Genomic DNA, 58404 nt, shown 5'->3' on the forward strand with positions numbered 1-58404 from the left:
TAATGTCTTTCAATGAAAGTTGCGAATTGAAGTGAACAATGCCAGAATTTTCATATAATATTTGTAAGTAAAGCTTGCGCTGACAATCCACCCACAGAACACAAGTAACACCTAGTTGGCTTTAAAAGTTAGGTGTTACATAGCATTTGAATTATATTCGAATGATCATCACCATTAATCATAACTTCAATTTTTAATAGTAGATAAAAAATTCTAACCCTTTTCGAAAATCTTTACGTAGCATTTCTAAAACTTTGTTTTCCATATATTAACCTAAAACTTCCGTTTATAAAGACACAGTAATAAAAACATTTAACTCAATTTTCATTCAAAAGGTATTTATTAAGAATTTAAAAAAAGATTACACATACTTGAGACGAACATGATATGTTTTGAACATGACATTCACTAATTATTCATAAATAACAGGGAAATAAATACACATTTAAAACATACAGAATATTGGCAAAAACTTATCGAGCTACGTAATAAATAACACATATATTCTTTCTTTCAAATAACATTACACACAGCAAAATGCGTAAGTGCTACTTAAGTAATACAATGCTTAAGTAATGTAAATTAAATAATGCTGTAACTAAATAGTATACACTTTAAGATAAAAGCCATTAAGAGAGACGAAAATTACAAATACTCAAGAAGAATTCTACTACGTGCAGGCACAACAAGTGTTTAAGCTCGTTTGATTTAAAAAATGCATTATAAAAAAATGAAATCTAAAATTAAATAAATTTTCTTACATTTTATAGAACATCAAGGCACTGTATTCAATTGCATTATGGTTCTCTAGATTATATTTTACTGCATTCATGTTAACAAAAATTTCGATTGCAGCATTTAAAAGTATGAAATATATCAAATACTGTAATACTTGTCACAATAAACTGCTCTTTAAGGTTATGCTTCCAGTTAATTTATGTTCAGAATCAGATAAGTTACTGCTTAAAAATTACACCATGAATTACTTTACATTATGAATTGTTAGGATAAACTTATCATTGATATTTTAGAATTTCAAAATAATTCCTGCAGAACTTTGTTAACTAAACAGAATAAAAGTATTTCCACTCTGTCCATATTTTCATGCTTTCATAGTACCATTTTCACAGGAATACTACATCCTTAATAGTAAGATGCATAAATAATATAATAGTCTTACAGGTTAATTTAAAGCAAATCTCAAACATAAAATAAATAAAATTAATTTATAAAAGATTCACTTACAGCATGGAGCATACTATTAAAAATATCATTATTAACTAATTATGCAATTTTGTTCCTTAATATGAAATGTTTTGCTAACTCAGAGGTTAATGATTGTTAATTTGTTGTCGCAAAATAAATTAAAATGAGTTTCTTTATTAGAAAAAGCTGAAAGAAATATTTACATTGTAAACAATACTTATAAAACAGGATTATCTCTGTAACGATAAACTGTAAATGATATTCAATTGATTGATATGTACTGAAGTATATTCTCAAAATATCACAAAATAACTCCACTGAGTAATATTTTAATTCTACTCCATAGTCAATTTCAAATTAAAAAAAAGCATAGCTTAGCAACAACTAAGTTAATATTTATTAAAATTTCAGTCACATACTGCAGAAACTACATAACATTATACCCATTTAAAGTTTAATACCAATATTATACTTAACAAAGCTCATTAATAAAAGCTTTTTGCATTTCTTTGTTTCTTATAGTAGCATTTTTAAAGAATATTAGCTTATAAGTATATTTTATATTAATAACATGCTGTTAGTTATGTTAAACATTCTTAAAATTCCAGGTCCTGTTATCCTCGAATGGCCTTTTAAAAATATTTAAAATTGATAATATTTTTAAAAATCTTAGCAAAACACAAATAAATGAAACAGTTTACATCCAATGGAAACCAATCATCAGTATGTAATAGAACATGAAATAAATACAAATGACACAACTTTTCTTCTTAAATTATTTCGCTGTATGCAGAGCTACAGTTTCATCAGAAATTTCTGATATTATCGTATGAAAGCATTAACTAGTGCTTGGACGATATCCAGCAAATTCAACATGCACCCATCATACTGCACACCACAATTTGCATTGCTCTGTCGGCCATATCTTGCAGCTAGCTGGTACTTAGAAACCACGTTGTTGGGATCCTCCGTTTTCGTATATGGTCTGAAAAAAGAAATGAAGATAAAAATTATTATTTGAAACTGGAATTTAATACGTAGGGCATAATTTCTTTAATTGATATAAACAGAGACACGTGGAGCTATTTGAACTTCCAATAAATTTCTAGAGCTTTCCTGTGGCCATTAAGTCCGCTTTGTCACCTGATATCGATGGTTTAAGAATTGTGAAACATTAATCTTAATTGCATGATTCATGCAGCAAAAAGCAATAAATTCACTGGAAGAAAAGGATTGAATGACACGAAAAAAAATTTTAATAAAAAAATGTAAAAAACTGAAAGCTTTCAGATTTTACATTACGCCCAAAGAGGCGTTTTGTTAAGGTTTTTTGTGTTACCTTTATTTATTAAATATCATGTCCTTCGCACTTAAATCATAAAATTCAGTTTAACACCAATGTTGTAAAATAATATTAAAATGAGCATATCTCTAGAATTTCCCATACACAGTCTTGCGCGCTGGAGATAAAAACGTTTTTTTTTCGTACAGTGTTGCCATTGCTTGCTTTGAAATAGTTGAATTTTTTAATAAAAAATTCGATAACGTTTTACAAAATGTGAAATAGATAAAAAAAAACAAATTCCAAATTTGGGCTTCCAGATGCCCATATTCTTGATGGAGCTTACGGTATGAACTGAATTCATAACAGTTCTGGGCACCCCTCGTGTCTTGGCGAACAACAGCTGATTTGCAAAAATGTGCCAATATCTTTATGCCAGTCTGTGACTATTCACTTTGCTCTTCACCTAAGCATCCTCAGTATCTTTATGAAGGTTGTATTATTTGTTCATAGCAGAAACTGAATTTCATTAGAATGCCGGGTTGTCCTTATGCGAACTTGCAAGAAGGTGCCAGCACCTTTATGCAATTTAGACTAAAAGAATAAGTAATGCATTTCAAAATATTCTTGCAACTAAATATCTCTTAAATACTAAAGAAGGCAAAAATTTGCAAAGACAACAGGCATGATATGCGTCATCTTTTAAACTTATTTCCTTTGGTATATCTGTTATTTTTAAGCATTTATTGTGAACTTGTAATTTTGATTCTTGTAAACTTGTAACTTGTAAAATTTTCACACAAAAAGAATGAATGAAGAAGAAACTTTGCATATATTTTTACAGAAAGAGAAAGGTGTTAAGATGCCAAAATGCTTGCAAGCAGAAAAACCTGCCTTGTCTATTCTGTTTAAGAAACTGCTACCGACTAACCTTGTAAACGATGTTTAACCATGGAATGTAGCAAGCACAATGTAGCAAGTTCCTCAAAGTGAGGAGCCCACCAATGGCCGAGTGGCTCTGAATTCTGAAGAATACTGAAAACTAGATTCGGGCTCGAACCCAGTTAAATGGACTAGTTGCATTGCTGGTTTTCCCTGTGTCTCCTCTAAAATGTCTTCCAGGAAGTCTTTCCTCCTTTCGAGTACATAACTCTTGTATACTTCGCCATATTCCAATAACCACAAAGCACAAACACATTTCATGTGGGTTACAAAACATTTTGAAATTTTGCTTGTTTATATCTTTATTTATAATTATCAGTCTATATTATATATAATCTTAAATAATTGTGTAGGATTTTTTATCACATTATTTTATTTTCGAACATTTCTTTTTCTCTTCCCCCCCTCTCAGAACAATTAGATATTAATCTCAGTAAATTGGTACTATACACGGATGTGCAAAAAACGTGAGAAACACTGATGTGTAGTATACAGTATGCATTAAACAAGTAGATGAAATAAGAAGTGAAATACTCATAAATATGAGAAATATAGGATACAGATTCTGAAAGCATAAATGTGCTTCCATATGTTCCCTTAACAGCATAGATAATTGAAAATATAGTTATTCTTAGTCCACACTCTGGTAATACCATCCAGAAATTTCTTCTAGATGTCCAGAAAATTCTTTGGAAAACTTGACGATTTTTTTCTTGAAGATGAAAAGCATTCTGAATTTTTTACGATTCAAGAAGAAATACAACGAGATAAGAGATACACCGTTTGTTTATTAGTTAACTGATTTTGGCAAAGTATGTGAAAACTATATAACTTAGACGATATATCATCGTAAAGGATTTATTTTGAGAAACCGGTTTATTGTCACGATACACAACAAAAGTATCACGAAAATTCTTTTAAGCCTGCCGGTTTCCAGAAATCGCATCTAAGAAATATGAATATTATCCGATTCAGCCACTAGTAAATCCATCCTAAGCAAGAAATAGGCATATTTTTATCCTGTAAAACGAAAGGGTAACACTTTCTTCACAGTCACAGAAAGGAATATTAGAGCTACCATCCTGCTGAAGGCGACGGGATTGGATTCTTTTACACCTTTAGTGTAAAAGCTTTTTACACTTATGTAAATAAACTCTAGTATATCTGCACTCAATGTAGATATGAAAGTACATGAAGAGGTGCAATCGACTTACCTCCGCAAAGCAAAATTTCAGTTACTAGAAACGCTTAAAGAAATGCGTAAATTGAACATGATAAGACTATATTAAATAAAATAATACGCTGAAAAATTCATGTTGGAGATATAGAAGCAATAAGCAACATACGCTGATTCTTGTTGCTTCAGAATCTCTTAACATCAAACTGAATTTACCCAGTTTTACGCAATTTCTTCATGAAACTCTTATTTTGGCATCACGCTAGACTACAAATGAGTTTATTTCCTTTGTTTTATTTAGAGGTTAATTTGTTATAGATCATTCTACCATTTTTGGAGCTTTTCATTATGGTTTTTGAATCCTAATATAAGGAACCTCTAATAGACAAACTCTCCTGCATATTTTATTATATATTACTCTCTTTCATATTTTATTTATCCTTGCCTGTATATTTTATTTTTGCATCTTTTCTAAACTGAAGTAAAATATAGTGGCATGTTAACTGAAGTAAAAGGTATGGCATGCTGTTTGTCGTTGTTTGTCGCATATCAAAAACGCAGCAAATAATCGATCGTAAGGAGGTTAAAAAAAATGGACTGGAAATTTTACGCTATGCTCCAAAAGAAAAAAATATAGGATACTTGCTTCACGCAAAGTGGAAAAAAGGAAAAAAAAAACCAAATGTGATATAAGATATTCTAAAATAATGCTCAACACAAATTTAAAAAAAAAGTAGTAAACTTGTCGTTTTGTGTTTACTGGTGTTCTCATATTAGTTTTGCCTCTATTAGAAAAACACTCTCCACCTTTGATTGAGTGCAAAACTCAGCATTATTTCTCAAATACTCTGCATTATTTATGATTGAGTTTTACTTCGCAATTGATAAGTTTGATTGCGATACCATCTTTCTTACACTCTTTCTTGGTGACTGCAACATTTTATTTCTGACTCCGCCCATTATGTTCGAACTCAGAAGAGAAGGGTAGCAAATTAATGTTTTGGGACGAACATTTCTAATTTCCCTAATATTGTTTTGTTAGCTTCGAGAACATTAGAAGAGATCTCTTTAAACACCAACAAGTTATCCATAAGACTGCTTTCCAAATTCATATTTAAGAATAAAATTTCTTTCTGCTTCGGGGAAAAAAATCTTCATCTTGCTCAAAATAATCGGTTTTGAAAACTAACATAAACTGCTGTAACACCTGCCTGAGGCTTAAAATAATTTTAACTAACTCAAAAGCGATTTACTTAGATGTTATTTAAGTTCTTTATCGAATTTTTACCTCTAACGTAGCTTAGCAAACAGATACAGATATTACTTTAACTTCTCGCTCCTTGTGTGTTCTATCTCGCTCCTTGTGAGGGTAAGTAAAGTATTGCGACACAAAGTTACGAGTCACCTGGACCTGATACTGAACACAAGATGTTCCTTTAAACTATTTGGAATTGCAGTATCTAATTAACTTGTAATACAGGTTACAAGTTCTCTGACAACTATTAACAACTACGTAAAATCTGAACTTACCAAGCAAGTTTGCTTTGAGATTTTACATTTGCAGCGGTTAATCATCAAGTCACATACTTTCACATACCGTTACAAGCTATTCCTATAATTTGATAATAAACATTCAAATTCTTTCCATTCAGGTCCGCATAAATTTCTGTAATGAGCGAACCTAGGACAAAATCCAGGTTCCGCTAGTCGCTGCGATTAACATGCTAAATGCATGTTGTTTTCCGGCTATCTTGATGTATTTGCCTCAGCGGTCGCTTGAAGTAGGGTTGTTACTTCAGAACAAAATGAGGCAACAGGGACGATATAAACTAAAAAGCAATTTGGTTACTGAAAATGCCACACCGCAACTGAAATATTCAAGTAGATATTACTTGTTACAGTACAGGAGTGTCATTCATTGAAACATTTTGCTATTGATATCATTGTTTAGTTGCATAATTTTTGGAAGTTTTGACGTGTATAAATTTTGATCACTGTTTTCTTCTAATACATTTTGATACATAAACTAAACAGCGGAGACTATTCTTAATTTAACATCCCCAAAACAAACATTTATTTATTTGAAATTTTATTAATATTTTGAAATATTAGTTTTATTATTATAATAATATATTGAAAGTATAGCATATTACAAGAATATATTTTTTCAAGTTATTATGCATTTTTTTGCATAAATTAATCAAAATGTATTAACTGTGTTAATTTAGAGAAATTTTTATTCGAAACCATGCAATGAGCAAAATTGTGAAATGGCTAATAAGCGTACTTGATGATGTCTGTAAAAATTTCAGACTAGAAATAAATTTAATCTTTACCTGTGATCAGTTCAATAATTTAAATCTTTTAAAAAAAATGGTAACAGTTAGCAATTATTTAAAAATTGCTTTATTATTTCATAACTCAAATGATAAAGAACTCAGTTGCTTTTACTTACAAAGCAACTATAATAAAACTAACTTATCTCTCTACGTCATGCGTTTTTTTCCATTAAAAATCTGCATGACAAAGTTAAATTTTGAAAATCAATTAAAAATGCAACACTGTGCATACAAAAATCTGTTGATGACTATTCTTGTATAATAAATCTTACAAAAGGTAATTACAGTCGATTATCTCTCGTCACTCGAATATAATGTTCAGAATCATAAAGCAAAAATTCTGTAAGTGAGAGCAAAAACCAGAAACGTAAGGTAAAAGATTTTTCAAGTCAAAACAATTATCAAATATGACTTTATGTACAGTATTATTCTCCCATACTTTTCATTCGTGAGAAAATAACTGATGTATACGGAATTTTGTAAGACAGTAGGATTAGCTTCTAGAAAGGTAACATTTGTATTCCCTAGGATTACACATCCTACGCAACTGCATTGTTGTAAAAAGAATAACGGATTATATTGACTTTTTTTTTTTTTTTTTTTTTTTTTTTTTTCTGATTTGGGACAATATCAGCTTTCGTGGTTCATTGCCATTCCAGGAAGTAATAAATTTTGCAATTGCGTCTTCTTCAAATATAATAACGTTCTTTATTTTCTCATTACGAGATTTAAAAAAATGGAGAGTAAAATAGCAAGTTCCCCCCCCCGGAATCGCTCAAAATGATTTAAAAAATCAAAACATCAAGCAGTTAATGCATCTCGGAATGACTCAAGAGACACGAATGCAATCCTTGAGGATCCATTACGTGTTGCTTCTATTTCCCCTTTAATTTAGAAGTATTCAGTTCTGTGTTTTTCAACAAAAATGATGTTGGAAAGCATTGCTCCTCAAGTTAGATTACAAAGGCTTAAGTTCTAAGAAATCAGTTTGAGCTAGCTATGAAAACCATTAGGTTTTTACGATGTTTTTACTTTACGTAATGACAGCCATAAGAAGAAAGATAGAGCTGCACTTCTTCAGTAATGAATCGCAAGTTTTAAGGAAGCATATAATGATTTGTAACGTATGCGTTTTGGAAAACATTCGATAGTTTCGTTTTTCCTCAACATTTAAGTGTCTGTCGTTCTAAACGTAGTAATGGTTAAAAATATTGTATTTTAATTCAATCACCGCAAAATTTCATTTCTTCTCCCCCTAAAAAATTTTCAAGCAATTTTCAGAACGGATTCAAATTTGATATTTCAACATTTGCCACTTCTTATGAAGTTTCAAACAGGTTAAGCTCATTTTTTGTGTCATTTTTTGTATTTTTGAGCTACCTTAGTTTTTGCATTAATTCTAATAGTTTTCAAGCAACCTATTACGAGAGGAATATTTTTTATACATGTGTAGAGTCATTAGCTTATTTTGAAGCAGCAGTACATAAAAAATAAGCAATGCCCTCACTAGAACTCGAATCTGGACCTCTCGATTAATGCTACCGTTACACCACGAAGGCATGCTGGAAGGAGGGAGAAATACTTTACATATTCCTCCTTTTAAAGGGCGACTGAAGATGAGGGTACCCAATCACCAAATCCAACGAATTATCATCCACCATCTTTTAGTTCGGCCACCACTGTAGAGTCTATTAGGTTATTTTGAAGCAGGAGACATGAAAAATGAGCAATACCCTCGAACCACGACCTTTCGATTACATGTAGAGTGCGCTACCGTTACCCATTGGCTTATATGAGTAACGGCAAAGCCTCGAGGGATATTTGCATACAGGGAGGGATGCCTTCGTGGAGGACTTCTAAAGGAAGCTGGCTCGAATACGAGAGAGAGAGAGATCTTCGTTCCCTTATACAAGAGATTACATAAGATAATGAAACAAATATTACGGGGAAAATAAAGCAGTTTTAAAATGGATCGAATAATAACCGAAAATTTTATGAAATTTAATACAAAGAGAAATTTTATAAAACTTTGATTAGGTTTTTGCTACATCTATGTAGCACTACTATTTCTAATGCATATAATGTATTAGAAATAGCGCTATAATGTATCCAAATTATAAAATTAATGAACTCTAAGCACAAAATCAAAATACAAGCTGCAGATTAAAAGCATATAGAATCTATTAAAATTTTTCATAAAATTGTATCACGTGCAAAATGAGGACATCAGACGCAAAATGACAATTTTTATAAATAATGTTTTAAATGGAAGTTATATGCCAAACGGAGGAAAGTCTGGAAACTTTTGAAATATACACCTTCCTAAAAGTGAATAAGCTATAGAGACAAACCTGTAGTAACATTGAGAAAGCTTCTTCTGTCAAAATATAAAAAATATTAATTCTTTATAATGAAAGCGGTAAGACTATAATTATAGCAATGGAATAATCAATGTATCGATATCTAAAGAAGTTTGAACTACCAACGAAAACAGTGCAGTACAATAAGTATTTTTATGGTTTGACAGCTTCAAACTTACGGGAATAAAAGCTGAAGAACGAGGCCAATAAGTCCATATTTTTTTGGTTGATTGTGAGCCTCGCAGACGCTCCTTTTCATGCATTCCTGAGCCTCCAGCCTAGGCAGGCTAGGCAAGTCTTCCAGAGAGTTTTCCACCAAGGACATCAGGTATTCGGAAACACTGTTAAGGCCATTGCTGAAGAAACTTTGCCTCGAGCTGATGGCCCGGGACCTAGAAGGGATTCATATTATTAGTGATCTAGAGGATAACAAATGACCCAGTTTGAGTGTCAGGGTCGACGCGAAAGATAAAGTTGAGATTTACTGACTTGTGAAAACCGGTATATGTAATTTATTTCGCTTATGAGTTGCAATAATATGTTGTAACATTCTGTGGATTAAAAGCAATACTGCTTGAACATTCCAAAAGCGAGTATTCCTCAACAACAGAAATAAAGTAAATAAAAAGAAATGTCATTGCATAATTAAACACTCTTTTAGGCAAACAAAATACTTTAAAAATAAATTTAGAAATTCTTTCGATTAAAAAAGCGAAAATACTTCTTTTCCTTACTAAGAAAATTATAGGGATACGGATGTAAATCTTTATAAATTTCGTTACTTGTAAAACGGAAAAAATTCATGGTGTTTTGCCATATTTAACATTCTTTGTTTTTTTATATTTATTGTTAATATTATGAAATACGTATATCCCTACGAATTTTTCTGTGTTTCCACAGAAATATTAACAGACACCTTATGGTACAGATATACTATTAATTTTTACAGTTATATAAAAAAAATGAAAATTTCAGATTAATATTCACGGATGTGAATATAAGTCAATTTTTCTTAGAAAGTCTTCCCTGAAGACATGTCCGCTAGGGCACATAGACCCGCGTTGGTCTAAAGCAGGGCTTCTTAAACTTTTTTTAGTCACGACCCCTTTCTAGCACTAAGTTTTTTTTCGCGACTCGCAACCCATAATATTTACGAAAATTTTGTAGGGTCCCCATAAACATAGCAAAAATCCGACACACGCGTGAATGAAACTGGCAATTTTTTCCCTTGTACTGTAATATAGTATTGCAGTTTTAAGTCATTAACTTTAATTTCTAATTTTAAGACATAGAACAATGTGGAAATTTTAAATAAGTAGCAGACGGGAATGACAGCGTCACGTGCAAAGCAAGTAAAATGAATTTTTATATTATAAAAAGAATGCGTTCAAAGGTTTTCGCTTTTTCTTTGTCTATATTGTCTTATCTTTATCTATTTTCAAATACACTGTGTAAAAATATTTGGTAATTGTAAAATTATTACAATGCGTTAAAGAAATATAAAAAACTGCTAAAATTTTTGGCGAACCCCCCCCCCCTGCTAAGATCGCGACCCACAGTTCAAGAAACTGTGGGTCGCGATCTTAGCAAGAGGTAGGAGACAAAAAGCTATTTGTAGAAATTAATTTCAACTGTGATTTGTACACACATTTCTCTCAAAGAGAAATTTTCAAGTGTATATTTTGGTTTTAAAACCTAGATCACGAAATATGATTCGCTAGGATATTCGCTGCATTTTGCAAATAATATATTTAAAGTAATGTACTTAAATTAATTATATACGAAAGTTCTAGAAATGAAAGCTATTAATCAAGGATTGGCGCAGGAAAGATTTAAAGTGTTGTAATGAAGAAAGGAGAAATTTATAAATAAAATGAGCTAAGATGGCTTTCAAAATACAGTCAACGTTTGTTTGTATTTATAATGTGTGTAAGTAAGATTTTGAGTCATCAAATGGTCATTAAATTTTTGCTATGAATATCACGTTGTTTTTATATGAATTCGGATCTAATTAAGAAACTTTAAAAATTTTGTAAATGACATATTTCAGCTACGGAAAAGGTATTTGTAATTTAATAAGATGAGCAAAATTTTCAGTAAACTGAATAAGCAGTTCCTTTTTTTTGGGGGGGGGAGGGGTATAAAGCTGTTAACTACAAAAAAAATTGTTCTGAACAGTATGAAACTTCTTTGAAAAAATACTTTGGTCGTAAACCAGGCAATGGCTAATCGCTTGGTTTCATATTTATTTTAATTTAACCACCCATTTTGTAGTTTCATAATCTTTAAACATCTAGGTTACTAGAAAAGAAATTCCATAATACAAAAAAAATTATGGGGGGAAAATCCTTTTTAGAAACTTCTTGTTTGAGAAGAACCTTCACAAACTTTTAAGGTCATTGTACTTATGCTGAATTTTCAATTTATTCGTGCAACTTTCATTTTATTTCTGCCTTTTCTTTACTCTCACTTATATAAATGGTTTCTCGGAGCATGACAAGCTAGTTACGCTTTGCTGCAGTTCCTGAACTGACAGGAATGAAAAGTTCTTTATGTGTGAAAGCAATGACTAAAGTTTTGACTACCAAAAAAGGCTCTCTGTATGAAGGGGTGAACATGTATGCATAAGAGATTACCTTCCTATAGAGTTCTAAAATATTTTAAAATAAATTAACGAAAAATTCTTTAAAACCAAAAATGCTTTTGCATCAATTAGTTAAATTCTTTTTTAAAAAGGTAAACTAAATAAATTCTACATACAACGGTATAGAATATAGCTTTTGTTGTTGAGAAAAAATCAAGTCTTGATAAAAACAAAGTTATTCCAATGTGTAAAAAAATAACTTAATTGTTCTAAAATTGCTTCTTCCAAAACGACAGTTAAAATAAAGTTTCAGACAACGACTGAATAATATATTTTTGTCTTTTACAACAGAAATGTTAAATAATGATCACTCTAATATGTTTATGTATTTCTTCATGGTCTTTTAACGTAAGGAAAACGTTTTTACCGAGATAATGCCTATTTTCATGTTACGATATGACATTTTCATTTCGAATATTTTTCAAACTAAGACGTCATAACTTAATATTGCTACAAAACATGTGATCTTTTAATAGTTAAGTTTAGAAAATTAAAGTTGTGACAACTGTTTTAACTTCTACTAGCAGCTAATCTTAATTTAAATTCATTATTCCTATCTTCTTCTCTTTGCTTCATGTCTCTTACATTATCTCACACCAGCAAATTATGACCACGTGAAAGAGAGTTTAAAAGCTAGTTAGCTTAACTGCAGCTCATGCTTGTGGAGAAAAAGGCCGCTCTGCTGAGAGTAAAAATTAGCGCCAGTCTATTTCATGATAGGGAATATATGTCGGAAATCGCAGCGGTTTTTATTTGTTGCTCGAGGTTGGTAAATATATTTATAGGGATTAGAGGAGAGAAGCAATTAGGAGGCACGTTTGAGAGAAACTGAATTTGATAGTTCTAACACATTTCATGGCAAGTTCGCCTGTCAGTACATATTAGATATTTTATTTGTATCTTCTGGCTTTAAACCCACTAGGCGTGAACAAATAAAGTTTTGCTGAAATTTAATTTTTTTGGAGGGGTTGGCACAGGTAATTTTAGTCAGAGCGATAACTTGTCGACAATAAAGAAATAACTCTACGTAAAGTACCGGTAGATAAACATACACTGAGAGTAGTTTAAGTAGGAAAACTATACTGTGGATACATTTAGTTTAGTTTAAAAAACTAAAAATGATTTTTAAAGTATAATTATTGCATAAGCGATACACCAGTATTTTGTATATTAAATGGCATACTTAAAACTGAATATTAAGTGCCCTAAGCTGAAAAATAATTCCGAAAAAGTTTCAAGAGTCTCCTAGCAACGACTTTCGGGATGTATGTATAGTCTAACAACAATCGTTGAAATGAGCAGCAGTTTTTATTCTTTTATGATTTAAAAATATCAGTTCAATTTATTAGTATTAAAAATTTAACAAATATTTTCAAATGATAATATTTATTATTACATTTCAACAGAAATAGTTCAGTTTACATCGAAAGACAAATCAACGTTTTTCTTGTTTCACCGAAACATTATTCTGGAAATACTTTTAAATTTGCGATTGCAGACGAGAGATTCTTCGTTTGTATTTTGAGATTATTGAGTATTTTCCACAGAAAACAATGCCAGACAAAAATTCAATTTCACTTATTCTTGATACCTTCAGTTAAAAACCACGAAGAAATTCTCCTTTTTTAGAAGATATGTGGCAATAAAGAGGGATAAAAATTTAAATTTTAGCATCTAAAATTTTGTTTTTCGACATTTTCTATGGCGTTAGGGAATAAGTTAAATATGAAATAAAATTTTTTCAAGTGAGAATCATGTAGCTATTTGCACCTACTACCCGTAAGAAAGCTAAAACGTGTGCCAGTGCCAATAACACAAATGCACTGCATTTGTGTTATTGGCACTTATTACTACATGAGATACTGAAATTAATATTATTTGTATTTTTATTTCTAATTTCTTTCCTACGAAATCAATATAATAGTCAATTAAGGTAATTTTCGAATGTAGCTAAATGCCTATGACACGCTATTAAGATTTTTATTTCTACGCAATAATTTTGCTGCTTATTCTCTTATTCTACCTCTAATTCTTAACCCTTATTTCTTAACACTTTATCCTCATTTCCTTACAGAAAGCTCTCAGTTCTGGGCAATGTCTCTTTTTATCTTATTTTCCTGTTTTATTTATCCTTTGCATCCCATACTGTGATTGCATGCATACTTCCTTCTCTTTTGTCCCTCATTTTTATCCTTCCTTGATTATCTTGGGATGTCCTAAGTGGTTTACTATCTCCCTTAACTTTTTGTTTCATAGCTTTATTATTTTTCTTTTTTCTCCTGCTGTTTTATCTTTCCCACCATTATTTTCTAAATTGTCCATCTCTGCTCTTAAAATAATTACGATTAGACAATCCATTGCAACATCGAAATTCGATTCCTTTTATATAAAAAAAGAGATCATAAGTTTATTATTCGTATTCTATAATTAGGCACATTGTTGTCATAAAAGATGATACAGCTATTTTGAAAAATATCAACACACGAAAAGAGCACATTTTGGCAGTAAAAGTTTTGTACTTTTAACAGAATGGTTGGATTGAATCTCTTATTATTCTTATATAAATACCGTCCCTTATGTGAGTACCAGAGAAATGCTCTTTCATAAATCTAGACAAAACATTCGCCACTCATTTCACAACCCATCCTTTATGATCTCATGCAAACTGTTTAAACCAATAATTCTTAACCAGAAGCCATTGTGCTTTAGAAGACAATGCGAAATTACATAAAAACAGGATTGTATACAGTCCTGAACAGGACCTGGAACAAAACTGTATATTAAGGAGCCACAGACATATTTTAGACTCACAGCAATTTCATCTGAGACATTATGATAAGCAGCATCACATTCGCATAGCATTATTCAGATTATGTTAAGCGAATGGTAATGCTTTAGTTCATACATCTATGTATAGTTTTTGAAAATTAGGCATTTTACCTTATTGAACTTGGTTTTACTCATGTATTTTGTTTACTGTTGCAAGTCCGTAACCAGTTTAAGAGCTTAACTTAAAATTTCAAAAAAGTGACGATCTTTGTCTGTCGCTGATATTTTTTTTAATATTCTCACAAAGATAGCATTGAATGAATTAGTGATTGTAAAATTTCTTTGTTAAATCTTATTGATAAAATGCGTATCATGAAAATATTTCCCTAGTCTCATAAATATTATAGGATATGATATTAGTTTATATTCATTTTTAGAACTTTGTTTTAATGAAAAACGTTTATTTGCATTTAACTTGTAGAGTCAATAGGTGTTTTGAAGCAGAAGACGTGATAAATGTGCAGTGCCCCCGCCGGGAATCAAACCCTGGGCTCACAGCCGTATTTAGATTTGAGAAGGCTCTAAGCTATTTGAGATATGGGGCCCTTTGTAAGTCTGCTATACTATATTTTAATACTATATATTATATTTTAATTTTGGGAGGAGGGCCAAGAAAGTGGGGGCCCTAAGCTATAGCTTGTGTAGCTTATACGTAAATCCTGCACTGCCTGGACTTCTCGATTATGCATATCGAGCATACTTGCAATTACAGCACGAAGACATGCAGAAAGGAGAGAGAAAATAGCCTTTATACTTCCCTAAGGTCGGTTGGAGATGAGGGAACCCAATCGCCAAATCCTGGTGGTGGCGAATTATCGTCCATCACCTTTTAGTTACGCACCACTTGTAGAGTCATTAGGTTATTTTGAAGCAGACGAGAAAAATGTGCAGTACCCTAGCGGGAACTCGAATCCTGGACCTCTCGGATACGCTTCGAGTAAGCTACCAATTACATCACGAAGGTATAGGAAAAGGAGGGAAAAAATACATTATAAACTAGGTCAAACCTAGACTTATAACAAGACTTATAACAAAAATCAAATATTTTTGTTTTATAAATTTTATGTTGTAAATTGTTATTGAAATCATTGAGTCAAATTATGAACGTCTTGCTAAAAAGGTTACGAAACATTTTTTAACAAGTGGAAATGGTTTGGACGAATGTTTTTTATCAGGCATCTGTGCTAATTTATCATTTCTTAAATAAATTTCGTTCAGTCTGCATTGGAAAAATATACCGCAAAGTAAAAAAACAGTAACTGACCTACCCGCTGTTTCTTGCATCTAATAAAGTAGCTCTTTTAAGCTCAAATGAATGAACTAATATGGCGGTAGATAGCTGATTTAGGATGATAGTTTTCTAAGGTTTTCATCTTTATTGTCAATCATCCTAAGTTTCTGTTAAATAAGATTAATATATCAATTAAAAACCATGTGGTGACCGACCTATTTACTGGAAGTGTGGCATAAGCACATTTTTCAATATGAGCGTATTATTTTTATACGTGTAAGCATTTTGTCTACAGGCAACATACTTCAAAGAAACGAGACAAAAAAATGCTTTTGGAGCAGAACTCTCTACGTGCCTTTCAACTTCGAATGCATGTGATGTGCATATATAATGTCTGGGAAAGTCAGCCATTGCAGACTACTGAAATGGAGTCTGTTAAATAGATATGCTTTTTTGTTGTTGTTGCTAGTTTTTACAAGTTTGATAAGTGCATTCCTAAAAAATTAAAAACGCATGATATCAACACATGAAAGATGCATTCCGTTTTCCCAATACTGCATAGCATTCATTTTTGCAATGGATAATATCCAATGTACTGGTTTCACCAGTCTGACGAACAAATTCAAATCATAATGTCAGTAATATACTTTACCTTATAATTGTGTTATATAATTTGAAGTTCTTGGTTTGTTGGCATAACTGATATCAGTTGTTGATTTAACTGACATTTTTGATTTAAAATGTTTTTAATGCGTAAATACTTTTTATATTCTTCAAGGTCATCAAAGTAATGTATCATTCATTATGTTTTCGCAATTTTAAACGTGGTTCAGGTACTTCAAATGCATTTACTAGCAGGAAGTTTTTCTTCAAAGTGTGTCTTCCTGTTGAAAATTGCGTTACTAAACTATGTGGGCCAGAATGATTTTTAAAAAAATCTTACTTATTTATTGCTTGAGTGGAAAATTTTGTATAGAATTGCAGGAGTTGCAGAAGCTATCCAACTATTTTTTGTTTATTATTTCATTGTGAGTTATGAAAAAACTCTTTCGGACAAAACTAAATTTTTATTTACATCCGGAGTTAGCTGTTTCGTGAATCTTAGCTTTTCTTCCACTTAACTCTGCTTCCATTTCGTGAAAATTTTTAGGAATCAAATTTAAGAATTAAAACTCTTAGTAAAACTAATTTAATAACGTAAGTGTCAATACCATTGCATGCATACATTCGAATACACATGTACTATACAAGTGCAATATGCATGTATACGTACGTCCATTTGTATAACCCCCTCAAACTGGTACAATATAGATTAACCATATAAATTTTACCGAAGAATAATGCGATGTCAGTAATTGAATGAGAAATCCGAAGCTTTGAAAATGCTTACCTGCTGATTACATCAGAGATATTCGAACTTCCTGTAATATTCGAAGTTTCGTACAATTCGTGATAAATTAGTCTTAAAGCTTCTTCAAGCAGCTCTAACCGATGATGCTTTTTCTTTTCTGGCAGATTGTTTATGTTCATCTTCAAGGGCTTTTGTTCGTCCATCCTCAGTTTACTTTTTGACTTTAGAAACTCTTCGACGGTTGATTTAATCTCCGAGCCCACTTCCACGACTGAGGCCGCCCAAGCCTTCCGATGCATTACCACCAGGCACAAAATACCTAAAATGAAACAATTTCGAAAAGGATGGTGCATTTCTTTTCCTGAAGTTAAGAAAATGCCTGAAAAAGAAATAAGAAATATGAGCTGAAGATTCCTAGTTATAACAATAATTGATTGCGATTTTTATTTTATTCTTGTACCAGTAAAAATGCAATTTCAAGCTTTTATCAAATGCGTAATTATTTAAAACAGAATGAAGCAATGTATTAAACTTAATTCCTGGTTTATCCTGGTTCTGATTAGATGTAGAGAAACGTAAGAAAATATTCACAAATGATACACACACAATCAATCTTAATTCCTCCTCCGCTGATTGGAAATCCGCTGTATTAGTTATCCGTGATCTACGCAGTGTTAAAAAATTAAAAACTGAAAAAATAAGCGTGCCAAATGAGTTGCAAAATGTGAGCTGAGTAAGACCGGGTTATGATGTGGTAAAAATCAGTAGCCCAAATCCACTCAGTACTAACTTCTTGGGGCGATCCCAGCCATGATCAATAATATGCATGCGTGATTTCGGACCTATCTTTTATTTCTTATGCAATGCTATGATGAAAAGTAAGAATTGTTATTATTCTGTTAGCTCTTGAAACTACCTGTAATACTGTAAAGTACTGGTATTTATTATTTCTTTTTAAACAATTATAAAAGTTAGAACTTTATCAGGATTAGATTATTTAGTTTCTGTAAAGCAAATAACTGCCACCTTCTTGTGTTTCATCCCTTGACTGAAAGGCCTCCAGGGATGTAATCCGAGGGTCTTATATGCATGCTTCTTTATCATCAAGCTCTCAAAAGGACTCTTAGTCTCAAAAGGACTCGACGATTCTTAAGTCACAAATGTTTATGACTTATCTGGGATTTGAAGCTGGGCACAGCAGCATGTATATTCAGCCACAGCTAACCAACATAACGTCCAGGACAACGATCTTGAAGAAAGAAATTTTGTCTATTTGTGTTTACAACTACCTCATTACAAACAGAAAAAACTCAATACAAAATGCATGATACTTTCTGTATGCTTCTGGTATCAATAAAATCAATGCATCAGTTACAGCAAAATGCATTTATAATACGCTAATGCAGTGGTCTCATACTCAGACTGTATGCAGGCCGAATGCACGATCTGAAAGCACTTCATGGAAGGGTTTCTTTTTTTTTTAACAAAATGAGAGTAGATTTATAGATATGTATGTATATATATATATATAAATACTCTCTATTCGTGTAAAGCTAATTTAAAGTTAATTTAAATTTAAAATTTAATTATGAAACTTTAATTGCAAATATAAAAGATTCATTATTGCTACGAACTAAATTACAATATCATTTAAATTCTAAGAGCATATGTAAATTAAGTGCACGTATCTAAAACCATGGAAAAAATACATAATATTCCAAAAAATTAATCCGCAAAATTTCTCCTCCCCCCCCCCCAAAAAAAAATTTTTTTTAAGAATTTTTAAGATCAAATTAATTTGCATAAGTGAGTAATTCTTGAGTGAATAACTAAGTAAGTGAATAATTGTTGAGTGAATAATTGACAGATCTTATCAATGGGAAGTTCCATCCAAACTTAACTCTTCAGTTACTCAATTCGTGTTTCGTCCTCCATATAGGGAAAGGTATAGTAATTCAAGAGTTAGGTTTGGAGGCAACTTCCCCTTGAATAACATCTGTCTCCTGCCTGCTCAACAATTATTCACTTCTGCAAACTAATTTGGTCTCAAAAATTATTTTAAAAAAATTGGGGGGGGGGGAAATTTTGGGGAATTAATTTTTTGGAATAGTATTTATTTTTCACGGTTGTGCGTGCACTTAATTTACATATGCTCTTAGAATTTAAATGATATTGTAAATTAGTTCGCAGCAATAATTAATCTTTTATATTTGCAATATATTATTAAAATTTCATAATTAAATTTTAAATTTTAATTAACTTTAAATTAACTTTATACGAATAGAGAATATTTGTTAAATTCAAATTTCATTCCTTACAACAATGGCGCAAGAGAATTATTTAAATTTAATTTAACTTTAATATATTCTTGTGAAACAATATATATATACGAGTATATACATGTATTGTGCCTTATATGTTCCCATATGTTCTCATATGTTATTACCTCTTTATAACCTAATGTAACGCGCTGCATGCAAGTTTATAATATGTTTGGAAATTGCATTTTTTAAATGTAATTTTCTGGAACTTGGTTTAATTGAAAATTTATTTCAGTAATGTTCAGTGGTATTTTCTACAATATTTTTCTCTGTATTTACTGCTTATTTCTCAAATTTATATTATTTTTTTCCTCTTGCTCGCTAAAATTGAGACATTTCTTTCTTTCTGTCAAACTTTTTTCTTCCCTTTAGGTGCTTAATGCCCTATAGATATTTAGCAAAATGTAATAAACAATAATAGTAATAATACTGCAAAAAATTCAAATTTATGTTTATTTTCTAACCGAAATCTTAATTTTGGTATTTTGCAAGAAATTTCCTTTGGTTACATTTGGCACTTCATCCATATTGCTAAATGTTAAACTTTGAATTGCTATTTATTTCAAATAATTCTAATATGTTCAATTAGACACTAAATAACTTACCTGAGACAAGCAAATGCTTCGAAAACTTTTCTAATTTCCCAATAAAACTTTCGAAGTGGGAGAAAATGTCAGAATTAATAATGACAACAGTCTTTTTCTTATTTATTATTTTTTTCCGAAAATACTAGAAAAATGTAGAAATATTTGTATGTAAACAATTATAAACTTTTTTATTATTTTTCTACAACTCAAAGACACTTGGTTTCTCATAAAAGTTTGTAATCATGGAGAAAAATTACTATCTTCATTCGCAGATTGTAGATGCTCATTGATCAATTGGGTCTTCCCTCGGACTTTTTAATCTTTGACTACGAAAGCCATTTTTCCACACATTAAATGTACTCCCAAACAAAGAGATCATTCTTATTGCAAAAAATCGTAAATGAGGGTATTTATATTTTGACAAGAGCGAATAAAATTTAATCAAATCTGTATCTTCAAATCCTTGAATAAGATTTGTTATCACAATGTTAAATTAATTAGCTCCATTCGTAGATTTTTCTAGTAAGCTATTCACATTTAATTTAATATGAAAAAAAAACTGAAAAGTTTCCGATTTTAATTTACGTTCAAAGGGGCGTTTTCTTTAACATCTTGTGTGTTACCTTTATTTATTAAATGTCATGTTCTACGGACTCAAACATTAAAATTCAACTCAACAGCAATATCGAAGAAAACTTTTTAAATGAGCATATCTTTAACATTTCCGATACGGAATCTCGCAGGCTGAAGATAAAAATGTTTTTTGTCGTATAGTGTTGCCATTGCTCGCTTTGAAATCCTCGAGTTTGTTACTCAAAAATTCGTTAAAGTGTTACAAAATATAAAATCGATAATAAAACAATTTTCAAATTCAAATTCGGGCTTCCACATCCCCATATTCTATGGAAGATTGCGTTATTCAAATTTTGATGGCTCTGGGTACCATTGTTTCATTACAATGCGATAAACACACATACATTTATGCATATTCTTCATTATTTAATTTTTTTTAATATAATACAGGGCGATAATATTTGGTAGCGACAGTTTGAAAAGTGATTCGCCGTTTATAGTTTTCAACGTAAAATGCCAAAACGAGATTAATAGTCCTTCAGGGCAAATTGTCCCTTTGGTTTAATAATGCAAGTTTGATTGCAAATCACTAAAATCAATACATTTTGCTTTAAATTCTTTTCGCAATAATGCTATTATTTTTGCATTTTTTTTTTTTTTACATTATTTTCCATTTGAAATAATAAGTCAGTATTTAAGATGTAGAAAATGTATAAAGTATTTTAATTCAATTTGTTATTTCCCGAAATTTTAATTTAACTTTAGAATGTTTAATATAAGCAAGCATACGTGTTCAATAATAAATTTTTCTTTCTTTGAAGCTCTCTATTAAGAATATTTAAATGCCCAATTAAATAAATGAGAAATGCTAAATCTGTTATCATTATATAGCTCATCGATGAATTTATTTACTTACTTTTGTGTCATAAAAATTTTGATTTCATTTTTTAAATCAAAAAAAAATGTTTTAATATAGCCCCTCGACATAACTACCTCACCTCATTATACTAAACTTATCTGTATTAACTTTCAGTTTCTTCAAGAAACGCAACATATTCGACGATTCAGAGCTCTTTCGATGATAAAATTTATTTATTTTAGTTATTATTTCAGAACTATATCCATCTTCGAACATTGGTCACCGTATTTGGAACAAATACCTTAACAAAATGCATTCGCGACCGCATGAAACTGCTTTGAGAAACACATGCAGACAGCGGGCCACCAATTTCAGACCATTATCCTAATGCATATATAATCAATTTATTTGTTAGAAATTTATACTTCATAAACAACAAAACTGTGAGTTAAATAATAGAGATTTTAATCAGGGTTTCACGTTCCATTTCCGAAACTGTATTTTAAGAATTTTTATATTAATCGTTTGAACCGAATACGATCTAAACTAAAGTTTCAAACTGATGGCCCATAACTCTTCCACAATAGAGAATAATTATGTTTATTAATTAAAGAATTTCACGAATACTCCTAGAGTTAAGAACCAGTTTCTAGTACAATCAAAGATAACAATAGAGCAAATGGAAAATATCGGAAGTTCGGAGATGAAATGTAAATTTGCATTGTAAGAAAGCATACTTTTCATAATGTTAATCTCAACGGAATCTGCTTCCTGACAAACGCGGATCAAGAAAACTCTGTCATTAAAACACAATAGCAAAAGGTACGCTTAACAAACAAAGCATACTATAGTGGATGTGATGTGTAGTCTGTATAGACTGCAGTTGTATGGGAAGTAGCCTGTTACTCACTGCTGTTTATCAATTCAGTTCTCATTTGAAGAGTTAAATTCCTTTCATGTTTTTCTAGGTAAACAAAAAGAAGGTAACAAAAAAACAATTTCGAAGAATGAACATGCTTAAAAGAATCTGAAATGAGATATTTAAGTGAAATTTTTCGGATAATATTAAAAGAAATATTTATTCTAGTTTCTCAAATATACCGAAATTGAATTCAAATATACTACAGTTCTGATGATCTGAAATTATCCCATTCATCGTGGAAGAGAACAGCGCTAATTTACAAATTTTCCTTAATTACCTTAAGGTAATTTATCCTTTCTGAAAGCTACTATACACAGAAGAGGAAAATACTTAAAATATCTAAAAACATTATAATTCTTTGCACGAAATCTCAACTGCATCAATCTCGAATTGCACATGAGAATTAAAAAAACAAAGATTTTGCAAACCCGGACCCATATCTGTAAAAACGACTTCATTCGCATACTAGTTCGCCTTCAATGATTTTAGAACTAAGCAGACTTTAACTTTTAAAAACCCATCGCTATGAAATCTCTGGATTCATGCAGGAAATACGAATCACGTGTTTTGGAGATGTGTCTGTATTACTAGTATTTCATGCGTCAAGTAGCGTGAAATATCCTTCTTATTTAGTTCCAAACCGCTGCTTTCGAACTAGATGTTTTTTTACGAATGCTCTTTTTTAAGTAACGTAATTTACATGAGTAAATATTTTTTGACATAAGTATACATTCATTTTAAGAGATTTGCATAAACTAATTTTACTTGAAGACTGCTAATTGTTTTCTCTGTAATACTAACTATGTGCAGATACCTGAACGTTTCCAAATATTTTCCTTGTGAAACAACTAGCGCCAGGTATTTCTACATAGGATTATTTTACTTGGATATGTATATGTATATTAGATATGTATATATACTTGGATATGCCTTCAATGTAACATTACTTTTTACAGACAAATATTTACAAACAGCCCATACCTTAATTATTTCAATTGTTATTATTGTGTTTGGGGAAGCCAAAATATTTGTATAATATAATAGAGTTACCAACTATCGTTTATCATAACTGCATTCCCCAAATTGATATAACTAAACAATCACAATCGAAGCGGTAAATGAAAAGTCTATTTTACGAATGTTTTCGTTTAGTGAGATACAGCATGAATCTCTGACCAAAACACGAATATATTTACAAAAATTATCTCCGAATAAGCAGATGTCCCAGAGTGTCGTATAGTCAGTGTGACGTATTTGCTAGAGGCTTTGCGTTTTCAAGACATTGTGCTTTTTATTAACAAATTTATTCCCTCTGACTCGGATTCTAACTCATTGACGATGTTAAATTATTCTTTTATGATTTATAAATTTTGGAATTTATGGAATACAAGAATACACATCTTTATTAGAATTGTGCATTGTAAATTAAAGAAATTTCAACAGATGAATTTAAATATTTCCACTTGTGTACGTCTGATTCCATCTATTACTATCTACGTAGGTTCGTTTATTAATAAGAGTATTTTTTCTCGTATTATGGATTTATAAAATGCAGTTAATCCCAGACTTAAAATACATGCATGAAATGATTGTATGTATTAAAGAAGTGTTTATTGAAGATTCGATTCACAAAGCAGATGTAGTAAATAATTGGTTTTCTCACATTGGGTTCTCAGCACAAGGGTATTAATTAACTGTTTATCTTTGATTTGATCCCAAAGCTGGTGTATTAAAAGTTTTGTTATTAAATTAACCCAAAATGTTCCCAAGTATACCTAGTCTGCTTAAATTGGTGACAAACGCGTGATTTCTGCTGAATAATGTGTGTTATATTTCCTGAATATTTCGGTTAGGCAAAGTTTTGACCAATATATTATTAATTTCTTCCTGAATGCAAATAATAGAGATTTAAGTTCTATTTAAATGTAGTTTACGTACTTAATTTTGCTGCGTTCGAAATGGAGGAAATGGTGATTATAGCTCTGAAATTTATAAAATTTTTCTAAGCAAAACAGGAAATCTTTCGATTTTTACATATTTTCCAAGAATAAAATTAAATGAGAAGATAGTTTAGAGGAGGTGCCTATATTTTATGAAAATAATGCAGAATCACCTACCACATGGTTCAACAAGTTTTCCATTCTTGTAGTACATTTGTTCACATTAATGCCGATGATACTACGGAAAATTTTTCCATAGTATCGTTGGCAGTTTTTGATTTAATGGTAATAATGTAATTACGCAAATTTTAATGATAATATGATGATACTGGAAACTAATCATTACGCTGAAAAATCACATCAGAGAAATAGATTGCGTACATTTTTGTGCGGAAAATATCTGAAGCCCGCAACACCAGATAAAATCGTGAGTTTTTATCGTTTGTTATACTGCAAAGGCATTCTGAACAAAATTTAAAATAGCATGCATTGTTTCAAAGTTCTACATCCTACACACCTCAAATATTTACTTGCATGCAGAAGTTTCAAGATGATTAATTCATACGAAATGGCATTCTATGTAAAATTAATTTACTACTCATGCAAATGTGTGTAAGAAAAGGCTCAACGTGACGAGAGATTTATAGTTTGAAAAATCTGTGAAAAATCCATGTTTGAGTGTTTTAAAGATTTCTACAGAATTTACTGAAATATTTTCTACTTCCTTTTTACTTGAAACTGATAGACGAGTATTCAGATCAGCTGGTTTACATGGGCTCTCTGCTCGAAGAAAATTTTTCGGAAGTGCGAAAAATAGAAAGCTTAGGCTTTTCTTCTCAAAATCAATGGTAAATAAGCCCGAAGCATATTGGGGCATATATATGATATATTATTTGCAGATGAAAGCAAATTTAACATTTTGGGTTAATTTAATAACAAAACTTTTAATACACCAGCTTTGGGATCAAATCAAAGATAAACAGTTAATTAATACCCCTGTGCTGAGAATACAATGTGAGAAAACCAATTATTTACTATATCTGCTTTGTGAATCGAATCTTCAATAAACACTTCTTTAATACATACAATCATTTCATGCATGTATTTTAAGTCTGGGATTAACTGCATTTTATAAATCCATAATACGAGAAAAAATACTCTTATTAATAAACGAACCTACGTAGATAGTAATAGATGGAATCAGGCGTACACAAGTGGAAATATTTAAATTCATCTGTTGAAATTTCTTTAATTTACAATGCACAATTCTAATAAAGATGTGTATTCTTGTATTCCATAAATTCCAAAATTTATAAATCATAAAAGAATAATCATTCATTATAGAATTACTCACAAATATAATATATGTTACTTAAAATATTTTTTTCATTGTTACATATTAAAAAAAGTATGACTAATTTTTGGACAAAACAGAATCATTGATTTTTTTCTCCAAGATTTCTAAGTTTCAGTATACATGAATTCATTCAAAATGGTAAACGTTACTACCGTTTTACCATTTTGAATGAATTATTAACGAATTTTAATGAGAAATGAATAATTAAAGAAAGAACGCCCATACAGAAATAATGCAGAATTAGAGCAAGAATAAGCGAATTTCTTAATAATGACAAACTATAAGAAATCTTCTTCGCTTGATCCACATTTTGATAGGCAACACTCCAAATTGATTGTATAGTAACATTTTCATTAAATGTTCTTGTATTAGTTTAGAACTAAAAAAAGTACGTATAGTACTTTCACAATGATTTTATGAAAATCATAATATTTTTATTTAAAAAAAGGGAAAGAGACCGATATAATAATGGTTTATTTTATCCACCTAATCTTCCATGGCCACTAATATTGAAAAGTATCTTTACTGCACGTCGCTTTTATACTATTAAACGTAACACTTCCATTATATTGTACACATTTTCGCTTTACAAGTAGCTTAAACTGTTTCTAATTCGTGATCAAATAAAAAAAAAGTAGCAGAATAAATAACACCGGATAATCAACCAAAGTTTCATTTCATCAAACACTCTCCCACCGGCACTCTTTCTCAGGAAGAAATTGGAGAAGAAAAGTCTCTTACCTGATGATGTATATCACCTGAAACACCAAAAGAATTCAGACCACTTAACAGCACTTAAATGTCACTCGATGTAGTCGTTCCTAGAGAGGACGTCAACTGTTAATCCTCAGAAAGGACACATCCCATGTTCATCAGGAATGTAGTTCGCGCGCAGCGCATTAATACCCTACTTTGATAAGTTTCCGGAGCGGCCGCTAAGTTCTGTTTTAGAACATTTGGCGACAGTTGGCGATGAAGATGAAGCCCGTGTGATGATTGTTTCTAGAAAACAGGACGTCTGTTTCTTTGTCCATTCAGGATGTTGTTAGTGTGGCTGCTTACTTCATTGACCATAACAGATGTCCTGTTTGGATTCTTATTTGAGCGTCAAAAACAATGAATAAAATAAAGAAGTTCTTTTTTTTTTGTTTTTTTTTTTGTTTTGTTTTGTTTGTTTGTCGGAAGTTTAAAAACGCTGACCGAGATTCTTATCATTTAGTTTTTTTACACATGAATCTTTATTGACTATATGAATTTCTCTTTAATGTATGCTAGGCAAGTATTAATTTCTAATTATTTTATAAAAAATGCGAATCAAAATTTGTACCTTTCAAATACATGAAATATTGCTTTGATTACAGAATAAATATGATATTACTTGCTTCCGTTATATCAGAAGACAATCTTATACTATAACTTAAAAAATCACTGGATAATTAAGTTTTGAGTTTTTATTCGTGTAATTTCACGCACAGTAAATAATTACATTATTTGCAGTACTTTCAATGATGAACTGGAACATTAACGCAGTATGTATTATTCTAGAGAAGAAATGATGATACGCACTGATCCATAAGCATTTTTTATGACTTGAGAATCGCAGAGAAATATGAAGAAAAATATTCTTGAGTTCATTAAAAAAGCATTTTACTAATGGGGTGTACTTGACGTTAGAACATCAAGAATTTATAGGACTACGTCATTCTTCTTTTGAGTCATTACACAACAGAAAAGTAGTTGAATTAAATTGCGATTTTTTCTTTTTTGCCAGTAGTTCTTTTGTTTTCCACCAGGATGAGTAGCATTTTAATATTACTTCTTAAAAGAAAGATTTTGTTTGTGTAAGAGACCTAAAGATGCAATAAAACAGAATCTTAGAACTTTCTGGAATACCAGATCCTTACAAAAGAACGCTAAAAAAGAAAAGGGAGAAGGCAAATTTTATTGAATAATTTTAAAAAAATTGACATGCGTGTTTAAAGAAAATAATTAAGAATAAGGCTTTTAAAAATATTTCCATATTTATTAAGAAAGCCAAATTTAATAAATGAAATACACAAGTAAAAGGTTTGAGATTCATTTCCTCAAAATAATTAGGGAAGAAAACTAAGCTGCAATCAATTTTTTTTTTCATTTCTCTGGATTCTTTTTTAAATCAAAGTAAGTGCATAGAGGGAAAGATTTATTTCAAAAGTTTACATAGGTAGATACTAAAAATACAAAATTACAAATTAAACATGCTAAATTCTTTCTAGTGAATTGATAAAAAATTGGAAATCTAATTTATTTTTAAAGTTCATATGCATTCTGTCACTCACGGCCACCACGAAATTGATATTTCTGATCCAGATACCACTAACATTGAAAAAAATCCACATTTTCTAAATAAAAGTTCAGTAAAATTTTAGAAACGTAAAATCGTTCAGTTTATTTAGAATCGTTCAGTTTAATTGGAAACGTTCAGTTTGTAAATAAGCGTTCAGGACTTCAGTCAAGTTTACCATTTGCTGTTACACAATTTTAAGTTAAAACTTTTAACAGTTTTTCGCTTAGAATTCCAAATATTAGAATGGCAAAAAATGAGAAGATTGAAATATCTCGAATCTTATTTCAGAATTTGTGATTTGAATCTCAGATGCCTATCGAAAATACATAGGCGGAGATACATAATGTTTGAAATGAACAGCGCATTCCCTATTATTTATCTACTGATATAAAAAAGTGATTCATTGCAAATGTAGAATAATGAAAGGCATTTGTACTGACCTACTTGTTTATATACGTAGTTAAAAAGCAGTAAATGGCCACACTAATTGACAAAAGAATGTATTTTTGATATTTCAAAAGTAAATACCTTTTGGAATACAAAGAGGGAGAGCCGCTTAGTTAAAGTGTCCAAGGGGTTTCAAGTTATTAATTAAAATTATGATTTGTATTGTATGGAAGTATATGGAAATTTGAAATTATATTAATATCAATTATGCCTTTCCTTTATATTATGAAGTGAATAATATATACGTATATATACTCATGTCCATAAATTAAGGATAATGCAAAATCAGGCAAAGGAAGAGTTAGAAGCAAAACAAATTTGACTTATTTGTAAAGCTTATTTATTAAACAAAAGATAAAGAGCAAAAAAAGATGCTATATGTTTGATATTATTAAAAAAAATTAGCGATTCTTCCTCCCTGGAGCAAAATACCAAAAAAAATCTATTTACAAAAAACCAATATTACATGGTTGGTATGATTGTTAATACATTGTATGTCTCCCATACGATGCAATACAGTCCGTACAACGCCTAGGCATGCTAAATATCAAATTATCGATCTGATCTTGGGGGATATTACACCACTCAAAAAGCAATGCTCTCTGAAGTTCCAATAGACATGTAGAAGGAGGTTGACGGACTGCAATTCGTCAGCCAAGCGTGTCCCACACGTGCTCTACTGGATTCAAGTCTGGTGAGAATGCTGGCCAGTCCATATGGGTGATATCTTCCGATTGAAGGCATTCGCTTACGATGTTTGCACGGTGAGGGCGGGCGTTGTCATCCATAAACACAAATTGTGCGCCCATGGCGCCCCGTAACAAACGTACATGTTGTTCCAGAATGACGTCCCGATAAATTTGGCTTGTCATGGTTCCAATTTGAACATGCAGGTCAGTTCTGGAACCCAGAATAATTCCACCCCAAACGAGCACTTCTGCAACACCTTAACAGTGTCGTTCATTGGTGTTTTCTTGGTGGCAACGGGTACCTAGAGCTCTTCATATGAAAGGCCGGCGAGAATCAGATTGCAAGCTAAACCTGGACTCGTCCGAAGACATCACATAAGCCCACTGTTGCGGTGTCCACAATGCATGCTCTCTACTCCAGGCTAACCGCAGGCGACAGTGTAAAGTAAGTGCAGTATTTGGAACACGTCTGACAGGTCTACGAGCATATAGACCAATCTGCTCTAAGCATCTGTACATGGTCTGCCTTGAAATTGTCGCACCAATGGCTGAAGAGAGCTGACGAGACAGGTCTGAGGCTGTGCTCCACCTGTTTCTTTTGGAAATAACTGCCAAATACCGGTCCCTCATTCGGCATTGTAACTCTGGGGCAACCTGTTCTGTAACGTCTACTCACATTACCATCATCTTCGAATCGTTACCAAAGCCTGGAGATGACACTCTGGGCAATTCCAAGTTCGTCTGATACTTCCAGTTGGGTACGCCCACATTTCAGACGGCCGATAATTCTACCACGTAAAAAAGCATCCAAATGCGTCCTTTGTGTCATAACTATTCGGTTATTGCACTGAAATGCTTATAAAGCGCCTGCGAACAATTTGACTTCTCCCTTCTTTCTCCCTTCAAATCTAAAACCTTACAGTAGATATAATCCCTAATAATATTCTAACCTATTTTCTACCACTTAATGAAAAGTTTTATTCAACAAGATATCATTCAAAAATATGAAAAGAAAGCTAGGAATATTATTCTTTTTCGTTCCGCTACATGCATCCACAGGATAGAAATGGGAGAAAAATAATCTATACCTATTGTTGTTAATATAAAATCAGGATGTAAAGCCGAGACAGGATCTAAAAATTGTTTAAAATCTTGCATTGAATGTAAGGAAGTTTCATTTTTAATAACAATAAAAACAGAGAACTTTCGTCTCTCATCTGAGAAGACAGCTACATATATTGCATATTCAACTTATATTAGATATCTCCTTTGAAACTATGCTTCATTAGTACTGCTATTATTATTATCATTATCCTCTTTGTCACCATTAATTATTAATGACTTCAAAGAAATTCTTCCGTTTACCAAATGGCAAACTTTAAAAACAGTAGGATTACGTTTGAAAATAAATTATTATGATTTAAATAGTTTCTGAGTTAAAATTCAAGAAAATATTGTGCTATCAATATAACACAATCTAGGCGCGTTATTTGCTTTCAAATATAAATCACTAGTTGGTCCATAGTACTTCACTGAGACGGGTAGTATGATGGTTAGCTGAAATTAACTCCACACAAGTAGGATTCGAATCCAATTCCAGACCAGGAGTAGGTTGCATTATTTCATTAGGCAAAGAACATGGGGGCAATCTACCTAAGCATCATCCCAACTTTAATCGTGAATTCGTAGGTGAGGCGATCCCGAGGATCTCGTATCTCCCTTTTCCTCTACCACTAGACTTTTGAAATGAATTTTCGGCTCGAGAAATTTTAAGTGCCTTTATGCCACAAAGATACTACATTCACAAAGGTTTTTACTTTAGCTAGGATTCAAACCCGTAGACAACGTCGCGGGAATCAGTCAGCTTCCGCTGGTAAATCTGTAGTCTTTACGTATTGAGTTGCCTATTATCTTTCAGTCCTATAGCTTTTTTCAGAAGTGATTTATATAAAAAAAAGTAAGAAGAAGCCATGTCAGTTATATGCGTAGGGAATCCAAAATTCATATGCCTCTCGTCAATTATGAGAAAGCATAGTCAGGCGTCATGTTCTTTGCCTTTTTAAAACAACTTGGTTATTAATATTGGTTTTTTATATCATTTGAGGCAAAAGAGACGACTTAATTTTATGTACTTAAGGTATTGCGCAATAAACATGTACGGGTAATCAGCTCTTCTCCACTGCAGTAATGTAATTAAAATTATCTTCTTAATAAATTTTGAAAAAGTTAGCACTATAAAATTAATCAGAGTAGTTTTAATTTCTGATTTAGGAAATTGGAATTTTATAATATTTCCGAAGAGGAAAAAATGTGTGCTTCTATTTTATTCAGGACAAGTTTGCACAAATAATTAGTTGTTTAAATATGTTTGAGAGACAAACTTTTAAAGTTCTCATAAAAGTGGAATTCATTCATGTTTGCATTTAGTGCCAGTGTTTAAAGTGGATGATGAATAACGCCGTAAGACAACTTACTGACATAATCTTCTGGACCTCAGACATCATTTTCTGGAGTTTTTAAATTATGAAGTGAATTTTTTTTTCTAGAGTAATAATAGTTATTATTTTTGTTAAATCTCATAATATTGGTAAAGACAATGTTTCAGAAAAGATTGGTCATCGCATTGAATTTGTGAAAGCCATGATTTTGTATTATGAATTATACGAACTACAAAATACAGGTTTTCATTACAAAATTAAAACTTTGTTAAAGCTCTGGTAAAAACAATTGCAAAGTTAATTACTACTTGAACTGTGTTATAAATATATGTAGTCGTTGTATATGAGTAATTGACACACTCGCTGAATTTAGAGATATATAAGACGTCAGAAATATTTATACTTCCTCTGTTATTAATACAAAATGACTTACGTTCTTGTAAATTTCATAACCTGGGGCAAGTCTGAAAGTGTCATATTATAATATTTTTTGTCATTCAAAATAGTTTATTCGTATTGAAATTCTCTTCAAGATTTCTGTTATCAGTGGTCTAAATGTTAATAGAATAGCATCTTCAGATGTTGATCAGCAAGAAAACCCTACATATGCCATAATTTCATTCCTGATTCGAATGTGAAGCATTGAAGAATAGCCTTATAATTAGTTGTTTAAAAAAATGGTTTCGTCATTTTAACTTCAATACGAGATAATCCATAATCCATAAAAGCATTATTAGAAAAATGTACATTTTATTTGATAATTGGGAAAACCTCTCCTCAATTAAATAACACTACTACTACGCAAGAGAGCACTACTACTACGCAGAGTTTACTACGCAAGAGAGATAGCTTAGATAACCTGTAAGCCATGATTGTGATTTCAATGCACTTATCTGAAATAACTATTTTTTATTTTTATTATTATTTTATTTTTCTTTCGTAAAGACGATGAAACCTCTCAAGACAAACACCCACGGTTGCAGTGATTTTATTCTTTTACGGAGATGCTCGTCCTCGAGAAAGGATCTTTGATACCAATGTTTATTTGTGTTCTCAGCAATCATGCGTTATTTCACACGTGTCTTTTTCGGAAGGCGGTTGTCCAGACAGGGTTTATTGTATTACGTTCTTCTAAATTTTGACACTTAAGAAAATAGCTACATCATCTTCCTTTTTGCACACTTTCTTCTCATAATAAGTATGTATTTAATTAAGTTTTAATGTTTTATATCATTTTAAATTATATCTCCACTTCTATTACTTTTTTAACTATTTATAAGGGATAAAAAAAAGCATTAGTAAACATCTGTGTCCTTTCTAAAAGGTGATTGAAACACTCTCTTTTCATGTTGATATTTAACATAAAACAATCGTCGTGAAGTTTTGTTGATCTTTTTTATTGTTTGTTTGTTTGGATTAAAAGAGCATATTTTTTTCTATTTCCAACACTGTGAATATTTCAATAAATGGTGCCGCAATACAAAAGAGTTCAGATAAGCAGTGAACTCACAAGTGCGTAGTAAGATCCAAACCATTTCGGCCTCTGATTTAAAATATCATTTGGCGATAAATTTTTTTATGCATATCTAGTAGCAAGAGTGAGTGAATAAATTTGAAAATTTTCTTGTGCAGTGCAGTCGTGTAATGTAATGTAATTAATTTTAAATTTTAGTTCTTTTATAATAGTTATTTGAGTTAAGAATTTTGTTAGTTGTTTAAAATTGCCTATTGTCTAGTTTTTAAGTAATTTACTAAAGAAGTCCAAGTCCTAATGAAATGAAACAATGTTTGGACAGTATTTATATTAATTCCTCTTCTTAAATTACAATGAAATAAATGGCAAAGCAACTTCTCTTGAGACGAGAATCGTTTATAGATAATCCTCGTCACATTTGGCTATTGGAACGCTAATATCAGGAAACACTGCTCTCGTCGAAGGAGAACTATTAAGCGATGGGGTGTTAATAGCAAAGAAGATGACAGCACAATTGGGCCCCTCTAAAAGCAACTATTTTTCATATTCTGAGTGTATGCATCAGCATTTTCTCATGACTTAAGTCTCTACAAGATGGATACTTCGACTTCTGTCAGTAGTTGAAAAACAACAACGTGTTGATTTCTGTAAGGCGACTTTACAGTCCAGATCATAGAATTTTGTTGTATTTCTTCGTAACATTGTGATCCCCTATCATAGATGCCGTCCACAAAGTGAAGGAAACCGGGAAAAGTGCCACTAAGAAAGGCAAAATTGAAGCAATCAATGAAAACAGTTTTTAGATATATCAAGATATCCTCATAATAGGGTTTTAAAGATAGACACACGATGATGAATGTGAAATAGTACTCACATCTTCTGAACAAATTGCTCAGTAAAATTTAAAAAGCACGAAATATTTAGTTTCTGCGTAATAACGCTCCACTCCTTACAGCTGTCATTGCGAATGAAATGCTGTAGAACATTGACAATGTCCCTTGCAGACTGTATTTTGCTCTAAGTTACCATCATCTAAAATCTCAAATATCTCAAATCATCTAAAATCTCAAACTCAAATCTGAACTTCATATAAGAAGAGTTAATGATAACGAACGGGTAAAGATAATTGATTTTACTAGCAGGTCTTCTCATTACGTTTTTAGAACTAATAATTAGAAAAGCATGTTAAAGTATAAGAGGAATACACACAAAAATAAATAACTCAGTTTTTTCTCTATTGCTTTTAGAAGTATATTAACCCAAAAACGTTTGTATCTTACCTCATAAGTTAGCTCTAATAATTACCGAGGATCCTGGAAATACATGCGAATACCCATTCAGACACATTACAATGTTTCTTACAGCTGATAGAATCAAACCTAATAAAAATATATGAAGAATGCTTGAGTACGTAAGTCATATTATTCACATAAACTTCATAACATTATTCTAAAAGAAATGTATCCCATATGCCAAAGTAGTACCTTATTCTTTAATAAAACTTATCATAGCAATCATATAGGTATAATATTTTTTTTTTCAAAATCGCTTTGAAGAGGGCGTGACAACTCATTTTCGACATCTGCATAGCCATGATAACTCGGCACCTTACACACTTTGCATCGTATTAACTTATAATAAACAAAATACACTAAACTCTCAGGAGGAGAATACTTCCCTGAGAGGGCTACCTATAAAAGTGACCAATATTGTTTAGAACATATATAAAATTGGTAATGAGCATATCAGATTATTATTCTGTTTGAAAATCTGACCCAGTACAAGGAGAGAAGGCACATTTTGCTATCTAAAGTTCAGAAAATAATCATTCAAGCTAAAGTTCAAACATTTTGTATAGATTTGCATAAATTTTAAAATAAATAACTATTTTTATTACATAAAGGGTGTCTCAAAAGGTCGTTGCCAAACTTAACACGCGGGTCTGTCATACCATGACAAAATAGATTTACCTGAGAACTCGTGTCCGAAAATGCGAACGGCGACCTCTAGAAGGATATGTTCGCAAGCGTAGACGAGAAAAAAGAAATGATGTCGAAAGAGGTGTTAATATGACTTTTATTAAAGAACATGGTTAAATCTATTGAAAATTCCTTCCATTTGCCACAATGCATGCTTCACAGTGTCGACGCATGGATTCACGGACCCATTCAAAATGGGCAGGTGTGTCACCGTTTCTGCGATCCTGGCGACGAGATCGATGTCCTATGTTACATTCGTCTCATACACCATGGGCTTCATGTATCCCTACAAGCAGAAATCCAGAGAAGTCAAGTTGGAGGATCGCGGTGGCCCGCCTCTGACAATACAGCGATCAAGATAAGTCCCGCACAATCCTGAGGTATTAGCACAGTGCTGCTAAAATGTGTAGGTGCATGCTGAAACCAGATGTGTCGGCATGTAACTGCCCGAACATCAACCGTCAGATCCTGCAACACTTTTTTCACAAAATGTCCATAAAGGTCTGAGTTAGTAAAGCAATTCATCCTTCTTTTGTGACGTCCTCACCTGAAATGATCACATTTTCCACTCTTCCATAAGCCTGCAATTATTGCCCTCTAGCGGTCGCCGTTCACATTTTCGAACACAAGCTCCCATTTTAAATTTTGTTTGTCATGCTATGACAGACCAGAATGTTGAGTTTGGCGACGCCCTTTTGAGACATCCTGTAGAGTGTAAAATATATAGAAGATTTAATACGGTACAATATAAACTGCATTTTTATTTGCCAGGTATAATTCACTATATACAAAATTCCTGTTCACTATATATAAAAACAGTCGAACACCAAAAGCAACGATTTATAGAGCTTTAAAATAGTACAAAGAGCATAAACATGTTGATGGCAATTAAAGTTTTGGAAGAGAAAGCAAATAAGTAACGGAAATAGCTAACCTGAAGTTCGTCGAGAAATTCTGCAGTTCTGTTCATCAGATTGCTCAAAAATTGAAGGTATCGGAATAAACTGTTCATAGAATTAAGAAACAGATTTGAACTTAAAATCTTATATCAAATTAATGACTATGCAATGCAAAAATAATCAAGAATTTAGAGCTAAAACAATTAGCTGAAAATGTGTGAGTAGTGATTTTATTATAAAACGTTCGGGAACTCATCATTGGTTATGAATCCTATATTTGATCATAAGCTGAGTAGTGGCACTATCATCTAACAGCAGTGCAGTACAAAAGGTTTGATGCATTTCCTCAAAATATCATCAAAAAGAAACGAGTTTGTTATTTACCCAACATGAAAGATGTTGTCAACTGTTTGAATTAACCAGACAACTAAATTTATGTTTAAATCAAATAATGCTGTCAAATGTACTCTAGAGAGTATCAAAACTAGAGGTATCAAAACGTCTGTAAGCTTTATTCATTGAAAGCAAATATTTCAATGAAACCCTGAAGCCTAAGAGCTTGAATTAGTACAAGATAATTTACTTTCGACTATGCAAGTTAGTTTCTAAAGAATCAGAACGAATCTTCGTAAGAAAGGCCGAAAAATGATTCACAAAGCAATTTAAATGCGGATATCGAAATAGAAAAAAATAATTTGAATAATATTCCAATTTCAGCTTTAGTTTTGTATGAATAACTTTCAAAAAAATCTTAAATTTATCTCTCTTTTATTAATAAATTCAAAGATCATTGCTAACCACGTAGATGCTTATTTAGGTGTGCCGAGAAACTTCGCAGATGTATAGCGTTACTTTCATCCATTGTTTCAGAACCTTATTCAGAACGTTTCGGAACCTTTGATTTATATGCAGAACGTAACGCAAAGGACTGACAAAAGATTCTTCATAACAGTTCAACTTGAATTATTCGAATAGAACAGAATGGGATAACCGATTTATTTAGGTAACTGAGACGCTTTAAATAACAACCATTTACATATCAGTATAATTAATAACAAATCTATATACTTTTTCTCTGCAGCAAATTATGTTTATGAGTGAAGAAAGTAAAAAGAAGCGAAAACATTTTATATTTTAGTTACATAATTTTTACGATTACGTAATAATACCTTTTCTTCCTAGCAGTATTTGTCTTTTGAAGTCAAAACGCCTTTTGGGATTATTATATATTTCCATTCTGCTTTTGTTCTTCTACCTGGGTAGTTTCAAAGCTCTGAAAAATCTGGTTGTGGAAATTTGTGTATTTTCCATGTCTCCATTTGCAACCACCTCATCTTCCTTTCATCTATCTCAGTTTTGAGTAGCTACAAATATTTTTTTTCTTCCTTTCATGAGTAGAAGTAATTGTAAGCAAATGATGATCATATCAAATCATAGAGATCGTTAAAGATGATACCTAGAAATATTATGTGCCTAAACTACTCAGAAGAAGATTTCGAAATACTACTCAGTTAGCAATATGTATGTACTACGTTTCCCAACTTTTATTGGGCATCTTTACATGCTGGTCATTAAATTTGCTACACCATGAAGGAAACATGCAACAAAATTTGCATGAAAGGTGCTACAAGCTGGGTAAGCAAACGATTAACGTTCCAGCACATGCGCACAAAGCAGGTATGAGTAAGCCATTCATATTGTTTATAAATGGGAAGATTGCAAGGTTTCTCACTTAAACATCCACTTAAACGTCATTTATTTGCGTAAAGGTCTTATTATGTCTCGTGTAAGAAGAAAATATTGTTTATACCAGGATGTGTTGGAATTCGACAGCGGCTAAATAGCATCTTATCAGGTTATCGTTCTGTGACATAATTACTCATGCTAATAAGGATCTCACGACTTTCAGGTAAATAACGGAATCACTGGCTTCGGAAGGGCCATACTGAAGGCTATTCAGGAATTCAGAGGCCCCGGGTCACTAATACCCTAAAGGACAGACATGTCCTCTCGGCGTTACGGGACTGTACAGCCACGTCATGTATCTTGAGTCAGGAATTTCGCTTGTATACAGCACAAGTGTCCGCATAAACAGTTCAATAACAGCTGCACATCACGAACTATTAGTACGCCAATCATTGTTACGCCTTCTCTTGTCGCTGCAGTGCATAAAGTGGTGCGACGAACACGACGCTGGATACGAGAATGGCACAACGTTATCCTTTCAGACGAATCACGCTTCTGAGTTATAGCATCAAGATGGATGTATCTCCGTGTGAAGGCACCAGGGGAAACAGCGCTGCCAGCTTGCATTCGTCGTCGTCACATGGCTCTAAGACTTGGCTAGCTGGTATCAGGTGACAATGGGTACGTATCTCGGTCCCCTTTTGTTCGCATAGCCGGCTATGTGAACAGCCGCCGTTAACTTTCCTACGTGTTAAGGTCCGTGACTGTGTCCTACCTTCGAACATGCATGCCATCATCTTTAAACAAGGTAATGTATGACCACATGTTGCCCGTGCTGTCCTTATCTTCTTCGATACAGAAGGTTCCCGACCAATGAGAATATCTGATCACGGATTACCCAGGAACTGGCACGCCACCACTCTTTAGTCGCTATGATTGATGGACTCTGGCATAGTGCTGAAACCACATGGAAGAAAGTGCCCGTATCTGTTACTTCAGCCGGTGTAACGTTCCCCTTCTCTGAAGAACACTTGGTCATCCACGCTAAAAGAAGGGACAGAGGACCCTCTTCTCGCCTCGGCCGGAAGAGAGGAATGGACTTTACCCCCTGGTTGCAGGTGAGAGAAAAGAGAGATTGAGATGTGAAAGAGAAAAGAGCGGACGCTGGTTTGCGCGCTCTAAAGTAGTAAAAATGTATTTTAAAGTTTTTCAAAATTGTAATCTGTGCATAGTTGTATATAAAGATAAATATTTAGCCTAGAACAGGTCTGGTTTCTTTGGCGGAAATACGATATGGTACACCGGATTACAGCAGTTGTTGCTGCCACTTGTGGCAGCTGTGTGTACTGAACTCTTCAAGCTGTGTGCCCCAAACCACCTGCAAGTTTAATTATGGTAATTTATACGTTCTATAAATTAAGTTCTGCAATTTGCTTACCTTCCTGGTGTAGTAAATTTAACACCCAGCAGTGTACATATGACCAAACAGGTTTTAAAGAGTTCGCGTAATCAATTATTCTGATAGTCTATTACACTTATTGCAGTAAACAAATAAATATGCGTATGATATTATTAAAGATGTTTAATACTCAAGAAAATAAAGCCAATAGCATATTTTTCGAAGCCCGTTAAAAAACTTAACAGGTCATTGAACAGTGTGTCTCGTTGGCACTTTCACTCGGTAAAAGTTTTAAATGGAAATCTAATTTTTATTCAAAATTATTATTATATCCGTTTCGCAATTAGGCCCATCTACCGCTAAAGTTAAAAGTTTTGCGAAATGTAGATCTTTGCAAAACATAGCAAAAAAATCGAGTATTAATTATGAAACAAACTGCTATGAGTATATAACTAAATAAAATATTTTTCTTTGGTAAATGACAAATAAAATGGGTCAAAAATGATGAGAATCACCAATATTTTAATCTTGTATTTGTGTAGGTGGAAGAAATCGTGTCAGTCTTGTGAATTTTTATTTACTTTTTCCCTACTGTGATCACAAGTTCCTATCATTAAGTCTTAAGACTTCTCAAAAACAATACCACTAGTATACTTCCGCTTAGTTTTACCTCCAATAAATGGTTGCCGAAAGCATTGTTCGATAGACTTATTGTGCGAAAAGTTCAATCTCTTCACTAATTTTCTAGTATTCATCTTGTTCTACATTCGTTAGCATTCTCAATAATTTCACCGTCTGTTAGATCCCCATCACCTACTTTGTAAGAAAGCACACTAATCACCATATACTATGCATTAGTAATTACGACATTAATTCTTACACATGATATATAGAACTATGATCTGGTGTTCTGCATTTTTGTCGATCTATTTGCATAGATACACGCATGAAGTCTACCGGTTAGTATTGTTAGTATCAACAGAGAAATAGTTTTGACTAAATAAGATTCCTGACTGCTTCTAGTTCGTTCAGAATTCAGTTCTTTAAAATTGAAGGGATTGAATGCAAAGGATTTTCTTGATTTTCTCCATATATAATCCAAATTCGAGCCCAACTTCTTTAAGAAAATTCTTAACAATAACAAAAACATATAATACTTAATATTTTTTAATACAGCTGTTTGCATAATAACGCTGAACTTAATCCATAAATAATAGTAGTTTCGTCATAGGTTTACTTTTCCGTGCGAAATGAATTGGCCGCATAATACTTTTTTATTGAGGAAAGACTCGAAAAGAAACTCTGTGAGGTGTTCATTGTTTCCATTTGACAATAAATTGCTGCTGCTACCAAACGACAATGCATAAAATATTAAATTTTCTTCAGTGTAATATAAGTGTGCTATATAACATTGCACTGATCATTTCAAAAATTATTTTTCCTGGACTTCTCAACAGTACTTTACAATAAGTGTTTTTCCTATCATAAATATCATAAAATACCTTGTAACAGATGGATCACTTAATTTCTAACTTAGGTACACTACCGTCCACATCCAGAACAAAATTTAATGATTTTGATATAATATATAAATTATAAGTCTTTATATTTATCCCCGCTAAGAACCACCCCATTGTTCCAGACAATTTTCGTTTCTTGTGCAAGTGATCGAAGAAGAGAAATTCAGCAATTAACGTCCATTAATGTTCTCTGTAGTATTAGTCAGTTTATTAGTCAGTTGCAGATATGAGCTTTGTAAAAAGCTAGTTGACTCGAGAAGATTACTAGACCCTTTCTGTTTATAATTTTGCTTAAATAATTAATATACTTCTTTAATATTTTGACATTTTTTTGTTTATGCCATTTTTACGTTCAAAAAAGAAATGTTGAAAGCTTAAATGAGTTTTGAGTTCTATTTTAATTTTAATTAATATAAAAGATTTAATTCATGAGTCGGTAAGAATAGGTATTATTTTTACTTAAAAAAGGAAACAAAATGTTAAGTTTTTTCCACCAGTGTTAGACATTTCTAGTCCACCCCCACCCCCATCTCAAATGTGAGACGCATATGTGAGTCAATCATAAAAGACACCTCCTACCAAGAAAAGTTATTTCCTTTTCTTAATAAGCAAATGCAAACTCTTTTATTTTTGATATTATTATTATTATTTCATAAAAAGAAAGAAAGCAGTATTTCTCTTGTTTGAAATGAAGTATTATTATTACTTCCTACACTTTTTGTGGCATCATCCATCACTCTTCTAATAATTTTACAATAATTGAAGACTTTCTTAAATTTATGTTCATCCGTTTGATGAAATAAGTATATATTATATTTATAATTCTTCGTTATCCTCAAAGGTCGCTCATTTCTGCGAATTCCGATGGAGAAAAACAGACCAATGCATTTTCCCCCTTCACCTTTAGGCAAGACCGGATCGTTAAATTTGTTCCGACCTCTGTTACTAACTTTTTCAGCATAACCATTTCACGTCATTCACGTCACTGATACCCTCTGGTAGCCTTGACCAAAGGAGGGACAGCCTTGATTAAAAGAATATTTGATAATAAAACAATTTGATACCGGACCGCAATTTTCCGAGAGAAACTGCCAAATGAGGCAACCATCCCAACTTACCCCATCACCTTGACATACGCGCTACAGCAACCTGGTTGCATTGCCCTCCAACAGGTAGGTAATGAGCAATGAAGTTTTTTTTTTAAAAAAAAGGATGCCGGGGAGGGGGGAAGACTTGACCCACAACTCGTCTTGGCTCATCGCTTCCTGCTTCTTCGGAAAGAAAGGTCGTCGCCCTGTTCTTCAACATAACCGCTGTGTTACCAATCCCCGAGTAAATTCCGAGCAGGGTATTGTCGTATTCGAGTGTCTGACAGGAAGGTGCTTGACAGAGGATTTTTAAAGAAGTCACAGAAGTGAGCAAACTAGTATTCCGCGGTAGCAGGGAGAGTACAATAACTATCAGTAAGAACAAGCATTCGGATCATAATTCCTTTTAGTTCAGTTTGTATAACTTGGAAGATTTTTTTTTTTTTTTTTTTCATTTCTTACGCGTTTCTGATTTCCATAGTAATTAAATCTTAATGCAACAATATATCAAAGAGTTATACATGGAGAGAGTCCCTGTGTCAAAGACATTGCAAAGTAACAAAAGTCTGTTAAGTTTACTTTGTAATCTTCTTCCCCTTCGGATCACAAGTTAATGCAGTTAACAATTTTCATGTTAGAATGTAAAATAATTTTTTTCTTCCTTCCTTTTCTTCTCCTTTGACTAAAAGAATGCAGTTCTTATGGTTTACGCGTGTGGTTATCGAAAGAAAATTGCATGTTTTTTGATTGCATACTTTAAATTATATTTTTTACTTATTCTTACAAATCAAAACCTTAAAAATATTCCTGATGACCTGTAACCATTCCTTTTTTCTAACTGTTCATTTTATAGGAGCCATTCTTTCACAGTTTTCCTGTCATAACCGTAATTAATGTAGTTCCCACCTCTGCATAGTTACTAACGATCTGCTTGGTTATTGTTTTCACTTAAATATTTTTCAGACACCCCCCTCTCTTTTTTTAAGCCCAAAAGGGCATTTTGCATAGAAGAGCCATTAGCATCGAAACGGCATTTTGCTTCGGTTCACTATAAACGGCGTATCACTTTTTAAATTATTGCCACCAAATATTATCACCCTGTATTATATTTAAAGAAGTTAAATAATGAAGAAATCTGCAAGAATGTATGTATGCTTCTCACACTGTAAAGAAAAAAAAAAAAAAGACGGTACCTAGAACCATCCAATTTTGTATAACGTAATCCTCCATCCGAACATGGCCACCTGGAAGAGCAAAGTTTGAATTTCAAATTTGTTTTACTATCGATTTCATATTTTGTAAAACTTGAAAGAATTTTTGATTAACAAACCAATACTTTCAAAGCAAGCAGTGGCAACACTGTACGGGAAAAAGAACATCTTTATCTCCAGTGCGCAAGACTGTCAATTGGAAATTCTAAAGATCGACTGATTTAAATATTTTGTGATTTTACTATTGAATAGAATTTTATGCGGCGTAAGCGCTAAGAATGTAATATTTAATAGATCAAGCAAACACACAAATCGTTAATAATAAAAAGACAAAAAAAATTGTAAACCCATCTTAATAAGAAAACTGAACATTGATGAACTGAGAAAACACTGAAAAAAACAGAAAAATGTTACATTTCATTGGGAATCCTGAACACATGTGACATTCTAAACATTTTAAATTTTTGTAATTGTTTCAAATTTTGTCTTAATTGTATATTGCGTAAGTGCGAGGAAAATGATGCTTAATAATAAAGCTAAAAAGACAACAAAAATGGGTCGGTAGGTTTGAGTGTAACAGCAGACTGGAGGCTGCGAGGTCAGCGAGAGAATAAAAAACGATAGCAAACCCTTCTGAGCAACTATTAAAATCTAAAAATTTTCAGACTTTTTTTAGTTAATAATTATTAGCCCAAAGAGTGTTATCCCAGAAGGGCTAATAATTTCGTTTTGGCATTTTGTGTTGAAAACTTTAAATGTCTGTTTCACTTTTTAAATTGTTATTACCAAATATTATCGCCTTGTGTTATATTTAAATAAATTAAAGAACGAAGCATCTGCATAAATGTATGTATATTTCTTGCATTGGGATAAAAACAACGGTACCTGGAGCCATGCAATTTTGAATAACGTAATACTCCACCTAATCCATCTGGAAGCCCTAATTTGGAATTTGTTTTATTATCGATTTCATATTTTGTAACACTTTAATGAATTTTTGATTAACAAAGTCAATAATTTTAAAGCGAGCAATAACAACACTGCCCGGGAGAAAAAAATCATTTTTATCTCCAGCGCGCAAGACTGTGTAACGGAAATTCTGAAGATACGCTCATTTTAAAAATATTTTTCGATATTGCTGTTGAACTGAATTTTATGGTTTAAGTCCGAAGAACATGATAAAGGTAACACACAAAACGTTAAAAAAAAACACCCCTTTGGGCGAAAGGTAAAATCTGAAAGCTTTCTGATTTTTTTTACTATTATTATTATTATTAATCATTGCATTCTGTAAAATATATGCATCCAGCCAGCACAGTTCGTTAAGTGTCAAGATAAGGATAGAACTACAGGCAAATTGAGTTTCAATTGTTCACTAATTTTAATTGTAACAGATATGTTTGGTATTGTTGTCTCAGCAACTAAGCCCTTTAGTTCCTCTTTTGAAACAAATAAATTTTTTGGGAGATTGATACAAATGATGATTTTTAACAAACATAGGAAACTTGAAACTTTTATTCGCTTCTGTTTCTTTTGTTTAAGTATATTTGTTTTAGTTTACCGCAAAAGTTCTTAGACACGTTAAGAACTTAAGTTCTTGTTAGTTCCTAACATAACTACGTTGTTGTTATGTTAGGAACGTTGTTATGTTAGGAACGTTGTTATGTTAGGAACGTAGTTATGATAATCCTAAGTAACTACGTAACATAACGCATGTTGGCAAGACAGATTTCAACGTACTTTAGACTACAAGCCTTCAGTTTAAAAACATTTTTGTCATTATTAACATTTAATAAATTATTGGGAAAAGATATTAGGATAAAATTACTTTGTATAGAGATAACAATAGAAATAATTACATTTCTATACATTTAAATGCTATGAACAATATTTTCTATACTTCCATATCACTTTTGCAAAATGATAGGAAATTGTTATTATTTCGTATGCGATGAAAACAATAACAGAATTCAGATCAATTGCGGTCAAAACAATTAAACGAATCCGTAAAGATTATCTGAACGAATTCCTACATAAATTACATGCTTGTAGAATTTTAAAAAGTATTAAGTTCATCAATATTAGAACGGAAAGGCTTTGGGTAAGAAAAATTGTGCCAGGTGTAGATATCTAAGAAACTACGGTACATCTACACTCATGTCCATAAATTAAGAATAATTCGAAGTCACGCGGAAATCGAACTCTAAAATAAATATATCACCTGTAAAATCACTACACACATCTTCAAGAATCATATGCAGATTTCAGGAAGTAACCAGATGACACCGATGGTACGTCACAATGACGAGAGTGTAAGAGAGTGATATATAAGGAATACAGGCAAAGAAGTAAAATTGTTCGCAGGCGCTTTATAAGCATTTCAGTGCAATAACCGAATAGTTATGACACAAAGGACGCATTTGGAGGATTTTTTACGTGGTAGAATTATCGGCCGTCTGGAATGTGGGCGTACCCAACTGGAAGTATCAGACGAACATGGAATTGTCCAGAGTGTCATCTCCAGGCTTTGGCAACCATTCCAAGATAATGGAAAAGTGAGTAGACGTTACAGCACAGGTCGGCCCAGTGTTATAACACCGAACGAGGACCGGTATTTGGCAGTTACTGCCAAAAGAAACAGGCAGAGCACAGCCTCAGACCTGTCTCGTCAGCTCTCTTCAGCCACCGGTACGACAATTTCAAGGCAGACCGTGTACAGACACTTAGGCAGATTGGTCTATGTGCTCGTAGACCTGTCAGATGCGTTCCACTTACTGCAACTCACTGTCGCCTGCGATTAATTAGCCTGGAGTAGAGAGCATGCATTGTGGACACCGCAACAGTGGGCTTGTGTAATGTTTTCCGACGAGTCCAGGTTTAGCTTGCAATCTGATTCTCGCCGGACTTTCACATGAAGAGCTCTAGGTACCCGTTGCCACCAAGAAAACATCATTGAACGACACCGTTAAGGTGGAGCAGAAGTGCTCGTTTGGGGTGGAATTATTCTGGGTTCCAGAACTGACCTGCATGTTCAAATTGGAACCATGACAATCCAAATCTATCGGGACGTCATTCTGGAACAACATGTACGTTTGTTACGGGGCGCCATGGCTGCACAATTTGTGTTTATGAATGACAACGTCTGTCCTCACCGTGCAAACATTGTAAGCGAATGCCTTCAATCGGAGGATATCACCCGTATGGACTAGCCAGCATTCTCACCAGACTTGAATCCAGTAGAGCACGTGTGGGACACGCTTGGCTGACGAATTGCAGTCCGTCAACCTCCTCCTACATGTCTACCGGAACTTCGGAGAGCATTGCTTTTTGAGTGGTGTAATATCCCCCAAGATCAGATCGATAATTTGATACTCAGCATGCCTAGGCGTTGTACGGACTGTATTGCTTCGTCTGGGAGACATACAATGTATTAACAATCATACCAACCATGTAATATTGGTTTTTTGTAAATAAGTGTTTTTTGTAATTTGCTCCAGGGAGAAAAATCGCTATTTTTTTAATAATATTAAACAACAAACTACTAGCTTTACAAATAAGTCAAATTTGTTTTGCTTCTAACTCTTCCTTTGCCTGATTTTGCATTATCCTTAATTTATGGACATGAGTGTAAATAAAGTTTAAAAATTAAATGCCTTTATTATTATGACATGCATTAACAAATATGAAACTTGAAATAGATGAGTTTGACAAAAGCACTTCTCTAATGTACAGTCTATATAAATGATTTGTAAAGGCATTTAAAGTATTTTTACTTCATTTACAAATTATTTACAAATTTTATTCATTTGCATAAAAAAGTTTAATTTTTCTTGGAAGGAATTTTCTTTGATATCATACATATTGAAAACTTATTCTTATTTCAAATAAAATATCTAAAAAATTAGATATATGCCAGTGAGCCCAGTTTATCAACGAACCAAATAAGGCTTTAATTAATTAAATTTTTTAATTTAATTTTTAACTAATTCTAATTTTTTAAAGTAAAATTACTAGTCAACCTACATGTGTCCGGTCCAACTCTCAGCCCTTGTTTTCAGTCCCCAATGATCTCCAATGATCAGTCTCGAATATTTTTTTGATGTGCTGGTATTGATGTTAACGCGTCAAGTTGGTTTATTTAATTATGGCAGAGACTCGAGGGCTATCTTCCTAAGGGAAGGGATGCCTTCGTGGAGGACTTTCTAAGGGAAACTGGCTCGTATACACGTTACACTTTTTAACGTGTGGGGGAGAACTAAAATGTTTTTGACTGCTCAATCACCTGTCTCAAACTGTTTTTGATTTTCGAAAACATTTCTTCTAAAGGTAACATTGATCAGCTCAGTGCATATGTAGCAATTTAGAATCAAAATGTCAGTTTATTTGCCTTTTCTTACGTTTCAATTAAAATTCTTCAATTCAATTCTTACTTTCAACTTCTTCAGTTTTTAAAAATAATATTTTTTTTAGGTATGTAATAGTTTTTGTAATCTTAACTGGTGTCGAGATTAATTTTTTTTAGTAGTTCAGAATAAAAAAAGGGGGGAAAAAAGTACCAAAATGTTTAAAATAAAATAGATTTTCTTTTCACTAAATAAGAAAATATGTTATTATTATTTTTTGGAATACCGCCAGCTGCAGCTATACGTCCACTCCACACTCATTTTGTTTTCTCTTCGCCCTTCTTTTTTTAAACTTCTTTCCTTAAACACCTTCTTCTTTGGAGTTTTGAACCTTTATAAGAGCCAGTTTTAATACCCTCGACATAGAAGAATTCGTTTTAAAATATTGTATTCAATCATCCACGATCTGAAGCTGATTCGTTATCCATCGGTGGAACATCACTATTCAAGCAAATAAAAAAGCAAAAGAATAAATTTTCTAGCTCGCTTTCAAAGAAAATAATTTATTCTCTTAAATAATAGAACCGCAGTAAAAACACAGAAAACATTAATGTCTTGTTTCCGAAATGTTTTATGATTATTTAGAATTATAAGACTAATTATTATAAGACATTAAAATGAAAATTTTAATGCAATAAAACTCGTAGCGATCACACAGAACATCAGGTCTGAAATTGAACTGTAACTTAAACATTTCAAAACTTTATGAATTAATGTTCAGACTCATTTTATACAAAGTTTTCGTGAGTTTTAAAACGCCCACTTAAAATAATGATGAAAATTTTAACAAGTTTGCTTTTTAAAAAATATTGGACAATATATTACTTTTTTATTCACATCGTAGAGTCATTAGATTTATATATATATATATATACGGGAGACGTGACAAAGGAGCAGTGCCCTCACCAGGACTCGAATCTGGACCTCTCGAATACGCGCCGAGTGTGCTAACCGTTACACCAAGAAGGAACGCAGATAGAAGAGAGAAAATACCTTATAACATCAGCATGGAAAAATTTGAATTACAACAAAATAATTGCAGAAGCTACAGCTATCCAGAAGGTCTACGACAAAAACGTATAATGGTTTTTGCATCTTAGATTATAAGAAAAAAATTCATCGCGTGAAATATTTTTTTTACCCTGGGCTCCGAGTTAACTTAAACTATAGATGTTTGCGAGAATCTCACAGCAGTAATTATCTAAACATCATTTGCATACAACGTACGAAAGAGAATCACTAAGTTGAAATACAAAGTTAAGTAAAATATAGCTTTAGATTGAAGTATGGTTTATGTAAAACTCTATGCATTTAAATTTCTGTTATTCTCCCTCGTAAAAAACGGCATTTTTAGTCTAAAGGGCCAATTTGCCCTGAGGGGCTATTAATTTCGTTTTGGTATTTTGCGTCGAAAACTTTAAAAGGCTGTATCACTTTTCAGATCATTGCCACTATATATTATCGCCCTCTCTTATATTTGAAGAAATTAAATAATAAAGAATCTGCAAAAATGTATGTAAGTTTCTCGCATTGTGATAAAACAACGGTACCTACAGCCATCAAAATTTGAATAACGTAATCTTCCATAGAATATGGGCATGTGGAAGCCCAAATTTGAATATGAAATTTGTTTTATGATCGACTTCAGATTTTGTAACACTTCAACGAATTTTTAATTAAAAAACTAAACGATTTCAAAGCGAACAATGGCAACACTGTACGAAAAATAAAGCATTTTCATCTCCAACTCTCGAGACTCTGTATCAGAAATTCTACAAATATACTCATTTTAAAATTAATTTGCGATATTGCTGTTGAACTGAATTTTATAGTTTGAGTACGTAGAACATGATAGCTAATAAATAAAGGTAACACACAAAACGTTAAAACGCCCCTTTGGACGTAATTTAAAGTCTGAAACCTTTCAGATTTTTTATAAAGTAATCTCAGTTTAAGATTAAAAACTTGTCCTAAATCAAAGCTGGAAATTTTGCTTTGATGTAACCAAAAGCTCCATCTTCATTATGAGATAAAAAATCAACAGTCATTCGGGAAACTCCAAGAATAGGCGATATAGGTAACAGACACAACCTAAGGGCTAATTTTAGGAACATGCCAGCTAAGTTATTCCCACACTTAAATAAATGTATATTTTGTTTTGAATTAAAGGCATACCAATACTACTGACGGCTTGGGATGCCAAAAATGATAGAGCTAGGCTATAGCTATGCCAAAAATGATAGAGCTATATCAAAAAGATAAAAAAGGAAAATTTTAAATTACGTTCAAAGGGGCGTTTTTGTAACGTTTTGTGTGTTACCTTTATTTATTAAATATCCTGTTCTTCCCACTTAAATCATAAAATTCAGTTAGAGAGCTATATTGAAAAATAATTTTAAATTGAACCTATCTTTAGAATTTCCGATACACAGTCTCGCGTGCTGGAGATAAAAATGTTTGTTCTGTACAACGTTGCCATGGTTCGCTTCGAAATCCTTGAGTTTGTTAATCAAAAATTTAAAGTTTTACAAAATATGATCGATAAAAAACAAATTCCAAATTTAAAATTTGTTTCCAGATGCCCATATTCGCATCTGGAAACGTCATTCAAGTTTTCATGGCTCTAGGAACCGTTGTTTAATCACAATGCGAAAAACATACATACATTTATGCAGATTCTTCATTATTTAATTTCCTCAAATATATTACAGGGTGATAACATTTGGTGGCAACAATTTGAAAAGTGAAACGGGCATTCAGAGGGATTCGACGCAAAATCGCAAACGAAAACAATAATTCCACAAAGCCTCTTTGGACTAATAATAATTTATTTAAATTATGTATATTACATTTATAATAAGAGTTTGTCCCATTACGACTTTATTACTAAATATTGGTTTGGTTAGATCAGTCGAGTCCAAGCCCTTGATTCAGATCAAATTAAAATGCAACTATCATTCTGACTTAGCTCCCTGATATGATAATTTTCAGTATTATGGTGTTTGATAAAGAAATGAATATTTAAATTTTTATTTCAAAAGTAACCTTATTCGTGAAGTAATTCTCATTAAAATGTATCTGATATATGGAGTTGCTTTTTTATGTTCTGAATTATCGCATTTGTAGGACAGTAACATCAGAGCACGCCCACGAAATTCATCGTGGCCAAGAGTGCAAGAAAACGCCTGTCTTTGGCTTGACCTTGAGCACTATACAGGTGACAGTACGAATATGCTCAGTTCCGTCCTCAATTTTGATACCAAGCACTCCGCGGAGACGGATCCGAGGGTCTACCAACCCTCTTCCCCTACCACCAACCTCTCGAGAGGACTTTCGGCTCCCCGCATATTTGGAGAGCCTCCATGCTGCACAGACACCATCTATTTACAGACATCCATGCCTTCTCCGGGATTCGAACCCGGGCCCTTTGGCAAGGCAGTTAGCGTCGCTTCCCACTATCCTAGGTGATCGGCCCATGCATGGAGTTATAATAGCAATATTTTACAAGAAACAGTTAACTTTTTAAATTTCACTCGTTTTGAATATTTATCATGGATGTAGAAAGTAACAGTCACATGTGTTTATATCATAATAAACTCAAATTTGACTAAAATTTCAAAATGTAGAATTTAAGAGTAAAGTCTTCCTCATCACATCACAGAAATAAAATATCCAATTGTTCAATAAAGCTGGCATGATTTTCGTAATCATGTGATACCCAGACGGAATTCGCATTTCATTTAGATATGAGATGGACGACAAGTACAATAAAATATTTTAAAGCAATAAACAAGGCTTCTCTAATGAGCCTCGGAGACAATTTTCCAAGAGCAAACAGATCATAAATATTTTTAATGCTAAAACTGCGAGGAAAATATAATGACATAGTAGTAAAGGCTGAACACCTGCGTACGCGAAATACAGAAAAATTGTGCAAATCGAAAATCCTAAAATCTTAGTGCTTCACATCATTAACAGCATTTTAACTGTTTAATCGTCAGGTGACCGGATTCAAAACAGAATAAAACTTTTGAGTTAAATGAGAAATTTGGTTTATTTCTAATATCACTTCAGACACGCATAGCATGCATAGAGGAACTAAATTTAATTCTATAGTGCAGAGTTAATAGCTGCATATAGATCTCACTTATCTCGAACTTCACATAGACAGAACTTTTACAATTTTTGTCAGAGCACCGCATTGCACAATACAAATCACAAAGCATTGATCCACTCAAATTTTCTGAATACTGAAATTTAAAATTCCATTCTTTTATTCTCCAATTTGTTTTCGGTATACTATGCATACACCTGAATTTTTCAAATCATTTAATTTAGGCAAAGCATACGAGGACTTACAAGCTTATTATAATTTTGATTCAGAGCCCTTCAGAAGATGTAATTCGAGAGTCTCTTATCTCTATTCGCTTACTGCCGACTATCGAAAGAACTTTAAAGGCTGACAGATTTTAACTGCTTTTCTACTGCAATAGTACTATAGTCATAAGCCTCCATGTCTTGTCTGCGGTCTCCATGTCTGTCTGGCCCAAAGACATGGGAATGCGCTAAACACCATGCCATCTGGAGCAGCCACATGTACCTGGATAAAAATATCTAGATATGTTGACTAATGGCATGATAATTCTAGGTATATGCAGTTGCTAAATGCTGGTATTATTACCAACTTATAGCTACGACTTATACATAACTAAGTGTTAGTTGTTCCCTCTGTTTTGATTCATCAGGATGGCACACAGAATTAATAAGCTTGGTTTATTAAGAAACTAATTATTCATAAATATACATCCAGCTATATGCCGGGGGAATCTTGATTAATATCACTCGTGTTCTCTTCTTTACCTCTCTCTATTCTGGCGTCCTCTAATGGTGGCTTTTTTTACAATGCCATCTTCCGGCGAATTACATAACTTATATATAGTTTAGGAAGATCTTTTTTATCTAGAACGTCGTCTCAACAATTGTTTGTAATGTTTTTGTCACCAACTCTTTGTAAATTTTTACCTAAATGCGAATCAGTTCTTCAAAGGATTCTTCTTCTTACTATCTGATACTATGTATGCACTATATTGAAATGCAAGTTACTTTAGCGAAGCAATTAAAAATGCATGAAGCATAAATATTTACACCATGAGCTTGAAGTCACGTGGATAGCATTATGCAAGCTTGCTTATTTCAAAACCAGGCAAATGTCAATATAAATTTAGTAGAAAGTATAGTAGAAATTTAGTAGAAGTATAATAGTATAGTAGGAACCCAGAAGTAGGAAGTTTAATTTTGAAAATTGTTTTTTAAAAAGAACTTCAATGTAAATCACGAATAAAAAATTTTAAGGGGACTTGAATTTAAATCATGAATAACAAAAATTCAAACTTTGAAAAGAAATTAAATAAACCAAGTAATTATCGTCAATGATCGGAAATTAGTTGAGTTTTCAAGGGGAACAAACCAACTCCTGTTCAGTGAACAATAATTAATAAATGCGAAGGTGTTTCATCTTTTACTCAAGTAAGAATGATGCTGCCAAACTGGCAAAGTTAGGCCAAAATTGTAGTTCCGTAAAGTGATTGGATTTTTAGAAAACTTAAGAGACTAAAGCCAAATTAGAGTACCACAGAACTCATTCTCAATGAAGCATTTTCGCTAATACAATAGATTCTTCAGAAATTTTGAGTGAAAAGCCAAATTATGTAGTAAAATTTACAAGATACTTGAGTAAATGTCTCCCGACACTCTCGCTTATATGCATGTTAATTCAAGACTATTTTTATAAAAATAATAAACAGTAGTAATATTAACTGGAATTATGAAATAAAACTCAAAGCAATTGAAATAAACATGAGAAAAACAAGAGACATAATAAACTATGCAATCTTTTCAAAAACAAATCAAATAAAAGTTGAAAAAGGTGAAATATATATCATAAGAAATAATGAAATGTAAAATGTGAAATGTACATGAAATATAAAAGGCCAGAATATGAATTAATTAAATTACGTTCTTTCTAGTGGGATGTCGGTAATGTGTTTTCTTCTGTTTCTTACTCAAAAGGAGTGTGTGTCATACTATCCGAAATTCCGTTATCGGCACTGGGGATACTTTGAATTACTATAGGCGGTGAACTTTGAGAGGCTATTTTTTGGTACGTGGAAGGAACTTGATATATTTGAGGGGTGTTGCGGAGTTCTTATGCGAATGAAAGCTTCTGCTAAAATTTTGAATATACTAACTAGGAATTTCTGGCTAATTATCGTGGCGGAACGAGGAAGAAAAGAAGAAAAATAGTAATTTTCACTGCCAACGAGCCATTTGGCAGACTATACAGTATAAAATAGGCTAATGTTTTTTACTAGCAGCATAAAAAAGTCAGAAAGCAATGATATTTTACATTATATACAATTTTGTAATTACACTATGTACAAATCTTCCAACTGATAGTCATCCAACTTATACCGCCTTTTCAAGTTTAGGAACAAATTATCAAATCCCTATCAGTTAAATGATTTAAAGAGAGTATTTAACGCCTGCCCTTTTAAGACAATGGTTAATAAATCGATTAAGTATTAGATTCAGAGAATTTTAATAAGAAACATAATTTCGCGTTGTAGATTTATCGTATGTATGAATGTAATAACTCAAAGTATCCCACTGCCGATAACGGAATTTCAGATAGTATGACACACACACACCCTCTTTCATTTCCGTCATTTTGTTTCTTTTAAGCAACTAATTCTTATAAACACTTATTTTTAAAAGCAAAGACTTGTGCTGTAAAAATTCGAATAAATGTGTAAAGTAGACGGAATGAAATTGGTACGTTACTATGACACCCTAGAACATGAATGAAAATATATTTAATTAACGATATAATGTAAAGGCACGTTTCGCTTATTCACCACCAAAAATATGTACTGGCTGTTGTTTCTAGATGATCCGATAGCTGTATTCGTAAGAACATAGAAATCTGAAAAAGTTGTTTGTTCAACAGAATGTCTTGCATTTTACAAGGTATCTGAAAATGTCACCTATTTCAAAACCTCTTTGTCAATTACTATAGGAAAAAACTGTGGGCAGCAACAAAGATACAATTAGCTCCTAAGGGCTTACTATAAAATGGCGAAGTGCCATATACTTCCGTATTTTAGTTCTTAAAACACGACATAAAGAAATAAAAAGTAATAAGCCAGAATGTAAATTAATATTTGGAATGAACTGTTGCATATCTGTGCAAAATGGGAAACTTAAGTTTGCAAAATCAAAAACAAAAAAAAATAAATAAATACACTACACGTTAAATAATACTTAATACGTAGTCTTTCTAACATGCAGTTAAAAAATAGAAATTTTTTTAATTATTTATGAAGGAACCTTTAAAGAAATAATGAAGTATTCATATTCGTATTTTAAGTATATTAGATAGTAAGAAAAATGGAACAGAATTGTTTTTCGGAATTGGAATGGAACAGAATTTTTGGAATGGAACAGAATTGGAATTGTTTTTTGTTTTTTCAGATGAAACGGAAAGAGTTTATTAAAAATGCTAGGATGAAAAAACTTATTAAAGTAAAGATTGGGGAAAATAAACTCTTTCTGTATTCATCGACTTTTCCTAAGAAAAATCATTCCAAAATCTATTACATCGAAATTCTCCTAAGAAAGGCGTATATAAAACATTAGCTATTAACTGGACTCGTGCTAATAATTCGTATGAAAATTCTTCAGTATTCATTACATTTAGTCTGTCTCATATATCCCATACCTAACGGTTAATCTGTCTGATATATCCCATAACCTAAGAGTATATATTAAGTTTATTAATGGGTTCACCAGCGGCCGAGAGTTAAAGTCGCTAACACTGGTAGTTCGGTCCGAGGTTCGAATCCCGCGAACGGGCTGGCTGCATGGGCGTTTTCGTGGTTTTCCCCGTGTGTAACGTGTATACGAGTCAGTTTCTCTTAGAAAGTCTTCCACGAAGGCATCCCTCCTCTTAGGCAGATAGCCCTAGTGTGCTTTGCCATAATTAAATAAACCAAACCAAACCAAGTTTATTAATGGTGACTCAACCCTTCATCGCTTGAGAGGGTCGATAAAATGAGTACCAAATTCGCTTGGGGACTAAACGCCGAGGGTCCTACGACAAGCTGACCACTTATCCAGGCAATATGCACAAGTACCCCAGGGCCCACGGTCTACAAAGCAGATATCAGGGCACTGTCGGGCTCTGTAATGGCTGCTTGAGCCATCGCGTTTAGTCGTCGGTGAAAGATCGAATATTGCATTACATTCTTCTACATTGAACCCTCACCGGTGTATGTCGACAATCACAGATATGCTCTGGTGTAGGTCGAAAAAGAGAGGAGTATATGTACATGCTCTCATTGCAAAAGGAAGTGTTTCACAAAAAAATGCACTTGTAAAAGCAAGGGCCTCTTGTGCAATTCAAAGTGTCATAATAGTTTAAGTTGTTGCAATAAATAAGACTTTAATCACATAATTTAGAAAGTTTTTAACTTCTATTATTTTCCTTTCTCATTTTGAATGTACTGTGTGTTTTAAGTTCTTATATTCTTAAGTTCTTATTTTAAGTCTTAAGTGCGTTTTTCGCGACTGAATTACGGAGAAAAAAAGTATAATACTATTCTTATATACTCAATATTCACCATTAGTACATGGTGAATGTCTACATTTACCGGTGTAAGTCAGAAATAAGAGTATTTGTAAAATATTTCGGACATACACCAAGCGACTATGTGAATGTTGGCATTCACCGGTGAAAGTGGACATTCTCCAAATTTCGGTGTTTCACCATAACATATATATATTTGAAGATTGCTGCAGGACAAGTATGTGTCCCCTATTATCGATTTTTTTCAATAAATAAAAAGAGAATGAAAAAAATTTAAAAGCTTTCAGATTTTTCATTTAGATACACATATACTTTTCGAGAACATTTAGGTTAAAAATATTTAAAAGCAGCATACCTTTAGAATTTCCGATAGATAGTCTCTTGCCTTGCAGATAAAAATGTTTAATTTCGTGCAGTGTTGCCACAGCTTGCTTTCAAATCCTTGAGTTTTTTAATCAAAAATTATTTAAAGTTTTACAAAATATGAAATGGATAGTAAAACTAATTCAAAATTAAAAATTCGGGCTTCCATGTGCCATATTCGGTGAAGGACTACATTATTCAAAATTTGGTGGCTCTAGGCTATTTGGCTATAGGTACCGTATTTTTTTCTCAGTGCCAGAAATTTATATACATTCAAGCAGATTCGTCATTATTAAATTTCTTTGAAACCGATAATATTCGATGGCAACAATTTGAAAAGTGATTCAGTGCTTTTAGTTATTCGACGCAAAATGCCGTTTCGAGACTAATAGCTCTTCTGGCGTAACACCCATTTGGGCTAACAAATGATATCAGTAAAATAATATCAGTACTGCCCGTGTACATTGAAAAATAAAATAGCTTATCGAAGTAATATAAATATAGTTGAGAAGGTCTGAAGAAAGCAATAACCTGATTCATATTTCTTTCTCCGTATGTAACTACTAAATAATAAAATGATTTCCTGCACTGAAACATAAAGTACTTTTTATATATTAGTAAATCATCTCAAATGAAAAAACGTATTTCTGAGGAAAACTATTTTACTCCCAAAAAAAAATGTTCCAACAAACTTCTTTTAAGACCACATTATTTTACAACTTCAGATTCTTATTCTGTTTAGTTTTCAAAATTTGGCTTCTCGTGCTCGAAGGCATCGTTATAGTACGTGCGAACATGCATTGATTTCCTGAAACTATCTTGAATGTCAGTTTCGCTAAATTTCCACAACGTATAAAATAAATTTTAAAAACAAAATTCGAAATGCAAAATTCGGGCTTCTAGGTGGAATTAGTCAGGTGTAAGAATTACGTGTGTTAAAAATATGATAACGCTAGATGCCACATTCTTTCCACAAAGCAACAAATTCACATACTCATTCACTAATTCCTCATTTTTAATAATACATATTATATTTTAAACTAAAATTTGCTACATTCAGTCATAAATAATTATAAAATAATGACACAAATGCAAGAAAAATCTTAGCCTAAATTTCGTAATATATATTTTACAATCTCCTTACTTACTGGAAATAATATTCAGAAAGTATTAAGTTGCATTCTATAAAGTAATTAAGACAACATTAAATTAAGTTTGGTTGTGCTGTTCCTCATATTCACGATATCTGTTGGAGCTAGATAAAAATGACTATATTAAAATGCTTTTTATTTCTAACTTTTCAAAATACTTCGAGCTCTGGTTTACGCAGTGACAGGTGTACCAAATCATCAAACTAAATTTTGCGAAAACGTGATACAAAGGGCTATGGAAGGCACTTGCTGTTATTGTCAGAATGTGCTCATTAAACTTTACACGTTGTGGCTTGGTCAACACGAAAAGTGTATTTTATCTCACTTGCCCGAAGTTGTTACAAAACTCTTTATTCAGAAACATTAGCTTAAAATTTTACGAGCTATAGTTAAATCATATTACCATCATTAAATTATTTTCTCAAAGTTTCCCTTGAAAGACCCTTATGATGCTGAAATCAGAAAGATTTCGAAAAGGAAAAAATATATGAATAGTTGCAAATTACTGCTTAAAATTTTTATCAGGTATCAAACTTCATTTCAAGAATATTTACACAATTCTGATACTTTGTTATTAATATGCAGCTTTATAATACTTCAATTTAACATTAATTTTAGCAAGGGCTTTATATAACAAGCATTTCCGAACAACAAGTTTTTTTATTTAGTCGTTTCAAGTAATTATTAAAGAATCAAATTTTCAATGAATGCATGAATTCTTAAAGTGAATAAGTGCAAGACGTAGATCAACAAAGATAGTGCATTAG

At 32.3% G+C, this 58404-nt stretch overlaps 1 protein-coding gene across 1 annotated transcript; it reads right to left on the reverse strand.

Annotated features, from left to right (window-relative positions):
* Positions 1-321: 321 nt before the first annotated feature.
* Positions 322-26852, reverse strand: LOC118204819 (uncharacterized). The gene is made up of 4 exons (XM_035377109.2): positions 26662-26852; positions 17401-17740; positions 9486-9698; positions 322-2191 (listed from the first exon to the last, which is right to left on the reverse strand). The coding sequence occupies exons 2-4, from the start codon at positions 17712-17714 to the stop codon at positions 2029-2031; spliced, it is 690 nt and encodes a 229-aa protein (XP_035233000.1). The 5' UTR covers positions 17715-17740; positions 26662-26852; the 3' UTR covers positions 322-2028.
* Between the last annotated feature and the right edge of the window lie 31552 nt (positions 26853-58404).

The sequence above is a fragment of the Stegodyphus dumicola genome, chromosome 8 (genome assembly GCF_044657685.1).
Source record: "Stegodyphus dumicola isolate Sdum_Otavi_A_Nest chromosome 8, ASM4465768v1".
NCBI lineage: Eukaryota > Metazoa > Arthropoda > Arachnida > Araneae > Eresidae > Stegodyphus > Stegodyphus dumicola.

Coding starts and splice junctions, on each gene's coding strand:
- LOC118204819 (XM_035377109.2), bottom strand. CDS start 17,714: ATGCACCATCCTTTTCGAAATTGTTTCATTTTAGGTATTTTGTGCCTG. Junction 9,699..17,400: donor ATCTCTGATGTAATCAGCAG/GTAAGCATTTTC, acceptor AATCCCTTCTAG/GTCCCGGGCCATCAGCTCGA. Junction 2,192..9,485: donor GTTCTTCAGCTTTTATTCCC/GTAAGTTTGAAG, acceptor TTCTTTTTTCAG/ACCATATACGAAAACGGAGG.